The following is a 72,089-nucleotide window of genomic DNA, read 5'->3' on the forward strand; positions in this document are numbered from 1 at the left end:
ATTTGTTTTTAGTTACTATTTGCACTATTTTCTGGTTTTTCTTGTAATTTTCCCCAAACTAGCATAGGTATGGGAATGGATCATTCAGAAATCCAAGCATCATCTTTACAACGCCAGAAATATGCAGGCAAGTATTGATGGATGATGAACATTTTTTGTTGAGTTTTCCATAATCTGCAACAGATCTAACAGCAAAGAGAGCATTATTGTAATTTAAACACATACACAGAGCCAACACATCGGGAATTATACAAGGAACGTACCTTCAACCATGGTTGTTCAAGTGATGTGGGGAATTCCTTGGAAGAACCTTGAGAGAAAACCTAAGGAGCCTTCTAGCCTATGCCTATCGTAGGATGCCAGATTGATGGAGTCACAGGTGTATTTATAAGTAGGCTAGGGACTCTTAGGCAAATACTTTAGCCCTAGGGACTTCCCATAAAAGTGTGCACTGTCATGTATATAATCATAATGTCTAGACAAACTGTTAGAGAGCAAAGCAAGACTAAGTTGAGCTACTAAGCCCCATATGGGTTACATGATCCTTGAAAATATTAGTCGGCAGACCCTTAGTCATAGGATCAGCAATCATCAAAGTAGTACTAACATGCTCAAAATTCACATCTTGCTTCTTCACATAGTCTCTAACCATTAAGTACTCACTTTTATTATTCTTAGAAAGGAAAACCGCAGCTGAATTGTCACAAAAAATTCTCAATGGCCTTGAAATAGAATTGACAATCCTAAGGCCGAAAATAAAGTGTTTCAACCATAACGCCTGTGATGTAGCTTCATAGTATGCTATAAATTCAGCTTCCATTGTGGATGTTGCAACAATGGTCTGCTTGACACTTCTCCAAGACACAACACCTCCAGCTAGAAGGAAAATGTATCCTGAAGTAGATTTACCAGTGTCCTTGCATCCACCCAGATCAGAGTCTGAATATCCAATCACCTCCAATGAGTCAGAGCATTTGTATGTGAGCTTAAAATCCTTGGTTCCTTGCAAATATCTCAAGACCCCTTTACCAGCTTTCCAATGGTCAAGGCCAGGGTTACTTTGATATCTGCCAAGCATTCCTACCGCAAAAGCAATATCAGGTCTAGTACAGACCTGTGCATACATAAGGCTCCCAACAAGTGAAGAATAGGGAATGTCTTTCATTTGCTCTTTTTCCAATGCATTTTGTGGACATTGATTCAGTGAGAATTTGTCACCTTTAATTATGGGTGCTGCTATAGGTGAACAGTTCTTCATCCCGAATCTTTCCAGAATTCTTTCAATGTAGGCCTTTTAAGACAGTCCAAGTAATCTTTGGGATCTGTCTCTGTGAATCTCTATGCCAATGACATAAGAGGCTTCACCCATATCCTTCATCTCAAAATTCTGGATAAGAAACGGTTTAGTCTCGTGCAACAATCCCAAGTCACTACTTGCAAGCAAAATATCATCCACATATACGACTAGAAAAATATATTTTCTCCCACTTATCTTAAGGTATATACACCGATCAATGATGTTCTCCGTAAATCCAAATGAAGAAACAACATTATGAAATTTAATATACCATTGGCGGGAAGCCTGCTTTAGCCCATAAATGGATTTATTCAACTTGCAAATAAGGTGACTTTTGTCCTTATCACAAAATGCTTCAGGCTGACGCATGTATACCTCATCTTCAAGATCTCCATTCAGGAAAGCTGTTTTCACATCCATTTGATGTAACTTTAAATCAAAATGAGCTACTAATGCCATGATTATTCTCAATGAATCCTTCTTTGATACTGGAGCGAAGGTTTCATGGTAATCAATGCCTTTCCTTTGAGTAAAACCCTTGGCTACAAGTCTGGCTTTATATCGTTCGATATTACCAGATGAGTCTCTTTTAATTTTAAAGAATCATTGGAGCCTATGGTAGATGACCCTTTTGGTAATTCGACGAGATCCCAGACTTTATTTTTAGCCGTAGATTCTAACTCTTCTTTCATGGCATCATACCAAAGTGTGGAGTTTTCTCCACTCATGGCGTGTGAAAACGAGTATGGATCATCTTTTAGTCCAATATCATAATCAGACTCTTGGAGATATACAATGAGTCACTAGAAATTGCTGGTTTTCGAACTCTTGAGGATTTTCTTACTCCCACTGGTTCAGACACTTCTTTAGTGAGTTTAGGTAAAGCGGGTTGATCTTCATGTGGCTCCTCAAGTGGTGGTGGATCTTGAACTTGTTGTTGTTCAGATAATTTATGAGAATTTTTCTGAGCAACATTCAAGTTTCCAATACATAAAGGTACCACAAGTGGTTCCCTTATTTCTTCCAATTCCATCCTTTGAGTCAAACCACTTCCACTTCTTCATGCTCCTCAAGAAATTTAGCGTTTCTAGCTTCAACAATTTTAGGAGAATGAGAAGTACAATAAAACCTAAATCCCTTAGAGTTAACCGCATAACCTATAAAATAACCACTTATTGTTCTTATCAAACTTCTTTAGTTGTGGGTTATAAACCCTCACTTCAGTTGGACATTCCCAAACATGTAAATGATTTAAACTAGGTTTCTATCCTTTCTATAACTCAAAAGGTGTCTTGGGGACAACCTTGGATGAAACCCTATTTAAAATATACACAACGGTTTTTAAGGCTTCACTCCATAAAGATAAAGGTAAACTTGATTTGCTAATCATGCTTCTTACCATGTACATTAATATCCGATTCCTTTTTTCTGCCATACCAATTTGTTATGGTGTTCCTAGCATGGTATATTAAGCAATTATACTTTCACTCTCAAGGAACTCAGCAAATGGACCCTTAACTTGTCCCTTATCTGTGTACCTACCATAATATTCTCCACCCCTATCAGATCTTACAATTTTGATCTGAGCACCAGTTTGTTTCTCTACTTTTGTCTTGTAAACTTTAAAAGCATCAAGTGCTTCTGATTTGTTAAACAGAAAATAGAGATACATATATCTTGAATAGTCATCAATAAACGAGATGAAATATCTCTCACCATTCAAGCAAGGGGTAGGAAAAGGTCCACATATGTCTATATGTATGATCTCAAGTAATTGAGAACTCCTTTTGGCACCTTTAGTTGATTTGTTGGTTTGCTTACCCTTTATGAAGTTCACACAAGTCCCAAAGTCAGAGAAATCAAGAGCTTTTAGAACTCCATCATTAACCAACCTTTTGACTCTATCAATAGAGATGTGTCCCAATCTCTTGTGCCAAAGACTTGATTAGTTCTCATTGATAATACATCGCTTAGTGCTAATTTCTTTATCATGCAAAGTTAATACATTGCATTCAAATGTGGGGTCTATCTCAAGTTTATATAAATTTCCATTCAAATTTCCAAAACCAATAAATTTATTATCTTTCAAAAGTTTCACAGAAGGATAATGAAAATTCAAATCATATCCACTAATTGATAGTCTTGAAAGAGAAATTAAATTTCTAGGATATTCTGGAACATAAAAAGTATTTTCTAAATCTAAGTGAAAACCATCCTTCAAAATGAGCCTATAAATCCCTACGCCTTCCATACATGAACGCGTCTTATTGCCAGAATAGACGTATTGTTCACTTCCTATCAGCTTCCTTTGAGTTAGAAAGCCCTGCATGATTTTGGCAATGTGAATTGTGGCACCAGAATCAATCTACCATGTATTATCAGAAACTTTAATAAAATTAGATTCATAACATACAAAGGTAAAATTACCTTTCTTCTCAAGCCATTTCTTATATTTCAGGAAATCCTTCTTCCAATGACCCTTCTTTTTACAGAAACGGCAAGCATCTTTGTCAAAGGTGCTTTTCTTCTTCATGAGAACACTTTTGCCCTTCTTTGCATTTCTCTTACCATGAGTCACCATATTAACACTTTCAGGTATCTCATGCTTCAACCTCTCTTCTTCTTTAACACACATGGTCAAAAGTTCATTGATTTACCATTTATCCTTATGCGTGTTGTAAGAAATCTTGAACGGACCATATTCCGCAGGAAGGGAGTTGAGAATGAAATGCACAAGAAATGGTTCAGACATATCCACCTCAAGGGACTTGAGTTTAGCAGGAATGTCTCTCATCTCCATAATGTGCTCACACACTATACGACTTCTGTCGAAAGTCATACTTGAGAGCCTCTTCATAAGGGTGCTAGCCAATGCCTTGTCAGAGCTTACAAATTGTTCATCAATTGCCTTCATGTAAGCTTTGACCTTATCGCTGTTAGGGATAGAACCCCTAATGCTTGGCTTATGTGATCTTTTATGAGCATTGAACTTAAGCGATTAGATCGCTCCCACCGCTCATAGTTAGCCTTAGCAGTTGGAGTACTTGATTCTGTGGGAATAGGTGGTTTATCCACACGGAGTGACATGTCTAGATCCAAGCACCCTAAAGTGAGAAGGACTTTCTCCTTCCATTCAGTATAATTGTCACCAGAAATCATTTGAATTCGAGCATTCTCATTAAAAATAGCGGTAGGAAAAGCTGTAAATACTGCAAAATAAGGATAAACATACATAAGCTATGAAGTACAATCCGTCAAAGGTGAATCGCGTAAAATACCAATTTATAGTAAATTCTAGACCTTCCCGTGGGCAGAGGTTGCAACCCATGCATAGAATTTACTAACTTTATTAGACTAGTAAACCGAAATGCATAAAAATTAATCTGTACCTGTGGGCATAAGATAATTTTCAACTTAAAGGTTTATTATCTTATTCCAATTAATCTCACCAAAATAATTACCTTCCTGTAGGGCCATTCTAATGAGATAACTAGACTAAATAGATGTCATTAAAATTTTTAATCACCAGACTTTATGTGATTAAACAATTTAATTTCTTTCATATCAAGTACTCAAGATGCCGTGTCTACTCCTAAGTACATCACATAAAAGAAAACTCAATAATGACATCTCACAGTATTTAACCTTTAACTATCAACTTATCTAGAATGTTGATTGTTTTTAAAAAAATAGGCAGCTTGAATGTAAGTATGGCTTTATGTTTCCCCAAAAGTAATTCTTATAATATTATAAGAACTTCTCAAATATTAGCAAGGCTATTATAAAACAACACAATATGCAATACCAAAGAAAATAATTTTATTATTTTAACAACTTAAAAGCCTTGCCTAAAGGTGAATACTGCCACCCCAAAATTGCAATAATCTCTCGTCAGAATGCTTACCATTGGTTATTTAATATGACCAAAATTTATCATTGTGAGCTCTAAAGTCTACAACTGATCAGATAGGCACAAACTTCAAGACAAATAAAGTATCTATTTACAATAAACAAATAAATACATCATCCTCATGGTGGTATTACAAAAATAGCAATTCTAACCTAAACCAGAGTTATAAAATACTTATATTGTATGCACCAGATTAAATATACAAATATGTACTGCTACAGTATGCAGTCTACTGTTCAAACAGCTTAATGCAAATCTCTCTAATTGGCATATTAGATTCTCCAAAGCGAATTAACACCAAGTAATTTTCAGATCAGAGAGAAGAGAACAAGTTTGAACCATAACATATCAATTATCAATATAAGTGTTACCAGAAAAATGATTTCTCTCTTGTTCTTACAATGTAAAATCAAAGTATGCCGACAAAGATACATAAAACTCATAGAGTTAACCGTAATTAAAACACACTCGAAAGCCAAAAGCTAAAGAGTAATCTACTGACTAAAGTTCGGTTCCAAGTTACAATTTCGTTATTATCAAAACATGATAAATTATATCCATAATTACCATCAAAAGTACTGAACAAAATAGTTAAAAGGTAGGCTCTGATACCACATGTTGTAATTTAAACATATACACAAAGCCAACACAGCGGAAATTATACAAGGAACGTACCTTCAGCCATGGTTGTTCAAGTGATGTGGAGAATTCCTTGGAAGAACCTTGAGAGAAAACCTAAGGAGCCTTCTAGCCTATGCCTATCATAGGATGCCAGACTGATGGAGTCACAGGCGTATTTATAGGTAGGCTAGGGACTCTTAGGCTAATACTTTAGCCTTAGGGACTTCCCCATAAATTATAATTACCCTAATGACTTCTAATATATGGTAATTTCTTTCCATCAAAGAAACTACCATATATGCATAACTATAGAATATTATTTCCTTGGGGAGGCAAGGTAAATAATTTATTACCTTATAAGTGGGTCACACTAGAAGTCTCTAGAAGAGACAGTAATTTCTAACAAGAATTTCATGTAGTTACAAGGCAGCATGCACAAGCTTCTGCGGCAGATAACGACAGGTTCATTTACAGGTCATGAGGCATTTATCACTGTATGTTGACCATATAAAGGAGATTGCTGTTGCTGCATTCCATAAGAGCTTTAGCCCGGTGAGTTGCTAACTGAAATGATGAAGTTTGCATTTCAAGTGCTCATGGCTGTCATTATGGGTAGACAAGTTGATCAGAAATGGTTTGATGTAGTTGAAAATGAGTTTGCTGTTTTTGTTGATGGAGTTTTTGCCCTGCCACTATATCTACCAGGATTCGCTTACCACAGGGCACTTAAGCTTAGTTTTTGCACCAGATTATTCAAAAAAGACCAGTTGATCAAAAATGGAAGGTTTTGGTTTGGACAAGGAATGTTCATATGGATCCTAAGTCCTAACAATTATCCGAACCCTAAGGAATTCAATCCTTCAATATGCGATGTAAGTTGAAGCAGTTGAATACATGTCTTAGGAAAAATATTTTGTTTATTGTGAAAATGGTAACAACAATTAAATTTGTGAATGAAATTATAAAAATACGTGATCTATTTTTATGCTAGTTGTTAGAGCAGTAGATGCTGAAAGAGTAAGTTTAACGAAGAGATTCAAGCTAAAACAGGGCAGTAATCAAACCCAGTGGCTTGCTGCCCGAGCCTCGGGTTGGTCGATGAAGAAGCCTTGGGGCGATATCCAGCTCGATCTCGAGCTATTGAGGGTAGTCAGGAATGGGATAACAGTTAAGATATGATTAAACAAATGCTCTTTATGGCCTATACCAAGAAATAAATAAAGAACAAGTATGAAACTAATAACGCTAAAAGTAGCCTCGAGCTAGTAAGGACGAGCAAGTTAGAGAGAAGAAAGAGAGAGAGAAAGAGAGAGAGAGATATTATTGATCTTGTGGAGAAATAGTTGGAGCAATATCAGCTGAGCCCTACAAAGTGATGGGTATCCCCTTTATATAGGAGGAAAATCCATGATAGTACAAAAACATGTTGGCTGTAAAGGCGTGGAGATAGGATGGCTGGACGTGACGTCTTGAAATAGGCCCCCGGGTAGGTCACCTTTGTCAGATTAAGCCGTATGCCTTGGGAACTTCTCTCTCGCATGTTGTAGCCTGCTATAGCCGTTGGAACACGATGCCCTTCGGACTGGACCTAAGGGTGAGTCTCGACCTTGGCTTCGAGCTTCGAGGAGCATGACCGCGAGGCGACCTTATGACGGGGAATAAGGCCCCCGGATTTGCCGTATACAGATTTCTTAGAGTGAAAGTGGAAAGAAATGATAAGAAACAATCCTAATTTGCCGTCCCTGCAGGTTTTCGTATTGACTGCAGCGGTTGGCTTCCTTCAATGTACACATGGTGCTTTTATAAATACTCCCCTCTTCCTTTCCAGGCTCTATCTCGTGCCAAAAAACCCATAGTAAGGTCTGTTTTTCCCTCATTCTCGTTCTTTTTTAGGAACACAACCCCTTTTTCTTCTTCCTTAAGATTCTCTCAAGGATGGCAAGATTTTCTACTTCTGCTTCCCGGGAGGTCGCCGGCTCGTCTTCTTCATTTTTCTCTCAAGGAAAAGTGTCTCAGGATCCTTTGTGATGACTTCCGATTTTAGGGTCGAGAGACCTTCCTTGAAATTAGGGCACTGCGAGCCTGTAACTCAGTATATCAACTCCATAACGAACATCGAAAGAGTGAGGGACGACTGTCGCTAGGTGGATATCGTGCTCGTGGAGATTCCTGCTCGGGAGAAAGATATTATGGCTCATAAAGCCAGCTTTCTGAGTGTGTATACCTACCCATTTACCTTGGGGCTAGTGGGGCCATCCTCGCCTCCAATCGACCCTGTGATTCTCGACTTCTATTGGAGTTATCAAGTAACTCTAGGTCAAGTTCATCCTTCATTCTAGCACGTGGTTTATATGATTAGGCATTACTCGAACATGATAGAAGGAATGCCCTTCACCCTGATCCATCTGATCCGGATGTATAGTCCCCGTCTTCTTCGTGGGGGCTTAATCAAGCTTCGCTATTGAGCCCCGAGATCCCTTTTTGCCTGTACTAAGGAGTTCAGGGACGAGGGATGGGTAAGCCGATTCATCCGAGTGAGGACGTCTGACTTGATTCCAGTGGAAAATATGCCGTTCCTTGAGAAGTGGAATGCCAGGCATAAGTAAACATGATGTTTTTTCTCCTTCTTGGCGATATCTCCCTATGCGTCTAACTCTGCTTTTCTTGCCTTTTTAGCCGTAGCGATCTACCCTGGTGTGGTGTCGGATCTACCGGGTTGGGTTGGTCGTTTGTACTCAATTTTCCTGTATAACGAACGAGGGTGGCGAGAGTTGTCCCAAGCTCAATGGGAAGCCAAACACCATGGCGAGCCTTGAGCCTTGATACATCCGCGTATTTTGCTGTTAGTAACTTTCTACATCCTTTGAATTTTTCCTCTACATTTATGTAGCTCTGGGAGAAATCCCATCGACGAGTGATGCACCGTCCATTGGAGGGGAGGCTCTGGTGCTTGGTGAGGAGAAGAAAAGGTAGGGGAGTCTATCTATTGGGCCACCGGAGCCCAAGAGGGTCAAGGTGGAGGATTCCAAGGTTGATCCAGCAGCTTTGACCTCCAAGGCGACGGGAAACCCTCGTGCTGAAGGTGAGGGAGAAAGCAACTTCTCGGTATCCCCCGAAGAGCGTATGGATTTGATCGATCCTCAGGCCGTGGGGATAGATGCTCCTAGACAAGAGTCCGATGCCGTCATGGCCTAGCTTCGTGGCGGTGAGGCAATGGATGGGGTATCGAGCACTGCCCCCGAATTGGCAGCTGGCCGGAGTTTTTCTCGAGCTAGGATACCCTTGGCAGGCAGTTTAGAGGGGCCTCGATCTGGGACCCAAGGTGAACAAGGGATGGAGATTTTGGCTGACCCTGTTAACCCGTTGATTGTTGTCGATTCTCCTCAAGAGGAGATTCTTCCATCTTACGAAGTGCAAGACGTTCCTCGCAAGGAGCCTTCTGAGGCAGGAGCATTGATCATAGGCAGAGATGCATTCGAGAGGTCGGTGACCATTCTCGAGGGTAGTTCTGAGGTTGATGCTTTATCCATTTTCGGCGAGATGGGTAGACTTTGTGAGCGGGTAACTTCTGCTAACCTTATCCACCGTTCTAGGCCATTCCGACCTTCGTTCTCCTAACTTGTCCCTTTATATGGTTTTAGGCCAAAGTGCTTTATAACCAGGCTTTCACCAGTATCATGATGAGGTGAGCCGTCACGAACGTGAGAAAGCCTATTTTACCGAGCAGGTTATTCATCCCCTGTTTACTATCATTTGAGCCCTTGTGAGATTCTATTGCTTCTAACTTCTCAGGCCTTAATTTGTGCAGTTTGAGAAGGAGAACGCCCTGCTGAGAGGGGAGCTTCGGGCTAGAGATGCTAAAATTTCTGAGCTTAGTTGGCATGTGAGCGAGGTGACTTCTGAGAGGGACAACCTTCAGGGGAGAGTTACCTTAATCGAGCGTCAGCTCCAGGATGCGAAGGAGGATAGTGACAAGTATAAGAGCCTCCATTCCGAGCTAGTGGCTGCATTGGTCCGGATCAAAGTTGAGGCCGAGGCACTTGTATCTTTGCATAGGGGAGGAGCAGTCATCGCAGATTCTTGCATTGAGAGGACGTTTGAGGGAGCTGGCCCGATTTTACCTCGAGCCACAGATCGTGCCTGGCTGGACTCCCACAAGCAGACCGTTGGGGGCGCATTGGAAGGCAGCTCAAGTGGTGTTAAAGATGGGGGTAGATCCCCGGAGAGAGAGGACGCCGTTGAGAAGGGGCCGTCGGGGGACTCGTAATCGTCCGTGTGCACCCCTTGGGGAGCTGTTGAGGCTGCCGGTTCGGCAATAGATTAGGATCTTTGTTGTTTTTTCCTGTCGATATCCCTGCTTGTATATAGTACTTTAGTTTTGGCATATGTATAAAGAGAATCCTGTGATTTCGTTTCCCTTATTCCCTTTTCTGCCCTGAATTTAGCAAGGGTTGGCGAAAGAACCGTAGACCTATGATATAGCACTGTGGCTTGTTTAGGTCAGCTCGGGAGTTGTCACACGGCTGGTCGATGCGGTCTTCAGTGTGAACTGCCGTTAGAGCTCTTACACTTTTGCCCAACTATTTTGTGTTGAGTCTCCGGATAGATATTTGACTTGAGCTTACTTGATCCCCAATCTCCTGTGCCTGCATGGTCGGGTGATGATGGTTCTTATTCCTTGCCCTTGGGCATTTGTATTTTACCTGTTTTTGGGTTCAGTACTTGAGTCGTGTTACGACTTGATCTTTATTTGACCCTCAAGTTTTTTCGTGCCTGCATATGCGGATGACGATGGCCCTTAAGCCTTGGGTCGAAGCGACCTTTAAAGTGTGTGGCCCTAAGGCTGGTTTGGCTAGTGACAATGGCACTTACTCTGTGCCCTTAGGCATATGTAGTTAACTATTGTGGATCCGGTCTCCGAATCAGGTTACAACTCGAGCTCATTTTAATCCTCAAATTTTCAATTTTCAAGCTGGCGACAATGGCTCTTACGCTGTTGGTCGTTGCGACCTTTTAGTGTGCGGCCTGGAGGCTCATTTGGCTGGCAACTATGGCTCTTACGCTTTTGCCCATGAGCATATTTTAGGCTTTGTTTTCCTCTCGTTAAGGTTTTTTGAAATAATTTTGCCTTACCCATCATTGGTTCGGGAAAAACCTCGATTTCAAGTCGTTAGCGGCGATGTTCGAGCACCTCGAAAAGTTTTCAGCTCGTAGGCTGAGTAGCTCGAAGCCTTGTGATTTTGAGCAGACATGGTCGAAGCTCGTTTGCCTGTTGAGGGAAGCCTGTTTTAACCGGTTCTTTTCGAAGTAGATTCGAAGCAATTGCCTGCGATTTTGTTAGCGATGGTCGGACATTCCCGAGTCGCGTTAATTTGGCTGGAGTAGCCATTTTGACCGTAGTCATATGTGTTTGGCTAGAGCCATTTTTTAAACCCGAGTGAAAGTTTAGGAATCTACACCGAGGTTATGACCTTTCGAGATTCTTACAAATGCGACGTATAGCCTAAACTTCGGGATTGAGTTTTATGCCTGTAGTAAGGTCTTACAAAATTTTCAAGCCTGTTGAGGTCTTACAGTTTTGTCATGCCTGTTGAGGTCTTACAATTTTGTCACGCCTGTTGAGGTCTTATAGCTTTGCCATGCGTGTTGAGGTCTTACAGTTTTTCCATACCTGTTGAGATCTTACAGTTTTTGTTTGTTATGTAAAATAGATCTGGTCAGACCGAGTCTACCCGCTCGGGGTCTTACGGCCTAGGGTTTTCTAGTGTATGGCGATTGGAGACAGTCTCCGAGTCCTCAAATTTTCTTAGGCTCGAAGGCCATTATCCGTGAGCTCGGAATTGCCTTGTCGGGGTCTTATGAGCTCGGAGTTCCGACCCTGGGGTCATGCGGGTGCCAAATTGTTGACGCTAAGTCTCCGTGTATTTTGGGACATATTTGGTGGAGGGACCCCTGCCTTGAGAATGCTGAATTTTTCTTTTTTGGAGTACGAGATGTTGAAAAGATATTCTTTAATTGCTTGGCATAAATACATGTTGCTGGGTTGCCGTAAGCCTCGCTCAGGCGGACACAGTTCGCTCGACCATTTGGCCCAGTACATCATTTCCTATTGGAACCTCGTTTGTCATTTCTCGGGAAATGGGTGGACGTCATTGATCGCTGCCAACTCGACGCTACACTAAGGTAGGTAGAGCGGGTTGCAATAGCTTTTACCCGATATGAAGGTCGGGATTGAATTCCTCAGGGAGCTAGTAGTGGAGTTGGATTGTCTGTCTATCCTAGAGATGTGTTTGTACTCCTAATGTCACTTCAAACATTTTTGGGTTTTCGAATTATACCTATTTTTATAAAACTATCGATTCATACTAAATTATGCTACGAGAATATTGCTAAGTTGTATCTAATGGGAAGAAGGGCACTAGGGTCGTGACACTACCTAGGTGGCTAATTGACGGGTAGATGTTACTAAGGTTCGATTGACATAATTGGGGCTTATGCTATAACCATTGCACAATTTTACCCACTCTCACACCTCTCGATAGAGAAAGTGACTTTGCCCAATTGACTCTCTCGAGACCAAATGGGTAGGCAAATTAGACCAAGCAAATAGGGTTCAAGTAGGGTAATTACTCTCTCGAGGCTTAACCCGTTAATTGGGACTATCATTTCTCATGAGTCCATCCCAATTCCTTGTTGGGTCAATTTTGGGGTTATAGACTCTCTTTCTCAAGAAGAGTTAAACCCACAAAGCTTGAATCGGTGTTTGCAACCACCAATTCTAGATTAAAGCATAAAATCAACCCAAATAGCAAAAACCCATAGTCAATCTAACACTAGATGACAACACCCATCAATTACCCACACTAGGGTTGAGCCACAACCCTAGCTAATGGGTTTAGATACTCATGCTAGATAAAGAAATTGAAGAAATAGATGAAGAACTAAGCATATTAATTAATTGCTAAAATTAAATTACAATAATCTATCGTAAATGTAAAGCAAAAGTGCCAAAAATGGCTACAAAGTATGTTCTCACGAGCGCAGCTTTCCACTGATGTATCTAATTACTTAAAAAATGGTAAAATATTCTTTTTATACTAGGCTGGAAAAACTAGACAAAAATACCCCTGCGGGGTCAGTGCGGGCCGCATTAAATGGACCGCAGCCACACTGGGCTCACTTTTGCTTCTCTAAACTTGGACTCCGCGGATCGCGTAGAACGGACCGCGGCCGCGGAGGGAGCTGGTGCGGTCCGCGCAACCACGACCGCGGATCGCATGACACTGGCTTTGCAAACTTCATCTCTCTGAATCTCATGACCGCGGACCGTACAAAAGAGTAGTGCGGCCGCGGAGCCTTCACCGCGGACCGCGAGATGTGTACCGCAGCAGCGCTTCTTCTAGCCTGATTCACCAACTCTCTGAACCACCTAGTGCGGCCGCATTCCACTTTGCGCGGTCCGCACTAGGCCTTCTTTTCTTAAATTTCTTGGTCTTTGATACTTGAGCAGGTTTCACTCCTTTTTGAGCCGATCTTTGATATTTCGTCACTTTGTTGATCAAACCTGCGATCAAGCACAACTTGTGAGCCTTTTAGGACTATTTTGTAACAATATATGATCAAATCATAGGCAAGTAAGGGCATAAAACATGTTAAAATCCTAACTTATCAACTCCCCCAAACTTAAACCTTTGCTTGTCCTCAAGCAAACAAAATAAGACCCACCCCTTAAAGAAAAATCCAAGTAATTCCAGCTGTCCTAAAGTAACCTCAACAAGCATCAATTGGGACTAACAATTGCCCTCAATACAAACCGATCCTTAACAAAATTTAAACTTTGAAAAACTATGGATCAAATGTAACACAAGAGCATCAAGAATTGACTCATTACATCAAAGAACTCTCTCAATTACTTTGGTCGCTGTGGACTCTAAACTCACACATCCTCAACTCTCCCTAAGCAAACCTTACTTTTTAGAGTATAAGCACACAAACCAAGGTTAATGGGAAGTCACTCGTCTCTCTCTTAAGGAAAGGTCACAAGTCCGGCTCTAAGTACCATATGCTTGACCCTTATGTAAGTATCCACTGATGCGAGTGTCATCCAACTCAATATCATATAGGGATTTTGTAGAGTCAATGTGAAGGCTGTTGGTTCAGGGTAGGAAAAGTTGTTGGTCTATATGGGTTCTATCTTCCCTTAAGCACTTCTTTTTATTCATTCTGGCACAATTCTCTTCGACTCTTTGAGTATTTCACTTCTTTTCAAGGGGTTAGAGAGACACATTGTCACTCTTTCTTATGCAATTCAAAGCATTTCTCCTTTTTCTACCTTTTTTTTCACACCTTTTTCACTTTTGTTTTTCTTGAATCCCGTTTTATTCTTTGCACATTGGGCTTTCTTTTTGTCTTTTTCTTTTCTTTATTTTTCATCGCCTTCCTTTCCTTTTGCTTTTGTTCCTTTTACAACTTTGTTTCCTTTCTTGTCTCTCCCCCCCAAACTTAGACTTTTTCCATTACCTAAGAGACAATTTGGGTGCCAAGAGATGGTATAATTTAGAACGGGCATAGGCTTGTAGCATTGGTTCTTAAAAGAAAAAGGTTTAAGGCTCAAAAGGGTTAGCTAGGGATTATATCATTGGTAGGCTATAGAATTGTTCGACTATTGTTTGGATCAAGGAGAGTCTATAATCACTTCTCAAGTCAAATTTCACTCAAAATTTTGCCTCAACAAACATTCAGGGCAAGTTCTAGACCATTGGCTCGGGACTTGGACTCGCACTTCAATTTCTCACCACACACACTCAAGGATTTCTAAAGACATAGAGTCGGGGGCCCACAACAACCTTAGACACGATTGAGTACACAATAGTCCCGAAAGACCACATAATGTTTGTTTGGTCAAAACAAGAGTCTCAAGGTCACTACTTTTACCATCCTAAACACAACCCCTTGTCTTTGACCATGGGATCAAAGGAAAATGTGTTAGGCCCAAGTGAAGCTTTGCTTGAGGTACCCTTAACTATAAACTATTAAAAACAAGAGAAAAATCTAAAATGAACTCAAACCCTTAAGAAGGTTGTCACGCCATCCATCATCGAGAAGAGCCACCCGATTCACACAATAATCCACCCTTGGAAAGAACTGTGGAATTAAGAAAACCAAGGGTTTATTGAAAGCGCCAAAACCGAAACAAAAAGGCTGCGAGCCTATCTACCAAGCTAAGAATGAAAAATTTGTACGAAAATAGAAAATAGAATAAATATTTACAATAGGGGATTAGAATATACAATGAGGGATGAATATATATACAAATATGTAACTTTATATACAGACCAAAGAGAAGATAAAAAGTGTGATAAAAGTAACTAAATGTAAAGTTATATACAGACCAAATAAAAAAAAAATCAACAGAAACATAAACTAAGTCAACTAATATATACAATTATCCAGATAAAAAGTAGGGCGCACCCCCACAAATAAAAGCTGACATTGTCCCCAATGCCAACTAAACAAATAAGCATCAAGAAATCAAAAAGAAAGGATATAGGAGCTCCCTAAGTCTCGTCTGTCTGCATGGGAACATGAGTGGTCCCCTGGTCCTCTGTATGTACGGGAACCTCAGACTGGTTCCCGGTCTCTTGCTGCTCAGCTGCTGGGACTGGGGCCTGGACCTGTATGGGCTGAATATCTGGAACATCCTGTGGCTAACTGGGGGAAACCTCCGATGGGTCCGCCAACTGGATCATCGCCTCATCTGCACTAGGGAGCTTCCTCTTCTTCTTTGGAAGCCTCTGTGTATGCTCCTGCTGTGGCTCTGCTACTGGTGCTGCTGCTGGGGCTGGATCCTCAAATAGCAAGTTTAAAGGCAGTTGGTCTGCCTTCAGTTTGTCAACATCCTCCCTTAGCGCCTTCACAGACTCCTTGGAAGCCCGTGTTTTACTAAGATTCTTGTGCTCCCTGGAAAGCTCCTTCAGGGCCTTGCCATGTGAATCCACTGCCTTAGCCAAGGCAGCCTGAGAATCGAGGATCTTTTGCTGGTTGGCAAGAATCTCCTTAAGTGAATCCTCGATAAACTGGGGCACCTGCACTGGCTGTGGTGCCGACTGAGCCATAATAGTAGAAGTCAAGGTGGACAACTTGGATGAAGCAGTCGCCATCCAGTTGTTTAATCTATGAAGTCTCTGGCTCAGCTGGTGGGCGGTGATAGGATGTGCCCGGGAAGATGGAATCCCCGGGCCAGCTGAATTCGAGGGACCAGCAGAAGTGGAAGGTCCGGGAGGCATGTCAGCAACTGTGGAAGTAGGCTCAGTGGAGGGCTCTAGCGCAACTGGCTCTTCAGACTGGCCGGTTGGGGCAGAAGCAGGTGGCTTGTAAATTTTGTCCTTAGGATTGTCTAACCCCTTCAAACTGTACCATAGAAACGGAGCCACAGGTTTGACCTTGATGTCAAAAGGTCTCTTCTCCACCTCCAGGTCCCGGAAATACATAGTGAGGGTGCTGGGAAAAGGGTAGTTCCGGTCATGCTCAACCCCCACTGCAGAAATGAAGCGGGACATCACATTGCCCATATTGATAGGATATCCCGCCATAATAGAAGCAACAAGAACAGCCTGGGCGAGTGGAATAGTCTGATCATGGGTAGTGGGGTCGAGTCGACTGCACACAAAAGTCAACCACCCTCTTGCCTCAAAGTTTAAAGTTCTCCGAAGTATTTTGGCCCCTGTTTGCAACCACTCTAGAACCATACCTGGGATTGCCAGGTATGAAGCTAACCACGGACGAACCTCCTCGCCCATTGCCAACTTTTCATTGTAAAGGGACTCATCTTCATCATTGAACCCCAGGTATTCATTTAGTGCCTTCCCGGTAAATACCACATTTTTGTTTCTCACTTTGGACACCATAGTGCCCTTCAAGATATGGGCCACATTGCTACAGAACTCTTTGACCATATGCTCATTTGCCTTCACACAATTATCTTTAAAGAACTCCCAATCCACCTGAGCCTGAAACTGTCTATGTACATTGGGGTGTAGGGGTAGGAGGTCTCTGTCAATGAAATTCCTTTCAAGACTCAATTTTCGTGCCGGCCACCATTCCCTAAACTTGTGGAACACCACCTGGCTGACGAACCTATCCTCCCAAACAGCGGGATTCCTAGTCCGGTCAACACCCCCAACCTGCGGCACACCACCCCAGATAACTCCCCATGTCCCTCATCACCTCTAGCACCCTCTCTAGATATTGATGCTGTGGGAGAGGTAGAGTGTTCATCCCTACTACCTGCCGCTGAGCCCTCAGATGACCCAGAAGAAATGTTGATTGAGGCTCGAGCATCGGGGGAAGATTGGTGAGTGTCTCTATGTATGGCGTTTTCCGGATATGGGATGTATAGAGGGACTGAATCTGAAGATATCTCCCGGGAGGGCTCGTACTCACTCCCCGAGGTGTCAAGGGCTTTATCGGCCGCTTTGATTGCTTTCCTCATGTCCTTTATGTTTTATCTAGCCTGGGGAGTGAGTTTTACAATCCGTTTCTTCCCTCCCTGGGAGGAATTACCTCGGCCGGGTTGTTTGGCACCTTTACCTCATTGTTTGACCGTTATCTGCAAGCATAAACATCTAACATGGTTGGTATCAGCACAGGCAGTAAAACAAGTCTTGAAATTTAATTGCAGACAGCAGGTTAAATGTTGCAGAAACAGTTGCAGAACATGGCACCGCAGCCCGCACTAATAGGAGTGCAGTCGCACTGGGGGCACTGCGGACTGCACAAAGGTGACCGCGGTCCGCATTGGGACAAGGCCCTGGACAATATCTCTCTGATTCTCCCCACCGCGGCCCATACAAAAAGTAGTGCGGCCGCATTGGGACACCGCGGACCACATAAAAGCGACCGCGGTCCGCACTGATGTAAGGATTGTAACACCACCTCTCTGAATCCAACCACTGCGGCCCGCACAAAGTAGCATCACGGCCGTGGTGGGCCAGCGCGGACCACATAAAGTGCAATACGGCCGCGCTGGGCATAGGTTCAATTTCAATCACTCGGGCACCGCGGTCCGCGCAAAATGGTAATGCGGACCGCATCAGGGCACCGCGGGCCGCACAAAGGCGACCGCGGGCCGCAGAGAGTAATTTGCACAGGCACTAAGTTAGGGTTTCATTTTTTTGCACAATTGTTCAAATTTGTTCACCTACTTTGTCCCTACTCACTTGCCCAACCATTATGCATATTTAGCACACAAATTTAGCATTTAAAACTACCCTAAGCTAACAACTAAAATAAAGAAGAAGAAACTAACGAGAAAAAAAAGAAGTTATGAGCTAATGATAATAAAATAAAACAAAATTAATCAATTAAATGTACAAGGACTGAGTGAAACATTACCAGATGAGAAAATGAAATGTAATTAGTCAAAAAGAAAGAATCACGGTCAAGAGAGGTTATGAACAGTACTTTTATTTCTCTGAGTGTAAAAAGTTCGAAAAAGGTAATTAGTGACCCATGAGTTCTATTTATAGAAAATAGTGGGACCCAACCTTACCTACCAGCGCGACCGCACAAAACCGACCGCGGACCGTGTTAGGTTTGATCAAATGAAGCTTGAGTAGGCAACCTCCACGGACCGCACTAAATGGAATGTGGCCGCGGGGTCCACCGCGGATCGCACTAAATGGAATGCGGCCGCGGTGGCAGACATCAGAGAGCACCACTTTTGACCATCACTAGTGCGGACCGCACAAAATTAACCGCGGTTGCACTGGCAATCTTCAGAGACTGTTCAACTCTTTTTTCAAATTATTTTGCACTGCATCAACTCAATCCGTGCAACATTTCACAATCAGTTAGCTCAAAAATCAAACCTACTCTACCAAGAAAACACAGAAAACAACAAAAAGGAAAAAAAATACATGGGTTGCCTCCCAAGCAGCGCCTGATTTAACGTCGTGGCACAACGCATGTTACCAGCACATCACTTTAGAAGGAGAAGTGCCACCACGTGGCTATCATCAAATTTCCCAAGATAATGCTTGACCCGATGTCCATTGACTCTGAATACTTCACCATTCTTGTTCCTTAGATCAAGAGCACCAAATGGGGTCACGAACACAACTTCAAACGGCCCACTCCACTTTGACTTGAGCTTACCCAGAAACAGACGTAACCGGGAATTGAACAAGAGAACCATATCTCCAACCTTGAACTCCTTGCCCTAAGTATATTTGTCGTGAAGGTACTTCATTTTGTCCTTGTACAAGGACGAGCTGGAGTAGGCATGGAATCTAAACTCATCAAGCTCATTAAGTTGTTCAACCCGCAGATTTGCCGCAACATCCCATTCTAAGTTCAACTTCCTCAAATCCCACATGGCCTTGTGCTCTAATTCCACCGGAAGATGACAAGCTTTACCAAACACAAACCGATACAGTGACATACCAATCGGAGTTTTGTAAGCCGTCTGATAAGCCCAAAGAGCGTCATCCAACTTTTTCGACCAATCGGTCCTACTACATTGACAGTTTTAGACAAGATACTCTTAATTTCTCTGTTGGAGACTTCCACTTGGCCACTATCTTGAGGATAATAGGGGGTCAAAACCTTATGATTGACATCGTACTTAGAAAGCAACGTGTCGAAAGCCTTGTTGCAAAAGTGGGACCCCCATCACTAATGATAGCACGAGGAGTGCCAAATCTTGTGAAGATACTCTTTTTCAAAAATGCCACAACACTCCGGGCTTCATTATTGGGCAAAGCCATGGCTTCAACCCATTTTAAGACATAGTCCACTGCCATGAGAATGTAAGTGTTCCCACAAGAGCTCACAAAAGGACCCATGAAATCGATGCCCGAAACATCAAAAATATCCACTTCGAGAATTGTATTGAGGGGCATCTCATCCCTTTTAGAAATTCCGCCGGCTCTTTGGCACTCATAACATCTCTTCACCAAATTGCCCGCATCTTTAAACAAGGTAGGCCAGTAAAATCCGCAACTAAGCACTTTAGAAGCCGTTCTCGCCCCGCCATGATGGCCACCATAGGGAGAGGAATGGCAAGCCTCCAAAATACCCAATTGTTCCTCATCAGGGACACATCGTCGAATCACACCATCCGTGCAAATCTTGAACAAGTATGACTAATCCCAATAGAAATCCAAACTATCCCGCTTGAGCTTCTTCCTTTGGTTAGAAGAGAGCTCACACGGGATTATTCTGGTCACAAGGTAATTGGCAACATCGGCAAACTATGGCATATCCTTCATTGACACCGCAAGGAGTTGTTCATCGGGAAATGAATCATTGATCTCAAGTCCGTCACAAGGCCTCCCCTCCTCCAAACGGGACAAGTGGTCCGCCACTTGATTCTCACTACCCTTCCGGTCAACAATTTATAGATCAAACTCTTGAAGAAGTAACACCCATCTCATCAATCTCGCCTTGGAGTCTTTCTTGGTCATCAAATACCTAAGGGCGGCGTGATCGGTGTGCACTATAACTTTGGCCCCCATAAGGTAAGGTCGAAACTTTTCCATAGCAAACACAATAGCCAACAATTCTTTCTAGGTGACTGTATAGTTTCTTTGAGCCTCATTCATGGTCTTGCTTGCGTAGTACACCGGATGAAACATCTTGTTGATTCTTTGGCCCAAAACAGCCCCAACCACAACGTCACTAGCATCACACATGAGCTCAAAAGGCAAGCTCCAATTTGGTGCGGTAATGATGGGGGTAAAAGTCAACTTGAGCTTAAGAAGCTCGAATGCGTGCATACAACTCTCATTGAACAAGAACTTTGCATCTTTCTCTAGCAACTTGCACAATGGATGTACTACTTTAGAAAAATCCTTTATGAACCTCCGGTAGAAACCCACGTGCCCAAGGAAACTCCTCACCCCTTTGACAGAAGTAGGGGAGGGAGCCTCGAAATAACCTCAATTTTGGCCTTATCAACTTCAATTCCTCGCTTTGAGATCTTGTGACCCAACACTATACCTTCTTCTACCATAAAATGACACTTTTCCCAATTGAGAACAAGGTTGGTATCTTCACATCGGGCCAACACTCTATCCAAGTTTACCAAGAACTCCTCAAAAGAATATCCAACCACACTGAAATCATCCATGAAGACCTCCAAGATATCCTCCATCATGTCGGTGAAAATAGCCATCATGCAACGTTGGAAGGTCACCGGAGCATTACACAATCCAAATTGCATTCTAGAGAAAGCGAATGTGCCATAAGGACATGTAAAGGTGGTATTCTCTTGGTCCTCTAGGGCAATTAGAATTTGATTGTACCCCGAGTAACCATCCAGAAAACAATAGAAAGCTCAGCCCGCAAGGTAGATCAAGCATTTGGTCAAAGAATGACAATGAGAAATGATCTTTTCTAGTCACCTTGTTCAGCTTCCGGTAATCCATACAAACTCTCCACCCGGTGACCGTTCTAGTGGGAATGAGCTCCTTGTTGTCATTGGTCACCTCGGCCATACCACCCTTCTTCGGCACACATTGCACCGGAGAGGTCCACGAACTGTCAAAAATAGGATAAACCACCCCTACATCTAGCCACTTGATAACCTCTTTCTTCACGACCTCTTGCATCGCCTCATTTAGTCTTCTTTGATGCTCCAAGGAAGGCTTTGCGTCCTCCTCCAAGATGATTTTGTGCGTGCAAAATGCGGGGCTTATTCCCCGAATATCAGCTAGAGTCCATCCGATTGCCCTTTTCCACTTTTGAAGAACTGCCAAGGTGGAATCAACCTGCATGTTAGTAAGGCAAGAAGAAAGAATAACAGGTAAAGTAGAATTTGAACCCAAGAATTCATACCTGAGGTGTGGAGGAAGTGACTTCAACTCCAACACTGGTGGCTCCTCAATCGATGGCTTTGTTGGTGGAGTTTTGCGGTTTTCAAGATCCAAGGATAGCCTCCTAGGCCCATATGAATATGAACCCATACCATGCAATGCATTCACGCACTCCACTCTACTAGCATCATCATTGACATCTATATTAAGAAGCACGGCCTCAAGGGGATCTTCAACATGGATCATGGAACTTGTGTCATCCACTATCACAGCTGTGACAATGTCTACAAATGAACACACCTCCGTGCTATTAGGTTGTCTCATTTATTTGCAAACACGGAATACCACCTTCTCATCCCCCACTCGGAAAGTCAACTCACTCGCTTCAATATCAACCAATGCCTTCCCTGTAGCTAGGAAAGGCCTACCAAGAATAATCGGCACTTCAAAGTCCACCTCACAATCCAATATGACAAAGTCGGCCGGCAGTATAAACTTATCCACCTGGACAAGTACATCATCGATTATGCCCAAAGGTCGCTTCATCGATCGATCCGCCATTTGAAGTCTCATTGAGGTGGGTCGAGGTTGTGCAATTCCCAAAGTCTTGAAGACCGAGTACGGCATCAAATTTATGCTAGCCCCCAAGTCACAAAGTGCCTTGATAAAATCCGCACTTCCGATAGTACAAGGGATAGTAAAAGCTACGGGGTCCTCAAGCTTGGGTGCCATTGAATGCACTATGGCACTCACTTGATGAGTCATTTTAATTGTTTCACACTCCATCGACCTCTTTTTTGTTACCAAATCTTTCATGAACTTAGCGTACCCCGGCATTTGCTCAAGCACCTCCACCAAAGGCACATTGATTGTGAGGCTCTTCATCATGTCAATGAACTTTTTGAATTGATTGTCACTCTTTTGCTTTGCTAACCGTTGAGGATAAGGTGGAGGTGGCCTAGGCAAAGGTTCCTTGGCCTTTTGTACAACCGGCTCGGGCATGTCAATCACGTGTTCCCTAGACGGGTTCACGGCATCTTGAGTCTCTATCTCGGCTTCATCATCAATATCAATCTGCACATCATTGTTCACATTTTGATTAACCACATCATCAACAATCAAAGGTATATCATCATCCCGTAATTCAACATCTTCTTCCATAATTTGCTTTTGCTTTGAGGCATTCACATCACCGCCTCTCCCACTTCTTGTTGTAACCGCCATCACATGATTATTATTCCCACCCTTCAGGTTCACTACCATATCACTCGGTAGCGCACCCTTGGGATGAGTATTCAACGTTTGAGGATTTGTCCTAATTGTACCTCCAAGTTCCGGATATATTGTGAGAAGCTAATTGGGCATCAGAATCTTGGTTCTTTTTCATCATTTGCTCGAACATGCTTTCAATTCTCCCCATATCACTCCCGGAAGAACTCGGACCTTGAGAAGGAAAGGGGGTGGATTGCCCCCAGTTGCCTTGGTTCCCGCTATTGTTCCACCCTCCTTGATTGTTGTTGTTGCCCCAATTATTGTTATTACCATTCCAATTCCCTTGATTGCTTTGATTACCCCAATTGTTGTTTTGGTTGTTATTATTCCAATTTCCACCACCTTGTTGTTGATTTTTGTTATTCCAATTACCTCCGCCTTGTTGTTGATTGCCCCAATTTCCTTGAGGATGCCATTGTTGATTCAAAGAGTTGCCTCTATTTCCTTAGTAGTTATTGACATATTGGACCTCTTCGCTTTGGTCATCATAGCACTCATTTGAATAACCACCACCATCATTGTTGTTGTCATATTGTTCACAATTACCTTGAGGATGTTGCCCTCTTTTCCTCCTTTTCAACATAGAAACACCTTCCATTGCATTGACTTGGCGCGGGTTTTGGACTTGTTGCAATTGCGCCTTTGCCAATTGATTCATAGTTGTTGTAAGCTCGGCAATAGCTTGGCCATGATCGTGCAATTCCTTGAGCAAATGGATGACCGTAGGGTCACCTTGGGGCACATTTGCTCGGCTTTGCCATGCCGAAGAGGTGTCGGCCATTTCATCAAGTACATCACATGCCTCTTGGTAAGAAAGTTTCATAAAGTTCCCTTCGGCCAATTGGTTCACAATGCATTGATTCGTGGTGTTGATGCCCCGATAAAAGGTTTGTTGAATCATAGCCTCGGTCATGTCGTTATTAGGGAACCCTTTCACCATTGTTCTATATCTTTCCCATATCTCGTCCAAAGGTTCCGTTGGCTCTTGCTTGAAGGCTAAAATTTCATCCCGAAGAGCCCTCATATGACTTGGAGAAAAGAACTTGGCAATAAATTTGTCCGCCAATTCATCCTATGTTGTAATAGAATAATTGGGGAGCCTTTCTAACAAATCCAATGCTTTATCCCGAAGAGAGAACGGGAAAAACCTCAATCTCAATGCATCCTCGGACACTTTTGTCTGCTTACTACCCCAACATGTATCCACGAACCCCTTCAAGTGCTTGTAGGCATTTTGATCGGAGGCACCCATGAAATACCCTCTTTGCTCGAGCAAGGTTAACATAAAATTTGTGATTTAAAAGTTCCCTGCCCGGATTCGGGAGGCACAATAGCACTGGCGTATCCTTGATTTGGTAAAACTCTGGGAGCCACTCTCGGTGGTTGCGGAGGAGGGTCTGGAATATTATTGTTCTCATTTGCATTTATATTGGCATTTCGGCCTCTCCGTGGAACTTAAGGTAAGACCTCATCTTGTTCTAGATCCTCTACCTCCTCCCCCGCTATCACATTGCCGAGAGGGTCATTTGCATTAAGATCCATTTGTACCTGATTGATCGACACAAACAGAATTAGTAAACAAGAAGGAAAGAGAAGCCAAACACAAAACTAACTAAATAGATAGTCAACACCATAAGTTCCCCGGCAATAGCACCAAAAAGGTGATCACTGCTAACTCGACGCTACACTAAGGTAGGTAGAGCGGGTCGCAATAGCTTTTACCCGATATGAGGGCCGGGATCGAATTCCTCAGGGATCTAGTAGTGGAGTTGGATTATCTGTCTATCCTAGAGATGTGTTTGTACTCCTAATGTCACTTCAAACATTTTTGGGTTTTCGAATTATAACTATTTTTATAAAACTATTGATTAACACTAAATTATGCTACGAGAATATTGCTAAGTTGTATCTAATGGGAAGAAGGGCACTAGGGTCGTGACACTACCTAGGTGACTAATTGACGGGTAGATGTTACTAAGGTTCGATTGACATAATTGGGGTTTATGCTATAACCGTTGCACAATTTTACCCATTCTCACACCTCTCAGTAGAGAAAGTGACTTTGCCCAATTGACTCTCTCGAGACCAAATGGGTAGGCAAATTAGACCAAGCAACTTCGGTTCAAGTAGGGTAATTACTCTCTCGAGGCTTAACCCGTTAATTGAGACTATCATTTCTCATGAGTCCCTCCCAATTCCTTGTTGGGTCAATTTTGGGGTTATAGACTCTCTTTCTCAAGAAGGGTTAAACCCACAAAGCTTGAATCAGTGTTTGCAACCACCAATTCTAGATTAAAATATAAAATCAACCCAAATAGCAAACACCCATAGTCAATCTAACACAAGATGGCAACACATATCAATTATCCACACTAGGGTTGAGCCACAACCCTAGTTAATAGGTTTAGATACTCATGCTAGATAAAGAAATTGAAGAAATAGATGAAGAACTAAGCATATTAATTAATTGCTAAAATTAAGTTACAAGAATCTATCGTAAATGTAAAGCAAAAGTGCCAAAAATGGCTACAAAATATGTTCTCACGAGCGCAGCTTTCCACTGATGTATCTAATTACCTAAAAAATGGTAAAATATTCTATTTATACTAGGCTGGAAAAACTGGACAAAAATACCCCTGCGGGGTCAGTGCAGGCCGCATTAAATGGACCGCGGCCGCACTGGGCTCACTTCTGCTTCTCTAAACTTGGACTCTGCGGACTGCGTAGAACGGACTGCGGTCGCGGAGAGAGCTGGCGCGATCCGTGCAACCACGACCGCGGACCACACAAAAGAGTAGTGCGGCCGCGGAGCCTTCGCCGCGGACCGCGTGATGTGTTCCACGGCCGCGCTTCTTCTAGCCTGATTCACCAACTCTCTGAACCACCTAGTGCGGCCGCATTCCACTTTCCGTGGTCCGTACTAGGCCTTCTTTTCTTAAATTTCTTGGTCTTTGATACTTGAGCAGGTTTCACTCCTTTTGAGTCGATCTTTGACATTTCGTCACTTTGTCGATCAAACATGCGATCAAGCACCAATTGTGAGCCTTTTAGGACTATTTTGTAACAATATATGATCAAAGCATAGGCAAGTAGGGGCATAAAACATGTTAAAATCCTAACTTATCAGTCGCCTCGTTAAAAACCTTGCCGGTAAAAATCCGTTTCGAGATAAAAACTCGGTCGAAGGTAAAGAGTGCGATGTTTGCCCGAGGATTTTTGTGGGATTTTTCAATCGGACACCCTAACAGTAATACTGCTTAAGCATCGATACATTCCAGTTGCTCGGAAGCTGTTCGCCCTCCGTGGTGCCAAGCTTATAGGATCCTTTGCCAACTATCCCAAGGACACAGTATGGCCCTTCCCAATTCTGTCCCAGCTTCTCTTCATTAGGGTTCCGGGTGTTGAGAGTAACCTTTCTTAGGACCAAGTCCCTGATCCCGAAATATCGGATATTTGTCCTTTTGTTGTAGTATCTTTCGATTTTTTTCTTCTGGACAGCCATCCGAACCATCGAGGCTTCCCATCTTTCGTCGAGCAGCTCGAGGGCCATTGTCATGACCTCATTGTTCGAGCCCTCATTAGTGTGATGGAATCTGGTGCTTGGTTCTCTGACTTCCACTGGTATCAGTGCTTCGATGCCATATACTAGAGAGAAGGGTGTTTCCCCTGTGCTCGATTTTGAAGTTGTTCGATATGCCCACAACACCTCGGGTAGTGTTTTTCTCCATTTTCCTTTGGCGCTCTCCAATATCTTTTTCAAGTTCTGAATGATAGTTTTATTCGTAGATTCAGCCTGGCCGTTTGTACACGGGTGGTATGGCGTTGATAGGATTCCCTTGATTTTGTTGTCTTCAAGGAACTATGTTACCTTATTCCCGATGAACTGGCTCCCGTTATCGCATGTTATTTCGGACGGGATCCCGAACCGACATATGATGTGATCCCATATAAAATTTATGACTTCATTCTCTCTTATTTTTTCGAAGGCCTGCGCTTCCACCCATTTTGAAAAGTAATCAGTCATAAACATAATGAATCTAGCCTTACCTGGCGCTGTCGGCAAAGGGCCGGCGATGTCCATTCCCTATTTCATGAATGACCATGGCGATAAAATGGAATGTAGTTTCTCGCCGAGTTGGTGGATCATGGGAGCGAACCTCTGACACTTGTCGCATTTTTGGACAAATTCCCTGGTGTCTTTTTCCATGTTGTCCCAATAGTATCCGCTTTGATCACCTTTCAGACTAATGAATCGGCCCCGGAATGATTTTCGCAGATGCCCTCGTAGATCTCTCGGAGTACATAATCCGTGTTTCTCGGTCCCAAGCATACCGCCAGGGGGCCATCGAAAGTTCTCATGTACAGAGCCCCATTTTCTCGAGCGAGAATCGGGTTGCTTTGGTTCGCAGGGCCCTCGATACTTTTGGATCTACGGGTAACTTCCCGTCCTTCAGATAAATGATATATTTATTTCTCCAATCCCATGTCAGGCTGGTGGATTTAATCTCCGCGTGACCTTCCTCGACCACAGACTTGAACAATTGGAAGACAGCTCCGGGGAGCAGGTCTTCTTCTTCAGTAGAGGACCCCAGGTTTGCGAGGGCATCGGCCTCGCTGTTATGCTCTCGGGGTATATGGACTAAGGTCCATTCTTTGAAGTGACATAATGTGATTTGGATTTTGTCCAAATACCTCTGCATCCTGTCCTTCCAGGATTCGTAGCTTCCGTTCACTTGGCTTACTATGAGGAGAAAATCGCATTTTGCCTCGACGGTCTCGGACCCCAAACTTTTCACCAATTCTAAACCTACAATCATAGACTCATACTCGGCTTCATTATTAGTTAGTTTTGTGGTTTTTATGAATTGTCTGATTATGCTGCCAACGGGCGGCTTTAGGACTATACCGAGTCTGGATCCTCTTATGTTTGTGGCACCGTCTGTGAACAGGGTCCATACCCCGGAGGACGTGCCTGATTTCAATAAAAGTTCTTTCTCTACCTCGGGCACGAGGGATGGCGAGAAATCGGCAATGAAGTCCTCCAGGATTTGGGACTTGATGGTCATTCGAGGTTGATACTCGATGTCATACCCTCCGAGTTCAATGGCCCATTTGGCCAATCGACCCGATAACTCAGGTTTATGTAGTACGCTTCAGAGGGGATAAGTTGGCAGAACACAGATATGGTGGCGCTGAAAGTAAGGCTTCAGCTTGCGCAAGGCACTTATCAGTGCGAGAGCCAATGTTTCTAGATGGGGATACCGGGTTTCGGCGTCCCCCAAGGTTCGACTTACATAATAAATAGGAAATTGTGTACCTTGCTCTTCTCGAACCAGTACGCCGGTTACTGCTATTTTGGACACGATCAGGTATAGGTATAGCGTTTCATCCTCCTTGGGTGTGTGCAGCAAAGGCGGGCTAGTCAGGTACCGTTTTAGTTCTTCTAGGGCGTGTTGGCATTCTAGAGTCCATTCGAAGTTGCTCTTTCTTTTGAGTAGGGAGAAGAAATGGTGGCTTTTGTCTGATGATCTTGATATGAATCTGACCAGGGCCGTTATTCGCCCTGTCAGCCGTTGAACGGCTTTTACATTATTCACCACTGTGATCTCTTCGATGGCTTTTATTTTGTCGGGGTTGATCTCGATCCCCCTGTTTGAAACCATGAAGCCCAAGAATTTGCCCGAACCTACTCCGAAGGCACACTTCTCGGGGTTGAGCTTCATGTTGTAGCTTTTGAGGATGTTGAAAGTTTCCTGCAAATGGGTCAAATGGTCCTCTGTGCGCAGGTATTTGACTAGCATATCAGCAATATATACTTCCATTGATTTACCTACTTGATGCTCGAACATTTTATTAACTAAGCGCTGGTATGTAGCTCCCCCATTTTTTAGCCCGAAGGGCATCACGTTATAGCAATATGTACCATACTTTGTGATGAACGAGGTCTTTTCCCTATCCTCGGGGTTCATCTAGATTTGATTATACCCCGAGTAGGCATCGAGAAAAGTGAGGGTCTCGTGGCCGGCCGTAGCATCAATCAGACGATCGATATTAGGCAACAAGAAGGAATCTTTGGGGCACACTTTATTGAAATCTTTGTAATCTACACACATTCTTAGCTTGTTCCCCTTTTTTGGAACTACTACTACGTTAGCTAGCCATTCGGGAAACTTTACCTCCCTAATGGATCCGATTTTAAGAAGTTTCACTACCTCTTCTTTGATGAAGGCATGTTTTACCTCGGACTGCGGTCTTCTCTTTTGCTTTGCAGGTTTGAATTTGGGATCAACGCTCAACTTGTGGGAGGTTATTTTTGGACGGATTCCTGTCATATCTAGGTGGGACAGGGCAAAACAATCGATATTGTTACTAAGAAATTGAACAAACCCTGTCCTGAGTTCGGGGGTTAGCCCCGTTCCCAGGTATACCTTGCGATTCGGGAGGTGCTTGATCAAAACGATCAGCTCCAACTCTTCGATTGTTGATTTGGTCGCATTCGATTCCTCGGGGGCGGCAAAGTTTCGGGGGGCGAAAAAGTCTTCCTCATCGTCTTTGAGGGTCTGTATGCTTCCTTCTTCGTCCAAGACCGGGCATGTGGGGTTGGCATCTTATGGTGGACCGCGAATATTTCTTTTGCTGCTCGCTGTTCTCCATGTATAGTCGTGATGTCATCCCTCGCGGGAAACCTTATCACCTAGTGCAAGGTTGAGAGCACTGCCCTCATGTTGTGTATCCAAGGCCTGCCGAGTAAGGCGTTGTATCTCATGTCGCCGTCGATGACCTGGAACTCGGTGTTCTGGATTGCGCCTGGCGTGTTGATCGGATGGGTGATCTCTCCTTTCGTTACTTCGCCGATCATGTTGAAGCCGTGGAGGATTCGAGGGACGGGAACGACTTGATTGAGCAGCCCCAGCTGTTCTACTACTTCTGACCTGATTATGTTGGCCGAGTTGTCTGGAACGAGCACACGCTTTATCATGGTGTTGTTTAAGAGAAATGAGATCACTAGTGCGTCGTTGTGCGGTTCCGTCATAGCCTCGAGGTCCTCCTCACTGAATACAAGGGTATCTTCGGGTACACGTTTTTGGGTCGGTCCTTCTTCCGTAGCATATGTTCTCATTCGTTTGAACATGGGTCCTTGGGGAACGTTGGTTCCCCCAATAATCATGTGGACATTATGTCGGAGAACCTTCCCTTCCATCCGGTTTGAATCCGGTGGTGTATCGGCCTTTAGGACGGTCGTGTCCTTTTCTCTGTTGTTTTCGAGGTTCCGGTTTCCCATTTTACTCGCCGAGCTAAGCGCTCTGTCCTGAAATCGAAGATCTTGGGCCAGAAAAAGTGTGAAAGATAACTTGCATTTTTGCAATGAAACCAGCAAGAAAATAATCACTATTATTTTTAGCCCCACGGTGGGCGCCAAACTCTCTACCGTGAAAATGGTAACGACAATTAAATTTGTGAATGAGATTCTAAAAATAAGTGATCTATTTTTATGCTAGTTGTTAGAGCAGTAGATGATAAAAGAGTAAAGTTTAACAAAGAGATTCAAGCTAAAACGGGGAAGTAATCAAACCTAGGGGCTTGCCGCCCGAGCCTCGGGTTGGTCGATGAAGAAGCCTCGGGGCCAATATCCAGCTCGATCTCGAGCTATTTGGGGTAGTCGAGAATGGGATAACAATTAAGATATGATTAAATAAAGGCTCTTTATGGCCTATACCAAGCAATAAATGAAGAACAAGTATGAAACTAATAACGCTAAGAGTAGCCTCGAACTAGTAAGGACGAGCAAGTTAGAGAGAAGAAAGAGAGAGAGAGAGATACATTATTGATCTTGTGGAGAAATAGTTGGAACAACATCAGCCGAGCCCTACAAAGTGATGGGGATCCCCTTTATATAAGAGGGAAATCCGTTATAGTACAAAAACGTGTTGGCTGTAAAGGCGTGGAGATAGGATGGCTGGACGTGACGTCTTGAAATAGGCCCCCGGGTAGGTCAGTTTTGTCAGATTAAGCCGTATGCCTTGGGAACTTCCCTCTCGCATGTTGTAGCCTGCCATAGCCGTTGGAACGCGATGCCCTTCGGACCGGTACCTGACGACCCCCGAGGGTGAGTCTCGACCTTGGCTTCGAGCTTCGAGGAGCATGACCGCGAGGCGACCTTATGACAGGGAAATCGGGCCCCCGGATTTGCCGTATACACATTCATCTATGTAAGTGATTACAGGGCAAATTCTTACATGACAGCTATCTTCATTTTTGTAGAACCAAGCCTGGGCAGTATCTTGCCTTTGGAGCCGGACGCAGGTTTTGTCCTGGTGCAGACTTGGCCAGGCTTGAAATTTCAGTTCTCCTACATTATTTTCTTCTCAACTACAGGTAAATGTTCTGTTATCTTGCATTCCTATTCTTCAACCATACATGTAAATCTTATTTGCTCATTACTTCATACAAAAGTATAAATGATGATTATATTTATGTAACTGAATAAACGATTTCACCATTCTGATTGCCTTATATGTAAATTTCCTGTGAATATCATGAAAGTTTCACATGAATTTTCAGAAAAGATACATTTATGTAACAAATGAGTTAAAATGGTGTAACATGGTAAGTGAGGTTTCATATAGCCGACCCCAACTTGTTTCGGATGGAGGTGTAGTTGTTGGTGATACATCTATTTAACAGGAAGAATTGAAAGAGAGGGCAAGATGGTCTTAATTACAAAAATCAAATCATGGAACAGCATAGCCAAAGATGCTACGCGACAAGTGGAAAATATTTTGATGCTTGAACAGTTTTATTTGACTGGAAATTTGTATAACAATATCAACCTTAAGCACGCCAGTTAATCCAAGTTGGATCAAGAAGCACCTTCAGGTGTTAATGGCTATCCTCTTCTTCACAGAATTTTGTGTACTCTTTGGAACCCATCAAAGATTCCAATTCTGATGGACTGCTTGGCTTCACTTTAATCATCCATCCATCTTCATATGGGCTTGAATTCACCTTGATTGCACAAAGTAACAATGGAAATAAGATAATACAAAAATGACATTTCAACCAACTGGTAATTGAACTATCAATTTCTTATCAATCTGATAATTACCAAGCCAGGCGTTTCAGTAAGCTTTGTGTTGACCTCAACAATCTCGCCCGAGATAGGACAATTAATGTCACTGGTGGCTTTGACACTTTCGACAGCTCCAAAGCTGCTTCCTTGGGAAACAGAACCACCAGTTTCTGGTAGATCAACAAACACTACTTCTCCAAGATGGTCCTAAAACATCCAAATGTTTGAAAATTAACTTCCACTCTTAAACATCTCTTAACTGAAAGTCTGAAACTGTTTCGTACACACATCATCCTACAGGAATTTGTTTCTGATATACAATCCAACATGTATCTCCTTTGAATTGCATCACTAATAGACACACACTCAAATACCTCTACTTCAATTATCCTTTTCTCTTTCAGTCAAATGGATTGTCTATAATTCATAGACAAGCATAAGTAGACCATATATAGCAGTTGTTGGCATTATATATGCCATACATATGTTATTCATTTAATTGATATATTTGGATTTCGGATTAGCATTTGCAATCCCTTAGAGGATATAATGAGCATTAAGCAGAATTAGACGAACCTGAGCATGATCAGTGATGCCAACAGTGGCCACCGAACCGTCATGCTTCACCCATTCATGTCAACAGTTAGCTCAAAAATCAAACCTACTCTACCAAGAAAACACAGAAAACAACAAAAAGGAAAAAAAATACATGGGTTGCCTCCCAAGCAGCGCCTGATTTAACGTCGTGGCACAACGCATGTTACCAGCACATCACTTTAGAAGGAGAAGTGCCACCACGTGGTTATCATCAAATTTCCCAAGATAATGCTTGACCCGATGTCCATTGACTCTGAATACTTCACCATTCTTGTTCCTTAGATCAAGAGCACCAAATGGGGTCACGAACACAACTTCAAACGGCCCACTCCACTTTGACTTGAGCTTACCCAGAAACAGACGTAACCGGGAATTGAACAAGAGAACCATATCTCCAACCTTGAACTCCTTGCCCTAAGTATATTTGTCGTGAAGGTACTTCATTTTGTCCTTGTACAAGGACGAGCTGGAGTAGGCATGGAATCTAAACTCATCAAGCTCATTAAGTTGTTCAACCCGCAGATTTGCCGCAACATCCCATTCTAAGTTCAACTTCCTCAAATCCCACATGGCCTTGTGCTCTAATTCCACCGGAAGATGACAAGCTTTACCAAACACAAACCGATACAGTGACATACCAATCGGAGTTTTGTAAGCCGTCTGATAAGCCCAAAGAGCGTCATCCAACTTTTTCGACCAATCGGTCCTACTACATTGACAGTTTTAGACAAGATACTCTTAATTTCTCTGTTGGAGACTTCCACTTGGCCACTATCTTGAGGATAATAGGGGGTCAAAACCTTATGATTGACATCGTACTTAGAAAGCAACGTGTCGAAAGCCTTGTTGCAAAAGTGGGACCCCCATCACTAATGATAGCACGAGGAGTGCCAAATCTTGTGAAGATACTCTTTTTCAAAAATGCCACAACACTCCGGGCTTCATTATTGGGCAAAGCCATGGCTTCAACCCATTTTAAGACATAGTCCACTGCCATGAGAATGTAAGTGTTCCCACAAGAGCTCACAAAAGGACCCATGAAATCGATGCCCGAAACATCAAAAATATCCACTTCGAGAATTGTATTGAGGGGCATCTCATCCCTTTTAGAAATTCCGCCGGCTCTTTGGCACTCATAACATCTCTTCACCAAATTGCCCGTATCTTTAAACAAGGTAGGCCAGTAAAATCCGCAACTAAGCACTTTAGAAGCCGTTCTCGCCCCGCCATGATGGCCACCATAGGGAGAGGAATGACAAGCCTCCAAAATACCCAATTGTTCCTCATCAGGGACACATCGTCGAATCACACCATCCGTGCAAATCTTGAACAAGTATGACTAATCCCAATAGAAATCCAAACTATCCCGCTTGAGCTTCTTCCTTTGGTTAGAAGAGAGCTCACACGGGATTATTCTGGTCACAAGGTAATTGGCAACATCGACAAACTATGGCATATCCTTCATTGACACCGCAAGGAGTTGTTCATCGGGAAATGAATCATTGATCTCAAGTCCGTCACAAGGCCTCCCCTCCTCCAAACGGGACAAGTGGTCCGCCACTTGATTCTCACTACCCTTCCGGTCAACAATTTATAGATCAAACTCTTGAAGAAGTAACACCCATCTCATCAATCTCGCCTTGGAGTCTTTCTTGGTCATCAAATACCTAAGGGCGGCGTGATCGGTGTGCACTATAACTTTGGCCCCCATAAGGTAAGGTCGAAACTTTTCCATAGCAAACACAATAGCCAACAATTCTTTCTAGGTGACTGTATAGTTTCTTTGAGCCTCATTCATGGTCTTGCTTGCGTAGTACACCGGATGAAACATCTTGTTGATTCTTTGGCCCAAAACAGCCCCAACCACAACGTCACTAGCATCACACATGAGCTCAAAAGGCAAGCTCCAATTTGGTGCGGTAATGATGGGGGTAAAAGTCAACTTGAGCTTAAGAAGCTCGAATGCGTGCATACAACTCTCATTGAACAAGAACTTTGCATCTTTCTCTAGCAACTTGCACAATGGATGTACTACTTTAGAAAAATCCTTTATGAACCTCCGGTAGAAACCCACGTGCCCAAGGAAACTCCTCACCCCTTTGACAGAAGTAGGGGAGGGAGCCTCGAAATAACCTCAATTTTGGCCTTATCAACTTCAATTCCTCGCTTTGAGATCTTGTGACCCAACACTATACCTTCTTCTACCATAAAATGACACTTTTCCCAATTGAGAACAAGGTTGGTATCTTCACATCGGGCCAACACTCTATCCAAGTTTACCAAGAACTCCTCAAAAGAATATCCAACCACGCTGAAATCATCCATGAAGACCTCCAAGATATCCTCCATCATGTCGGTGAAAATAGCCATCATGCAACGTTGGAAGGTCACCGGAGCATTACACAATCCAAATTGCATTCTAGAGAAAGCGAATGTGCCATAAGGACATGTAAAGGTGGTATTCTCTTGGTCCTCTAGGGCAATTAGAATTTGATTGTACCCCGAGTAACCATCCAGAAAACAATAGAAAGCTCAGCCCGCAAGGTAGATCAAGCATTTGGTCAAAGAATGACAATGAGAAATGATCTTTTCTAGTCACCTTGTTCAGCTTCCGGTAATCCATACAAACTCTCCACCCGGTGACCGTTCTAGTGGGAATGAGCTCCTTGTTGTCATTGGTCACCTCGGCCATACCACCCTTCTTCGGCACACATTGCACCGGAGAGGTCCACGAACTGTCAAAAATAGGATAAACCACCCCTACATCTAGCCACTTGATAACCTCTTTCTTCACGACCTCTTGCATCGCCTCATTTAGTCTTCTTTGATGCTCCAAGGAAGGCTTTGCATCCTCCTCCAAGATGATTTTGTGCGTGCAAAATGCGGGGCTTATTCCCCGAATATCAGCTAGAGTCCATCCGATTGCCCTTTTCCACTTTTGAAGAACTGCCAAGGTGGAATCAACCTGCATGTTAGTAAGGCAAGAAGAAAGAATAACAGGTAAAGTAGAATTTGAACCCAAGAATTCATACCTGAGGTGTGGAGGAAGTGACTTCAACTCCAACACTGGTGGCTCCTCAATCGATAGCTTTGTTGGTGGAGTTTTGCGGTTTTCAAGATCCAAGGATAGCCTCCTAGGCCCATATGAATATGAACCCATACCATGCAATGCATTCACGCACTCCACTCTACTAGCATCATCATTGACATCTATATTAAGAAGCACGGCCTCAAGGGGATCTTCAACATGGATCATGGAACTTGTGTCATCCACTATCACAGCTGTGACAATGTCTACAAATGAACACACCTCCGTGCTATTAGGTTGTCTCATTTATTTGCAAACACGGAATACCACCTTCTCATCCCCCACTCGGAAAGTCAACTCACTCGCTTCAATATCAACCAATGCCTTCCCTGTAGCTAGGAAAGGCCTACCAAGAATAATCGGCACTTCAAAGTCCACCTCACAATCCAATATGACAAAGTCGGCCGGCAGTATAAACTTATCCACCTGGACAAGTACATCATCGATTATGCCCAAAGGTCGCTTCATCGATCGATCCGCCATTTGAAGTCTCATTGAGGTGGGTCGAGGTTGTGCAATTCCCAAAGTCTTGAAGACCGAGTACGGCATCAAATTTATGCTAGCCCCCAAGTCACAAAGTGCCTTGGTAAAATCCGCACTTCCGATAGTACAAGGGATAGTAAAAGCTACGGGGTCCTCAAGCTTGGGTGCCATTGAATGCACTATGGCACTCACTTGATGAGTCATTTTAATTGTTTCACACTCCATCGACCTCTTTTTTGTTACCAAATCTTTCATGAACTTAGCGTACCCCGGCATTTGCTCAAGCACCTCCACCAAAGGCACATTGATTGTGAGGCTCTTCATCATGTCAATGAACTTTTTGAATTGATTGTCACTCTTTTGCTTTGCTAACCGTTGAGGATAAGGTGGAGGTGGCCTAGGCAAAGGTTCCTTGGCCTTTTGTACAACCGGCTCGGGCATGTCAATCACGTGTTCCCTAGACGGGTTCACGGCATCTTGAGTCTCTATCTCGGCTTCATCATCAATATCAATCCGCACATCATTGTTCACATTTTGATTAACCACATCATCAACAATCAAAGGTATATCATCATCCCGTAATTCAACATCTTCTTCCATAATTTGCTTTTGCTTTGAGGCATTCACATCACCGCCTCTCCCACTTCTTGTTGTAACCGCCATCACATGATTATTATTCCCACCCTTCAGGTTCACTACCATATCACTCGGTAGCGCACCCTTGGGATGAGTATTCAACGTTTGAGGATTTGTCCTAATTGTACCTCCAAGTTCCGGATATATTGTGAGAAGCTAATTGGGCATCAGAATCTTGGTTCTTTTTCATCATTTGCTCGAACATGCTTTCAATTCTCCCCATATCACTCCCGGAAGAACTCGGACCTTGAGAAGGAAAGGGGGTGGATTGCCCCCAGTTGCCTTGGTTCCCGCTATTGTTCCACCCTCCTTGATTGTTGTTGTTGCCCCAATTATTGTTATTACCATTCCAATTCCCTTGATTGCTTTGATTACCCCAATTGTTGTTTTGGTTGTTATTATTCCAATTTCCACCACCTTGTTGTTGATTTTTGTTATTCCAATTACCTCTGCCTTGTTGTTGATTGCCCCAATTTCCTTGAGGATGCCATTGTTGATTCAAAGAGTTGCCTCTATTTCCTTAGTAGTTATTGACATATTGGACCTCTTCGCTTTGGTCATCATAGCACTCATTTGAATAACCACCACCATCATTGTTGTTGTCATATTGTTCACAATTACCTTGAGGATGTTGCCCTCTTTTCCTCCTTTTCAACATAGAAACACCTTCCATTGCATTGACTTGGCGCGGGTTTTGGACTTGTTGCAATTGCGCCTTTGCCAATTGATTCATAGTTGTTGTAAGCTCGGCAATAGCTTGGCCATGATCGTTCAATTCCTTGAGCAAATGGATGACCGTAGGGTCACCTTGGGGCACATTTGCTCGGCTTTGCCATGCCGAAGAGGTGTCGGCCATTTCATCAAGTACATCACATGCCTCTTGGTAAGAAAGTTTCATAAAGTTCCCTTCGGCCAATTGGTTCACAATGCATTGATTCGTGGTGTTGATGCCCCGATAAAAGGTTTGTTGAATCATAGCCTCGGTCATGTCGTTATTAGGGAACCCTTTCACCATTGTTCTATATCTTTCCCATATCTCGTCCAAAGGTTCCGTTGGCTCTTGCTTGAAGGCTAAAATTTCATCCCGAAGAGCCCTCATATGACTTGGAGAAAAGAACTTGGCAATAAATTTGTCCGCCAATTCATCCTATGTTGTAATAGAATAATTGGGGAGCCTTTCTAACAAATCCAATGCTTTATCCCGAAGAGAGAACGGGAAAAACCTCAATCTCAACGCATCCTCGGACACTTTTGTCTGCTTACTACCCCAACATGTATCCACGAACCCCTTCAGGTGCTTGTAGGCATTTTGATCGGAGGCACCCATGAAATACCCTCTTTGCTCGAGCAAGGTTAACATAAAATTTGTGATTTAAAAGTTCCCTGCCCGGATTCGGGAGGCACAATAGCACTGGCGTATCCTTGATTTGGTAAAACTCTGGGAGCCACTCTCGGTGGTTGCGGAGGAGGGTCTGGAATATTATTGTTCTCATTTGCATTTATATTGGCATTTCGGCCTCTCCGTGGAACTTAAGGTAAGACCTCATCTTGTTCTAGATCCTCTACCTCCTCCCCCGCTATCACATTGCCGAGAGGGTCATTTGCATTAAGATCCATTTGTACCTGATTGATCGACACAAACAGAATTAGTAAACAAGAAGGAAAGAGAAGCCAAACACAAAACTAACTAAATAGATAGTCAACACCATAAGTTCCCCGGCAATAGCACCAAAAAGGTGATCACTGCTAACTCGACGCTACACTAAGGTAGGTAGAGCGGGTCGCAATAGCTTTTACCTGATATGAGGGCCAGGATCGAATTCCTCAGGGATCTAGTAGTGGAGTTGGATTATCTGTCTATCCTAGAGATGTGTTTGTACTCCTAATGTCACTTCAAACATTTTTGGGTTTTCGAATTATAACTATTTTTATAAAACTATTGATTAACACTAAATTATGCTACGAGAATATTGCTAAGTTGTATCTAATGGGAAGAAGGGCACTAGGGTCGTGACACTACCTAGGTGACTAATTGACGGGTAGATGTTACTAAGGTTCGATTGACATAATTGGGGTTTATGCTATAACCGTTGCACAATTTTACCCATTCTCACACCTCTCAGTAGAGAAAGTGACTTTGCCCAATTGACTCTCTCGAGACCAAATGGGTAGGCAAATTAGACCAAGCAACTTCGGTTCAAGTAGGGTAATTACTCTCTCGAGGCTTAACCCGTTAATTGAGACTATCATTTCTCATGAGTCCCTCCCAATTCCTTGTTGGGTCAATTTTGGGGTTATAGACTCTCTTTCTCAAGAAGGGTTAAACCCACAAAGCTTGAATCAGTGTTTGCAACCACCAATTCTAGATTAAAATATAAAATCAACCCAAATAGCAAACACCCATAGTCAATCTAACACAAGATGGCAACACATATCAATTATCCACACTAGGGTTGAGCCACAACCCTAGTTAATAGGTTTAGATACTCATGCTAGATAAAGAAATTGAAGAAATAGATGAAGAACTAAGCATATTAATTAATTGCTAAAATTAAGTTACAAGAATCTATCGTAAATGTAAAGCAAAAGTGCCAAAAATGGCTACAAAATATGTTCTCACGAGCGCAGCTTTCCACTGATGTATCTAATTACCTAAAAAATGGTAAAATATTCTATTTATACTAGGCTGGAAAAACTGGACAAAAATACCCCTGCGGGGTCAGTGCAGGCCACATTAAATGGACCGCGGCCGCACTGGGCTCACTTCTGCTTCTCTAAACTTGGACTCTGCGGACTGCGTAGAACGGACTGCGGTCGCGGAGAGAGCTGGCGCGATCCGTGCAACCACGACCGCGGACTGCATGGCACTGGCTTTGCAAACTTCATCTCTCTGAATCTCATGACCGCGGACCACACAAAAGAGTAGTGCGGCCGCGGAGCCTTCGCCGCGGACCGCGTGATGTGTACCACGGCCGCGCTTCTTCTAGCCTGATTCACCAACTCTCTGAACCACCTAGTGCGGCCGCATTCCACTTTCCGTGGTCCGTACTAGGCCTTCTTTTCTTAAATTTCTTGGTCTTTGATACTTGAGCAGGTTTCACTCCTTTTGAGTCGATCTTTGACATTTCGTCACTTTGTCGATCAAACATGCGATCAAGCACCAATTGTGAGCCTTTTAGGACTATTTTGTAACAATATATGATCAAAGCATAGGCAAGTAGGGGCATAAAACATGTTAAAATCCTAACTTATCAGTCGCCTCGTTAAAAACCTTGCCGGTAAAAATCCGTTTCGAGATAAAAACTCGGTCGAAGGTAAAGAGTGCGATGTTTGCCCGAGGATTTTTGTGGGATTTTTCAATCGGACACCCTAACAGTAATACTGCTTAAGCATCGATACATTCCAGTTGCTCGGAAGCTGTTCGCCCTCCGTGGTGCCAAGCTTATAGGATCCTTTGCCAACTATCCCAAGGACACAGTATGGCCCTTCCCAATTCTGTCCCAACTTCTCTTCATTAGGGTTCCGGGTGTTGAGAGTAACCTTTCTTAGGACCAAGTCCCTGATCCCGAAATATCGGATATTTGTCCTTTTGTTGTAGTATCTTTCGATTTTTTTCTTCTGGACAGCCATCCGAACCATCGAGGCTTCCCATCTTTCGTCGAGCAGCTCGAGGACCATTGTCATGACCTCATTGTTCGAGCCCTCATTAGTGTGATGGAATCTGGCGCTTGGTTCTCTGACTTCCACTGGTATCAGTGCTTCGATGCCATATACTAGAGAGAAGGGTGTTTCCCCTGTTCTCGATTTTGAAGTTGTTCGATATGCCCACAACACCTCGGGTAGTGTTTTTCTCCATTTTCCTTTGGCGCTCTCCAATATCTTTTTCAAGTTCTGAATGATAGTTTTATTCGTAGATTCGGCCTGGCCGTTTGTACACGGGTGGTATGGCGTTGACAGGATTCCCTTGATTTTGTTGTCTTCAAGGAACTATGTTACCTTATTCCCGATGAACTGGCTCCCGTTATCGCATGTTATTTCGGACGGGATCCCGAACCGACATATGATGTGATCCCATATAAAATTTATGACTTCATTCTCTCTTATTTTTTCGAAGGCCTGCGCTTCCACCCATTTTGAAAAGTAATCAGTCATAAACATAATGAATCTAGCCTTACCTGGCGCTGTCGGCAAAGGGCCGGCGATGTCCATTCCCTATTTCATGAATGACCATGGCGATAAAATGGAATGTAGTTTCTCGCCGGGTTGGTGGATCATGGGAGCGAACCTCTGACACTTGTCGCATTTTTGGACAAATTCCCTGGTGTCTTTTTCCATGTTGTCCCAATAGTATCCGCTTTGATCACCTTTCAGACTAATGAATCGGCCCCGGAATGATTTTCGCAGATGCCCTCGTAGATCTCTCGGAGTACATAATCCGTGTTTCTCGGTCCCAAGCATACCGCCAGGGGGCCATCGAAAGTTCTCATGTACAGATCCCCATTTTCTCGAGCGAGAATCGGGTTGCTTTGGTTCGCAGGGCCCTCGATACTTTTGGATCTACGGGTAACTTCCCGTCCTTCAGATAAATGATATATTTATTTCTCCAATCCCATGTCAGGCTGGTGGATTTAATCTCCGCGTGACCTTCCTCGACCACAGACTTGAACAATTGGAAGACAGCTCCGGGGAGCAGGTCTTCTTCTTCAGTAGAGGACCCCAGGTTTGCGAGGGCATCGGCCTCGCTGTTATGCTCTCGGGGTATATGGACTAAGGTCCATTCTTTGAAGTGACATAATGTGATTTGGATTTTGTCCAAATACCTCTGCATCCTGTCCTTCCAGGATTCGTAGCTTCCGTTCACTTGGCTTACTATGAGGAGAAAATCGCATTTTGCCTCGACGGTCTCGGACCCCAAACTTTTCACCAATTCTAAACCTACAATCATAGACTCATACTCGGCTTCATTATTAGTTAGTTTTGTGGTTTTTATGGATTGTCTGATTATGCTGCCAACGGGCGGCTTTAGGACTATACCGAGTCTGGATCCTCTTATATTTGTGGCACCGTCTGTGAACAGGGTCCATACCCCGGAGGACGTGCCTGATTTCAATAAAAGTTCTTTCTCTACCTCGGGCACGAGGGATGGCGAGAAATCGGCAATGAAGTCCTCCAGGATTTGGGACTTGATGGTCATTCGAGGTTGATACTCGATGTCATACCCTCCGAGTTCAATGGCCCATTTGGCCAATCGACCCGATAACTCAGGTTTATGTAGTACGCTTCAGAGGGGATAAGTTGGCAGAACACAGATATGGTGGCGCTGAAAGTAAGGCTTCAGCTTGCGCAAGGCACTTATCAGTGCGAGAGCCAATGTTTCCAGATGGGGATACCGGGTTTCGGCGTCCCCCAAGGTTCGACTTACATAATAAATAGGAAATTGTGTAACTTGCTCTTCTCGAACCAGTACGCCGGTTACTGCTATTTTGGACACGGTCAGGTATAGGTATAGCGTTTCATCCTCCTTGGGTGTGTGCAGCAAAGGCGGGCTAGTCAGGTACCGTTTTAGTTCTTCTAGGGCGTGTTGGCATTCTAGAGTCCATTCGAAGTTGCTCTTTCTTTTGAGTAGGGAGAAGAAATGGTGGCTTTTGTCTGATGATCTTGATATGAATCTGACCAGGGCCGTTATTCGCCCTGTCAGCCGTTGAACGGTTTTTACATTATTCACCACTGTGATCTCTTCGATGGCTTTTATTTTGTCGGGGTTGATCTCGATCCCCCTGTTTGAAACCATGAAGCCCAAGAATTTGCCCGAACCTACTCCGAAGGCACACTTCTCGGGGTTGAGCTTCATGTTGTAGCTTTTGAGGATGTTGAAAGTTTCCTGCAAATGGGTCAAATGGTCCTCTGTGCGCAGGGATTTGACTAGCATATCAGCAATATATACTTCCATTGATTTACCTACTTGATGCTCGAACATTTTATTAACTAAGCGCTGGTATGTAGCTCCCCCATTTTTTAGCCCGAAGGGCATCACGTTATAGCAATATGTACCATACTTTGTGATGAACGAGGTCTTTTCCCTATCCTCGGGGTTCATCTAGATTTGATTATACCCCGAGTAGGCATCGAGAAAAGTGAGGGTCTCGTGGCCGGCCGTAGCATCAATCAGACGATCGATATTAGGCAACAAGAAGGAATCTTTGGGGCACACTTTATTGAAATCTTTGTAATCTACACACATTCTTAGCTTGTTCCCCTTTTTTGGAACTACTACTACGTTAGCTAGCCATTCGGGAAACTTTACCTCCCTAATGGATCCGATTTTAAGAAGTTTCACTACCTCTTCTTTGATGAAGGCATGTTTTACCTCGGACTGCGGTCTTCTCTTTTGCTTTGCAGGTTTGAATTTGGGATCAACGCTCAACTTGTGGGAGGTTATTTTTGGACGGATTCCTGTCATATCTAGGTGGGACAGGGCAAAACAATCGATATTGTTACTAAGAAATTGAACAAACCCTGTCCTGAGTTCGGGGGTTAGCCCCGTTCCCAGGTATACCTTGCGATTCGGGAGGTGCTTGATCAAAACGATCAGCTCCAACTCTTCGATTGTTGATTTGGTCGCATTCGATTCCTCGGGGGTGGCGAAGTTTCGGGGGGCGAAAAAGTCTTCCTCATCGTCTTTGAGGGTCTGTATGCTTCCTTCCTCGTCCAAGACCGGGCATGTGGGGTTGGCATCTTATGGTGGACCGCGAATATTTCTTTTGCTGCTCGCTGTTCTCCATGTATAGTCGTGATGTCATCCCTCGCGGGAAACCTTATCACCTAGTGCAAGGTTGAGAGCACTGCCCTCATGTTGTGTATCCAAGGCCTGCCGAGTAAGGCGTTGTATCTCATGTCGCCGTCGATGACCTGGAACTCGGTGTTCTGGATTGCGCCTGGCGTGTTGATCGGATGGGTGATCTCTCCTTTCGTTACTTCGCCGATCATGTTGAAGCCGTGGAGGATTCGAGGGACGGGAACGACTTGATTGAGCAGCCCCAGCTGTTCTACTACTTCTGACCTGATTATGTTGGCCGAGTTGTCTGGAACGAGCACACGCTTTATCATGGTGTTGTTTAAGAGAAATGAGATCACTAGTGCGTCGTTGTGCGGTTCCGTCATAGCCTCGAGGTCCTCCTCACTGAATACAAGGGTATCTTCGGGTACACATTTTTGGGTCGGTCCTTCTTCCGTAGCATATGTTCTCATTCGTTTGAACATGGGTCCTTGGGGAACGTTGGTTCCCCCAATAATCATGTGGACATTATGTCGGAGAACCTTCCCTTCCATCCGGTTTGAATCCGGTGGTGTATCGGCCTTTAGGACGGTCGTGTCCTTTTCTCTGTTGTTTTCGAGGTTCCGGTTTCCCATTTTACTCGCCGAGCTAAGCGCTCTGTCCTGAAATCGAAGATCTTGGGCCAGAAAAAGTGTGAAAGATAACTTGCATTTTTGCAATGAAACCAGCAAGAAAATAATCACTATTATTTTTAGCCCCACGGTGGGCGCCAAACTCTCTACCGTGAAAATGGTAACGACAATTAAATTTGTGAATGAGATTCTAAAAATAAGTGATCTATTTTTATGCTAGTTGTTAGAGCAGTAGATGCTAAAAGAGTAAAGTTTAACAAAGAGATTCAAGCTAAAACGGGGAAGTAATCAAACCTAGGGGCTTGCCGCCCGAGCCTCGGGTTGGTAGATGAAGAAGCCTCGGGGCCAATATCCAGCTCGATCTCGAGCTATCTGGGGTAGTCGAGAATGGGATAACAATTAAGATATGATTAAATAAAGGCTCTTTATGGCCTATACCAAGCAATAAATGAAGAACAAGTATGAAACTAATAACGCTAAGAGTAGCCTCGAACTAGTAAGGACGAGCAAGTTAGAGAGAAGAAAGAGAGAGAGAGATACATTATTGATCTTGTGGAGAAATAGTTGGAACAACATCAGCCGAGCCCTACAAAGTGATGGGGATCCCCTTTATATAAGAGGGAAATCCGTTATAGTACAAAAACGTGTTGGCTGTAAAGGCGTGGAGATAGGATGGCTGGACGTGACGTCTTGAAATAGGCCCCCGGGTAGGTCAGTTTTGTCAGATTAAGCCGTATGCCTTGGGAACTTCCCTCTCGCATGTTGTAGCCTGCCATAGCCGTTGGAACGCGATGCCCTTCGGACCGGTACCTGACGACCCCCGAGGGTGAGTCTCGACCTTGGCTTCGAGCATCGAGGAGCATGACCGCGAGGCGACCTTATGACAGGGAAATCGGGCCCCCGGATTTGCCGTATACACATTCATCTATGTAAGTGATTACAGGGCAAATTCTTACATGACAGCTATCTTCATTTTTGTAGAACCAAGCCTGGGCAGTATCTTGCCTTTGGAGCCGGACGCAGGTTTTGTCCTGGTGCAGACTTGGCCAGGCTTGAAATTTCAGTTCTCCTACATTATTTTCTTCTCAACTACAGGTAAATGTTCTGTTATCTTGCATTCCTATTCTTCAACCATACATGTAAATCTTATTTGCTCATTACTTCATACAAAAGTATAAATGATGATTATATTTATGTAACTGAATAAACGATTTCACCATTCTGATTGCCTTATATGTAAATTTCCTGTGAATATCATGAAAGTTTCACATGAATTTTCAGAAAAGATACATTTATGTAACAAATGAGTTAAAATGGTGTAACATGGTAAGTGAGGTTTCATATAGCCGACCCCAACTTGTTTCGGATGGAGGTGTAGTTGTTGGTGATACATCTATTTAACAGGAAGAATTGAAAGAGAGGGCAAGATGGTCTTAATTACAAAAATCAAATCATGGAACAGCATAGCCAAAGATGCTACGCGACAAGTGGAAAATATTTTGATGCTTGAACAGTTTTATTTGACTGGAAATTTGTATAACAATATCAACCTTAAGCACGCCAGTTAATCCAAGTTGGATCAAGAAGCACCTTCAGGTGTTAATGGCTATCCTCTTCTTCACAGAATTTTGTGTACTCTTTGGAACCCATCAAAGATTCCAATTCTGATGGACTGCTTGGCTTCACTTTAATCATCCATCCATCTTCATATGGGCTTGAATTCACCTTGATTGCACAAAGTAACAATGGAAATAAGATAATACAAAAATGACATTTCAACCAACTGGTAATTGAACTATCAATTTCTTATCAATCTGATAATTACCAAGCCAGGCGTTTCAGTAAGCTTTGTGTTGACCTCAACAATCTCGCCCGAGATAGGACAATTAATGTCACTGGTGGCTTTGACACTTTCGACAGCTCCAAAGCTGCTTCCTTGGGAAACAGAACCACCAGTTTCTGGTAGATCAACAAACACTACTTCTCCAAGATGGTCCTAAAACATCCAAATGTTTGAAAATTAACTTCCACTCTTAAACATCTCTTAACTGAAAGTCTGAAACTGTTTCGTACACACATCATCCTACAGGAATTTGTTTCTGATATACAATCCAACATGTATCTCCTTTGAATTGCATCACTAATAGACACACACTCAAATACCTCTACTTCAATTATCCTTTTCTCTTTCAGTCAAATGGATTGTCTATAATTCATAGACAAGCATAAGTAGACCATATATAGCAGTTGTTGGCATTATATATGCCATACATATGTTATTCATTTAATTGATATATTTGGATTTCGGATTAGCATTTGCAATCCCTTAGAGGATATAATGAGCATTAAGCAGAATTAGACGAACCTGAGCATGATCAGTGATGCCAACAGTGGCCACCGAACCGTCATGCTTCACCCATTCATGTGAAGATGCATACTTCAGCCCATCAAGAACTGCAAAGCTAGCATTTCTAAGAAATTTGAAGTGAAAACAAAAACAACCATAATACTACTTCTGAAAGTAATAATAATATACCCAAAACTGCAATGAATTGTGCATGATTAATTACCAGTTGAAAAGCATCTGGAAAGAGAAAAAGAGGGGGCAACTAGATTGGTTCTGGAGACTCTTAGTGCATTGGCCGTTGAAGAAGCCCACATTCTCAAAGCCATATTTTTCTATTTATTTCTTCCTTCACAAAAGAAGAAGAAGAACAAGAAACGTTACTGCTATATACTTCTAGTTTTTATTATCTTAGATGAACGGTGGAAAATAGAAACCTCATCCTATGAACTGAATAAGTCTGTGACCAGGAAGAAATTATGGTATAATAATTAACCAGCAAAAGTTACAACGGATACCTAATAAATAGTAACTGGAATGGGTGGCCTTAAAATCTTTTTATATTTTATTGCTATGTTATTATTTCGGTTTGTGATAATGTCTTGGGAGTACGTTATCAACTTTGAAGCAACATTAGAAAATTTCATTTTTCCAAGCTCTTATTTTAATATGTTTGTTAATGAAAAGAGCTGTCACTTCACATAGATCAACAAAGGTAAGATAAGATTTGGCCTTTCTTTCTCGTTTTGTTTTTTGGATTATAGATAATATTAGTCCACCCAAGCAGGACAAGTTAGTTTTTAACATCGTCAAGTTTTGTCCTCATCAGAATGGCTTGATATGTTGCAATTTCATAACGCGAATTCAGAATTTTAATCCTATGGATTCAACTTTTAAAGTTTTTAGCATTGAATCAATTATATTTTAAAAGTTATAAGTTCATATCTACTATTTTGTAATTTTAATAAAATTTTACATATAAATTTTTACTCCGCGTCAAAGTTATGAGTTCAGTTGAACCCGTCGATAGTACGCTACATTCTCCACTAGCAACTTGCATGTCATTCGTTCTTATATCACTACTAGAAATTCGGGAAAAACCGTCCACAAAAACCGACCAAAGTCGGTCAGTAAAGGTCAATAATCGTCCAAAACGCGACCATTAACGTATGATCGGTATTTTGAAGGTCGGAAGAGCATACCGACCAAAGTCGGTCGGAAATTACCAACCAACATTGGTAGGTATGCTCTACACGACCATCTGACAATTTAATTGACTTACTGACCAACAATGGTCGGAATGTTATTTTTTAATAATTTAATTTTATCGACCAACATTGGTCGGTGTTTTAAATTTATTGATTTGGCCGCTATTGAAAATATTTTTTTTTATAAATAATTCAAATTTAAAAATACGGACCAGCGCTGGTCGGTAATCTGGACAGGGCAGCCAGCTTACCGACCAAAGTTGGTCGGTAATACTGAATTTTTGGGAATTCAATGTGCATTAACCGACCAACATTAGTCAGTATCAGTATTTTGCAATTAAATTTTTTTTTTATTAATTACCGTCCAAGGTTGGTCAGTTTTCTAGGATTAATTTTGGTAGAAAATGCATGTTTTGGTAGCTACACCATCTGCCAAATAAAAACAACATACCAATACCCCCAACTCATATCAAATAAGCACCAATTCATCACATACAACCCCTAATTCACCATAAATCCAACCAAACATCCAACAATAACAACAATAACAACCAAACACCCAATTAATACTTTAAAACTAACAAATTATGGTTCAATTAAACATCACAATCCAAAACGAAGCAAAAACTAAGTAATTACAATAATTTCAAAATTGTTCAATCTAATTCAAAACTAGTTCTATTAGTCTAGTTTAAAGTATATCAAAGTATTGGTCAAGAAGTGTTTTCTACAACAGTATAATAATCTGATGAACTTTCATCTACAAGACGGTATCGAGAACGGTCTTGTGGAGGACGGGAGGAATGATCACGTGGAGGTCGAGCCTCTGGCGATGACTCATGAGGCCGGGGCAACGAAAAAGCTCCATTAGAAAGGAGAAATTAGCCGGCAAATCTGCTGACAAATTAAGAGGGTTTTTTCTTACCATAGTAATAAAACTGTTTACTCGTAAAATAATACAGTTGAATTTGTTATGTGGTCTCTAGACAAGCGAACTGGTTTGATCCAAAATGATAAATAAATTAGATTAAAAGTAAGACTTAGCGATTATAATTGAAAGAAATGGCAAGCCTGGTCCGGGAGAAATGCCTCCAATGACAGTAGTAAGAGCAATATAAAACAGAAAGTAAAGTTATTTTATTTAGCTTGAGAACAGAATGCAGCATAAGTTTTGCTCAAAGATTTCGTGACCTACAATGATTGTTGAATCTACTATTTATAGCTATACCTAGGGAAACAAGATCCTAGGATCAAACCCCTCTTAAATGACAATAAAGAGGCCATTGATGAATATGTAATGGTAGGCCATGACTGCAAATATTCTCTACAACAACTACCTGTTTAATACAAGGAAATATTCTTCATCGCATGATATCCGATAGCAAGCATTTGATTTTGTTCACGTTAATCATGTTCCCTTCGGGTTCATCTTGATGTCACTTGTAGCTATTGTTCCCGGTACCGGTTACTATGCAATTTATTCTCTATCTGTCTTCAGTTCCACATGTCGCCCTATTAATTGGTCACTTGATATAAACCAATTTTACCTTATACAGATAGTCCTACTGCCTTCCGGTGACACATCCTTCTATCATCGGGAAGTTGATGATGATTCCTTTCTTGGAGGAAAATCCTTTTGAACAGTCTCTAACGCACGTCTCCTCGCATTTAATACCCCGAACACATGTTGCCCCTCGATTTAGCGATATTTTTGCTAGTTCTCGAGGTAATCATGACCAAAGTTTTTGGCCATCTATATGTTTACTTATACTTATCACTTTACCTCTTTCACTTCTAAAATTTTCATAAGTTCACTATCTTCTCTGCATTTAACCTTCTTCTGCTTTCATCTCTTTCCGATTTTCTTTAAAACCTCTACCACCTTCTTACTATTATGTCTTCCTTTATCGAGTCTTTTAAAAACTCTTCTCTTCTCTTAGGTGGAGGCCCGAAGATAAGCAAGGATAAAGAGGTTGATGTCGATGCTAATCCTCCCACGGTAAGCACCATCATACCCAAACACTTGACCACTGTTAATGACTTCCAAGAGAAGCTCCCTTCTGTGCATCCTCGAACTTGAGCTGTTAGCAAGTATCACTCTTCTATTTGCCCTTCCAGTATTCCTACTATGAGGGATAATTGTAACTGCCCAGACCTAAACATCATTGCTCCTAACCTGGTTGAGCGGGTTATCTTCACCGAGAAAGGTTTTACGTATGTCTATACGTACCCTTTCACTTTGAGCCCGTTTTCTTGTAGAGGGGGACTTGAACCCGTGATCTTGGAGTTATACCACTAGTACCAGGTCTACTTGGAACAAGTAATCCCTTTTATGTGGCAAACGGTGGCTTGTCTATGCCGGTTGTGCACGGAGACGGGAAAAACCCTAACCCTGGCACATATGATGAACCTTTACTCCCCCATTTTTTTGCGAGGGAGTAATAAATTTCAGTAAACGTGGCCACCACGCCCTTCTTACCAGCGTGGATGAAGACAATGAATGATCATGGATGGATGGAGCGATTTGTCATCATTGCTACTAGGGATATCATTCCATCCATAACTCCATCCTTTCTCAAGTCATAGAGTTGTTCGCATAAGTTTGTAATCTAATCATCTCTTTCTCGGTAAAAAGATTGTTCCTGTCATTGTTTACCCTTTTGTTTCCATTATTTTAGTTACTCTGTGGACACCTAAAATGGTTGAAGGCATGGACCAATGAATTCAAAAGATTTTAGATATTACTATGCCAGAACCCACTGGTGGAAGGAGATGGCCCCCAAATATGGATGGAAGGCCAAGAATCACGATAAACTGGTTCCTTCTAATTTCTGCCTCTGTATGTACATAAGTAAATTTGCCAAACATACCTTTTTGTTTGATTCAGGACTCCCAAAGGGCTCCATTACCTACCCCGAAGTCGAGGTTTTGGCTAATCCTGTGGAGGCTATGAGATTGCTGCAAGATGATGGGGAAGCTAGTGATAAAGAGGCTTCCCTTCAATGGAGACAACGATCTTCATCAGCTCAACATACTGCTCAACTAGGAGAGCTTTTAGAACTAACCAATGAAGAGGCCCAAGAACCATGGGGTGAGATGGATCTGGTAGATAATGCCAACTCCCGCTGTCCTATCCTCGTTATTGTTCCTGGTCCAAGGAGTTCGGAACCTGGCTTTTTATGCCTTCGGTTAATGAGCCACTGATAATTAACATTGCTTATATTGCATCTGCTTCTCAACCTGCAACACCAACAACTTCATGCCCCTCTACACCAGCTACTTCTACGCCACCAGCATCCGCTGCATCTTCTCCGTCGGCCGCAAATGCCCGAGAGGAGGGTGTTTTTCTCCCTAATCCCCTGACTACGGGAATTTTGGGCACAATTACTCACCCCTTTCTCCAAATCCCCGAGGAATGTGGAGTGTCACTCTCTCAATTTCGAAGGGGTTCCATCTACTATCTAAGCCGGTGGAGCTTGATAATTACCTGAAGCCGCTGGATTCAAAAAAAATATAAGAAGAAAATTCTCTCCCTTTCTGGAAAGTGCATATTAAACAACGCCATGCACAATGCGGCAATGGTACCGCACTAGTTCTCTTGCTACTTGTTCTTTGTTTATCTGTTATAATTGGTTTTTTGACATTTATATACATTTTGCAGGCCAACTTCCTTGCATCCGAGGGCTTTCAGAGATTTATCCTTAATAAAGAAGGACTTATGTTCAAACGGGATCAGCTGTTGGCTGAAAGGAATCAACTTGCTTCATGCCTCCCAGTGGTGGAGGCAAAAGCTGCTAAAGTGGCCAAGCTTGAGGCTCGATTGCACCAGAGTGAGAATAAAGTGATGGCCCACAACCAAGAATCCACTCAGCTACACGCACAACTTCAAAATGCTAAGGCTAGATGGGCTGAGCTTCAAGATGCTGCTCTTGCTGCTACCGAGTGCGAGTCTGCCTCCGTTGAGTAAGTAAATACCTTGGAAGCAGCTTTGAGCTCCAAAACCCAAGAGGTTGCTGCCGCCAAGAGAATCGAGCCCATATGGAAGAGAGGTTTAAGAAGATCATGGAGCAAAATCGGGTTCATATATCTACAATTCGTGATCTCAATCTTAGCCTTGGTGCCACAAGATCCGAGCGACATGGTTTTCGAGCCGAGGTTGACAAGCTAAAGTCAAAACTTCAGTTCCAAGAAGATTTCCTCATTTTTGAAATAATATACGCTATGTATTATATGAGGAGAAAAACCTTGGATGAAGCCAAAGCAGACATCCTTGATACTGATGATGAAATTGCCAAGGCCCGAGTACTAGAGTTAACTTTTCGAGAATGTCTCCCAGCTAAGCTTGACGCAGCTGACTCTTCGAGTACCATTTTCGAGTATTCAGTAACCGAGGAGGAATTTGAAGAGAATGTTGATGAAGGCCTAGGTGCTGCACCGACGACAGATCCACCCACTTCTCCCAGGAAGGGGAGGCGTAGCTGCATCTCCCCCCCGAGTTTTGGTGGCGATGAGGTTTAAATTTCCTCTTTTCTTTTGCTATTTTCCTTTGTACTTTTGTACTTATGCCGTTTGGAATGTTGATAAATAAAGAAGACTTTTGTTTAATTATTGCGCAAAATTTATTATTTTTGCATCGAATTAGATAAGACTTCGGGTGTATTTTCATCTGATAGCTTTTTTGCAGGCATAAACTCTTCTGGAACCAACCCTTTACTATGGGGGTTTCATAAGAGAGGGCTCTCTTATGTTTACGGTGGTCTTGAAGAGGGCATCTCTTGTTCATTCCGGCACAAACATTTGAAGTATTTTGTTAACTTTCAAATGATAAAATCAACTCATCATTTGGACAAGAAACAAGATAAAAATAGAAGGACTTTATTTTATTCCTTCTATTTTCAAAAGTACATAAGCATTCGTTTGCTGTAAAAGCAAATTGTCAATACATGTGGCTAACTTGTACAACTTATTTCTTTGGGGTTGGCCATGCAGTCCCCGATCCCGATAAGACATTATTATCCCCGGTTCTTGCAGTCACCGATTTTCATGGAAATGTTGTTGCCATATCTTATATTATCCCCCTAGTGTTTGAATGCGAAGTATGCGAATTGGAACACTAGAAGTCTTGCTTCTTCTAGTAAAAACTTGTGAACGGTTGAATAGTCTTTGGTTTGGTGGCAAGATTTGCTTTGCATTAGGAATTTGCCATCGAGCCAAAGATTACTTAACTATCCCATACTATTTTATCATTTTAATGCCTTATCACTTGAAAGTCTTAATCTTGCCTATGGCACTTCTTTCGTAGTATTTTTTCCGTTGTTGCTTCGTTAAAAATCTTGTCAGAAAATTCGATTGGGACAAAAACCGGTCGAAGGAAAAAAAAGTGCAGCACATACTTTCAGTATTGATAACATCCATTAGTAGTAATATCTTTTAAGGTGAGTCACATTCCAATTGCTGGGTAATTTGACTCTATCTTGATTTTCTAGCTCGTAAGATCCTTTAACGGTGATAGTTGAAACCCGATAGGGACCTTCCCACATCAGACCTATTTTTCTAGTGTTGATTTCCTGAGTGTTCTGAGTTACTTTCCTCAAAACCAGGTCTCCTACTTTGACGTAACGGAGATTGGGCCTCCGATTATAGTACCTCTTCATCCTTTGCTTCTGAGCCACCATCCTCACGTGTGACAGGTCCCTGTGTTAGTCAAGCAGATACAGTTTCACCAACAACCTCGTAATTTATTTCTTTGTTTTCTTGGAAAACCCGTAAGGTTAGTTCCCCAACTTCTAGCGGGATTAGAGCTTCCGCTCCGTATACGAGAAAGAAAGTTGTCTCTCATGTGCTAGATTTTGCAATTGTCCGGTATGCCGATAGCCCGCCCAGTAACTCTTCGGGCCACTTGCCTTTAGAAACTTCTAACATCTTTTTTAAGTTTTGGATTATCGCCTTATTGTTCGACTTTGCCTGTCCATAACGCTTGTGTGGTATGGTAAGGAGGTAGTTCTTCTGATTTTCAGATATTCAAGAGATTTTGTGATTTTGGAGCTTACAAATTGTGGTCCATTGTCATAGGCAATCTCCTTCGATATTCTGAACCGGCAAATTATGTGTTCCTATAGGAAGTCAATCACTTCACGCTCACCGATCTTTTGGTAAGGACCTGCTTCAACCCATTTAGTGAACTAATCTGTTAAAATTAAAAGAACTCTTACCTTTTCGGAACTCGATGGCAGTGGACCAACTATGTCCATCCCCCATTTCATGAACGGCCATGGGGACAATGCCGATTGCAAGAATTTTGTCGGCTTGTGTACCAACTATACATGGCGTTGGCATTTGTCACTTTTTTGCGTGAACGTCTTTATGTCTTGTTCTATCCCGCCCTAACTAGCTTTAGTACCAGTGAGTATGCACCTGAAAGGTTTTCGCAAATTCCTATATTGTCTTCTCTCATCACGTAGGCCGAAATCGAGGCTCCCAAACATCGGGCCAACGGGCCTTAGTATTTTCTCCTAAATAGTTGCCCTCCCATAAGGCAGTAATGAGCCGCTTTGGTGCGTAGTGATCGAGATGCCTTCAGATCTTCGGGCAACTTATCGTACTGAAGATAATCGATGAAGTCATTCCTCCAGTCCCAGACCAGGTTGGTTGTGTTTACTTAACAATAACCGTCCACATCGAGTACTGAATGCATAAGTTAAACAATAGTACCAGAGTCAAATACTCCCATCTCCGTGGATGACCCTAAATTGGTCAGTGCATCTGCTTCTACATTCTCGTCTCTCGGGATATGTATGAGTGACCACTCCATAAATCGTGCAAGCAAAGTTTGAACTTTAATCACATACTGTTGCATGCGTTCTTCCTTTGTGTCAAAAATTCCCGTACACTTGGTTTACTACCAGCTGGTAAGCAAATTTGATTTCTATGACCTCGGAGCCAAGTCCCCGGTCCAGTTCGAGTCCTATAACCAAAGCCTCATACTCGGCATCATTGTTAGTTAACGGAACAATTTTAATGGCCTGCCTCAAGGTTCCCCGAAGGGCGTGATTAGGACCACCCGAGCCTGGACCTTTCACATTGGAAGCTCTATCTGTGAACAAGGTCCAAACTTCTGATGTCATTTCCGACACCAGCACTGCTTTTTTAGCAGCCAAGGGTATTAACCTAGGATTGAAATGGGCCACAAAGTCGGCCAAAACTTGTGATTTGATCATAGTTCTAGGCTTGGACTCAGTATCAAGCTCACTAATTTCAACTGCCCATTTGGCCAATTGACCTGACAACTCTGGCTTGTGACGAACATTCCGCAGGGAAAAGTTGTCACAACGGTTATCGGGTGGCACTGAAATAAGGCCTAAGCATTCGAGAGGCGACAACGAAAGCTAAGTCTAGTTTTTTGAGGTGCGAAAAACAAGTTTCCACTCCTAACAAAATTTTACTAACATAATAGATAAGAAATTGCATACCTTCGTCCTCCCGGACTAGAACGACACTTACCGCTACCTATGAGATCGCTAAGTATTGTCACGACTCCAATTTCCCTTCATAGGACGTGGTGATGGCACCTAGTCTCTACGACTAGGTAAGCCTAACATTTGATAATAAATGAATAGATATAACTAACAAAATACTAAAAACTAGTCTGTTAAACTCATATAATATTCAAAAGACAGAATCTCAACAATACACTCCCTAAAAACTATGGAATAGAGCCATAAGCTCTACAGAGTAAGCTAAGTTTCTAGTACAACACTATTTGAATGAAAAGTACAACAGTAGTAAAAGTAGAGTACGGTGACTCCGAGGCATGCGGATGCCAAGCAGGCATACCTTGAAGTCTCCTTCAAGCAGTTAGCCGATGATCTCTAACGATCAGCACAAGCAGATATACTTGGATCTGCACAAAAGATGTGCAAAGGTATAGTATGAGTACACCATAATTGTACCAGTAAGTATCAAGCCTAATCTTTGTAGAGTAGAGACGAGGCTAGGTCATGACAACTAATAGGATGCAAATAACAATATGAAAACATAATAAAGATAAATAATGGAATGCAGAGAAATAACCGATGGGAAACAGTTAACAACATGAACTAATACTGAAATTTTAAGTAAGGAAACAACATAAGAAAATCAGTTAAAGAGAACCAAAATAACCATACACAGACAAAACAGACAAAACAAGGAAGGTCATAACAACAAGAATCACTACGAGGTACCGCATCGTGTACAATAAGAATCATCACAGAGGTACCGTCTCATGTGTGTGTACACACACACACACACACACACACACACACACACACACACACACACATATATATATATATATATATATATATGTTCAAAATCTCAATATAATTCTTTCTTTATACCGCCGCGTGAGCCTTACATTTGAAACAGGTTTTGAAAATAGTTTTCCCGAAATAGCTACACATACTTTATCCCACCTTATGACACCGCGTGACTTCGTGTAGTTCCCTTACATGCAACACACACATAAGTCCCACTTTATATCACAGCATGCACATTAGCGCCAAGCCTTATACCACCGCATGTGCGTCAAAAGCATAGTACAATAACAACTCACACCACAAATGCCCGTATATCACAACATGCCAACAATTAACAATATTGGTGTTTCCACAACAATACCCCACAACTCCACCACAATGTGTACATGAATATCAACAACAATAATGAATGTAAAATGCTCAACAAGTAAGATGTTTCAACAATAACAATTTCTCCTGAACATAATAACGACTTTCACAACTTTAACACCAATAACTCAACAATGAGAGACATGTGTAACCATGTCATTAAATAAGAATAACTCACAAGGCAAGAGATAATGTGTAACAATGACTTCAAATAATGAAAATCAACAAGGAAAGAGATAACATGAATAGTAACTTCAAGTAATGACAATCAATAATGGAAGAGGTAGCACGAACAATAACTTCAAATAATGATGATCAACAATGAAAGAGATAACATGTAACAATAATAGAGGTAACAAGTTCAACTAAAGCATGAAAGCAATTTATTAATTAGGATGTAGAAAAAGTGTTAACGAAATCGTTTAAGGCATGTAAGGATACACTAACACAAGTAGGAATAGACTCACTATAAGAATTTAGAACAAGATACTACGATTGAATTAAAGCATGGAAAAAGTCTAAATAATCTAAACTGGTCAAATACCACGTACACCCGTGTACCCACTCGTCACCTTGCATACACGGCTTTCATATAGCACAAATGAATTAATCAATACCAATCCTAAGGGGTAGTTCCTCCGCACAAGGTTAGGTAAGATACTTACCTCAATTAGGCCAATTCAACCATCGAAAATAGCTTTTCCCCTAAAATTCGCCTTGAATAGGCTCAAATCTAACCAAAATCGGCTTAATATCAACAAACAATGCTAGAAAAATCAATTACAATAGATAAGATTAAGATTTTTAAACTTTTCCCAAAAAGTCAATCTGGGGCCCGCCCGGTCAAAATCCGGGTCCAAGGGTTGATTCTGACTACCCATGACCCCACAAGGTCATATATGTGATTAGTTTCAGAAACTGAGTCTAAATCGACTCTCAAAACTCAATTTCTTATTTTTCAAAAACTTAATAACGTTTCACAAATTTTTACCTTGATTCACATGATTTAGATGTTAAAATCTAAGATACGTTGACAGAATATGATTAGAAATAGATTAGAATAACTTACCCAAAGTTTGTAGGTGAAAATCCCCTCTCCAAATTGCCTCCTACCGAGTTTAGGGTTCAAAAAATGAGAGAATGCTTTCAAAAATCCCATCTCCCAGTCCTTTTACTAGCTGCAGATGTCGCATTTGTGACACATGGTTCAGATTTACGAACCCTCGCAATTGCAAACTAGGGCTTGCATTTGTGAACCCTGACAACCTAAGTTTTCATCGCATTTGCGAGAAAAGGCTTTACAATTGCGATGTTTGTAACTGCGAACCTAGTCCAAATTCTGCTGCCTTCGCAAATGCAAAGGGGAAGTCGCATTTGCAAATTCTGCCCCCTACTGTCACATTCGCAATTGTGAGGTTGGTTCTAGCAATTACGATAACAGAGCACCAGCACACAAGTAGTTCATTTTAAGTTCAAAATCATTTCGATACATGTTCAGAACTCATCCGAGCCTTCAGGGCTCCAAACGAAAAATTCACACAAGTCTAAAAACATCACACGAACTCGCTCGCGTGATCAAAACATAGAAATAACATTTAAAACTATGAATCAAACACTAAAACACATGAATTTAAAAGTAAAGTTCGAAATTTCTAGAATTACAACTAAATGTCTGAATCTTATCAAATCAATTCCAAATTACATCAAATTTTACAAGCAAGTTCCAAACACAATAACAGACCTATTTCAAGTCCCAAAATTAAATCTGAGCTCGATAGCTAAAAGTCAACTTACGATCAAACTTTTCAACTTCAAATTGCCAAAATTCACAAATTAACATAAATCAACATGTGGACTTCAAAAATAATTTCGGGTATATGTCCAAGTCCAAAATCACGATACGAAACTATTAGATCCATAAGAACATAGTTCCGGGGTCATTTTCACAAAAGTCAAAGTTTGTTCAATACTTTCTAATTTAAATTTCTATGTCAAGAATCAAGTGTCCGAATCAACTCGAAAATTTCCTGAAACAAAACTAACCAACCTCGCAAGCCATAAAAACACATGTGTGAAGTATAAAAAGGTGTAATGGGTCGAAATTACATAAAACGACCGATCGGGTCGTTACATTCTCCCCCTCTTAAAACAAACATTCATCCTCAAACGTGCATAAGGACATACTTGAAGTGGTAAATAGATGAGGATAACGACTCCTCATGTCGTGCTCGGTCTCTTAGGTCACCTCCTCGACCAGATGACCCCTCCATTGAACCTTCAACGAAGCAATTTTCGTTGATCTCAACATTCGGACCTGTCTTCCAAGATAACCACCAGCTCCTCAATATAAGTCAAATCCTCGTCCAATTGGACTGCGCTGAAATCTAAAACATGAGATGGATCAGCATTATACTTTCGGAGCATAGAAACATGGAACACCGAATGAACCACATATAAACTAGGTGGAAATGAAAGCTTGTAGGCCACCTCTCCAATCCTCCAAAGGATCTCAAAAGGGTCGATATACCTAGGGCTCAACTTGCCCTTCTTCCCGAACCTCATCACACCCTTCATGGGTGAAACCCGGAGCAAGACTCTCTCTCCAACCATCAATGCAACATCGCGAACCTTCCGATCCACATAACATTGCTGCCTAGATTAGGCTATACGAAGCAAATCTTGGATCATCTTAACTCTCTCCAAGGCATCTCGAACCAAATATGTGCCTAATAACTTAGCCTCTCCCAGCTCGAACCAACCAACTACAGATCGACATCGTCTCCCATATAGGGCCTCATAAGGAGCCATCTGAATACTCGATTGGTAACTGTTACTATAGGCAAACTCCACAAGCGACACGAATTGATCCCAAGAAGCCCCAAAATTCATAACGCACGCACAAAACATATCCTCCAATATTTGAATAGCGCACTCGGACTATCCGTCCGTCTGGGGTGAAATGTTGTACTCAACTCAACCCGTGTACCTAGCTCATGTTGTACAGCTCTCCAAAAACACAATGTGAACTATGTACCATGGTAAGAGATGATGAATACTAGTATGCCATGAGGCCAGAAAATCTCGCGACAGCTACACTAAAGAATAGGTAGTCACTATCGGAATGAAATGAGCCGACTTGGTCAACCTATCCACAATCACCCATACCGCATCAAATTTCTTCAAGTCTGTGGGAGCCCAACAACGAAGTCCGTGGTGACACACTTCCATTTCCACTCGGGAATCTCAAGTTGCTGAAGCAAACCACCCAGCCATTGATGCTCATATTTCACCTGTTAACCATTAGGCACCGAGCTACATACTTCACTATATTTTTATTCATCCTCCTCCACCAATAGTTCTATCTCAAATCCTGATAACATATTTTCGGCATCCGAATGAATGGAGTACCACGAACTGTAGGCCTCTTGAAGAATCAACTCATGCCCATCCATATTGGGCACACATAACCATCCATGTATTCGCAACACAATGTCATCTCAGATAGTAACCTCCTTGTAATCACTGTGTTGAACTGTGTCCTAAGGGACACGAAAATGGGGGTCATCATACTGACGCTCTCTGATACGATCATATAAAGAAGATCGATAAACCATGCAAGCAATAACTCGACTGGGCTCCGAAACATCCAATCTAATGAACTGGTTAGCTAAGGTATAAAAATCTATTGCTAATAGCCTCTTTATTGCCGGTAGATATGCTAAACTACCCAAACTCTCCGCCATTCGACTCAAGACATTGACCATCACATTAGCCTTCCCAAGATGATATAGAATGGTGATATCATAGTCCTTAAGCAACTCTAACCACCTCCGCTGCTACAAGTAAGATTTTTCTATTTGAACAGATGCTGTAGACTTTGGTTGTCAGTAAAAACCTCACAAGGAACACCGTACAAAATGCCATCAAATCTTCAATGCATGAACAATGGCCGCCAATTCCAAGTTATGGACTCGATAATTCTTTTCATGGGTCTTCAGTTGTTGTGATGCACAGGCAATCACCCTACCGTCTTACATCAACACCGCGCCAAGGCTAACACGTGACGCATCACAATACATACCCCGAGCCCATAGGTAACACCAACACTAGGGTTGTAGTCAAAGCTGCCTTGAGCTTTTGAAAGCTTTCCTCACACTCCTTAAACCATCTGAAAGGAGCACCTTTATGGGTCAATCTGGTCAAAGGTGCAGAAATAAACGAGAAACCCTCTATAAAACAACGATAATACCCGACCAAACCAAGGAAAATTCGGATCTCCATAGTTGAAGGTCTAGGACAACTCTGCACCATTTCAATCTTCTTCGGATCTACCTTGATCCCCTCACTCAATACCACATGACCCAAAAATGCTACCCAATCAAGCCAGAATTCACACTTTGTGAATTTTGGATTCAACTTCTTCTCTCTCAAGGTTTGTAGCATGATCCTCAAGTGTTACTCAAGATTTTCCCGACTACGGGAGTACACCAAGATGTCGTTAATAAAAACAATGAAGAGTGAATCAAGAAAAAGGCTGGAATACACAATTCATCATGTGCATAAATGTTGCTGGGGCATTGGTCAGCCCAAATGACATTACAAGGAACTCATATTAACCAAAATGAGTCCTTAAGGTAGTCTTCAGAATATTCAGATCCCGAATCTTCAACTGATGATAACTTGATTGCAAATTAATATTTGAGAACACTCTAACACCTTGTAGCTGATCAAACAAATCACCAATGCACGTCAATGGATACCTGTTCTTCATTGTAACCTTGTTTACCTGCCAACAATCAATACATTTGTGCATAGAACCATCCTTCTTGTTCACAAACAAGACCGGGGTGCCCAAAGGACACACACTAGGCCAAATGAATCCTTTATCAAGCAACTTCTGCAACTTCTCATTTAACTGCTTCATTTCCGCTAGGGCCATATGATATGGTGGAATAGAAATGTGCTGAGTGCCCGACAACAAATCAATACCAAAATCGATATCACTATCGGGTGGCATGCCCGGATGATCCGCTGGAAATATATCTGTGAAGCACTATCACAACTGACTCAACGGTAAGAGTATCAACACTAACATCTCTCACAAAGGCTAAATAAACATCACACCCCTTCTCGACCATCCGCTGAGCCTTTAGGAACACCCTGCTAGGAACATAATCCAATACACCTCTCTACTCTAACCATGGTAAACCTAGCATAACCAGCATCACAGTCTTAGCGTGGCAATCTAGAATAGTGTGATAGGGCGACAATCAGTCCATGCCTAAGATAAAATCAAAGTCTACCATACTAAGTAACAATAGATCAACTTTGGTCTCAAAACCACCAATAAAAACTAAGCCCGACCGATACACACAGTCCATAATAATAGAATCTCCCACGAGCATGGACATATAAATAGGTAAACTCAAAGAATCACAAGATATATCCAAATACAGAGCAAAGTAAGATAACACATATGAATAAGTGGATCCCGGATCAAATAAGATAGATGCATCTCTAGGGCAAACTGAAAGCATACTTATAATGACTGAGTCTGAAGCAACTACTTCTGTTCTATCCGGAAAAGCATAGAATTTGGCCTGGCCTCCCCCTCTAGGGTGACCTCTACCAGCCCTTCCCCTACCCCTAGCTGTCTATGCGGGTGGAGTGGAAATTGGGGTATCAATCATGGCCTGGGAAGTCTATCCGTGGAGCCTGAGTGGCCTATGGAGGTTCACCCCTCCTGAGTCTGGGACAGACTCTAACCATCTGCCGCATATCACCATACTCAAAGCAAGCTCTCGGTGGGCATGACTTTTGGGACTAGCTCGGGAATGGTCGGCTGGACTGGTCGTTGAAGGCACCCCGTATAGGAGGTGCACTAGAAACTGGCTGAGAAAAGTGTACAATCTGAGATCTCGGAATACCTAGAGCACTACTAGAAGCTGGAAGTGCTGAGTGAACTAGACTACTCATATACCCTCTACCATGCGGGTTATAATTGTAGCGTGGCCACCATTAAATCCTCTAGTACCTATAGGCATCTTGGTTTCCCTGTCATCTCTCTCATAGCCCTTCATACCCTCCAACTTCGGTGCATCTTTACCATCTGCTGGTATGTAGTATATGTCTCCAACTCTTGATCCATGTTGAACCTAATACCATAGTTGAGCCCCTCGATAAATTGAAGGACTTGCTCTCTGACTGTAGAAACCAAGGCAGGTGCATGTCTATACAAATTAGTGAATCAGACAACATACTTTGACATTGTCATAGTACCCTGGCGCAACTGCTCAAACTCTTCGCACCATGCATCTTGAAGGGTCTGAGGAACAAACTCTCTCAAGAACAACTCTAAAAACTGAGTTCATGTAAGTGAAGCTGCATCAGCAGGGCTACCCTCCTTGTACACTCTCTACCACTGATAGGCCATCTCGTATAGTTGGAAATTAGTAAAAGCAACCCCGCTAGTCTCCCCATGGTGTAGAGAATACAGTGGACTCCTCAAGAAACCATGTCCTATGACGCCAAACCATTGAAAGTAGGAGGGCGATACTTCTTAAACCTCTCAAGTCTAAGCTCCTCATCCTCAGATGTTGCTGCCCTAACTATTGGTTGAATCGAAATAACAGGTTGTACTGGTATAACCTTTAGGACCTGATCAACCTGGACTTGCTGCTCTAGGGTATGGGTCGCAAGAGTCTGAGCTCCTCCCCCAGTTTGAGATGTGACTGGTATGAGTGGAATCAACCCCGCCTAAGCTAAGGTGCCAAACATGCTCAAGAACTGTGCGAGGGTCTCTTAAAGTGCTGGGGAGACAACAGGTGCCTCGGGTGCCTATCCCCCAACTGGAGCTATTGGTGGCTCCTCTGCCGCAGCTTGGGAAGGTGCTCTGGCTCCACCATGTGCCCCTCCTTGGCCTCTTCCCCAGCCCCAGCCTCTTGCGGCTCAGTAGGGGGCCAGGTGTCTGATCGTTGGAACCAACAGTGCGTGTCCTAACCATCTGTGAGATAATAGAAAGATTCAAAATTTTGAAGTTAACAAATTCACACGATATGGAATTATGGATGTGAAGTTTCCTAACAGTTCTGTAGCCTCTCGAAGATAAGTATAGACATCTCCGTACCGATATCCAAGACTCTACTAAACCTTCTTATGACTCGTAACACCTATGAACCTAGAGCTCTGATACCAATTTATCACGACCCTAATTTCCCTGCATAGGACATCATGATGGCACCTAGTCTCTACGACGCCTAGCATTTGATAATAACTAAACATATATAATCAACAAAATACTAAAATCTAATCTGATAAACTCATATAACTTTAGAAAGACAGAATCACAACAATACACTTACCAAAACGGTGGAATAGAGTCATAAGCTCTACAGAGTAAGCTAAGTGTCTAGTACATCACTGTCTAAATGAAAAGCAAACAGTAGTAAGAGTAGAGGAAGGTGACTCCAAGGCCTGCAGACACCGATCAGGAATAACTTGAAGTCTCCATAAAGCAGCTAGCAAATGATCTCTAACGACTGGCATGAGCAAATGTACCCGGATCAGCACAAAAGGATGTGCAGAAGCATAGTATAAGTAAACCACAACGATACCCAGTAAATATCAAGCCTAACCTCAGTAGAGTAGTGATGAATCCAGGTTAAGACACCTACGAGGTTGTAAATAACAATATGAAAACAAAATAAAGATAAATAATGGAACGTGGAGAAATAACCGATGGGAAACAGTTAACAACATGAACTAATACTGAAATTTAAAGCACAAAAACGACATAAAGAAATCAGTTAAAGAGAACCAAAGTGATCATACACGGACAAAATCTGACAAAACAAGGAAGATCACAACAAGAAGAATCACTCTGAGGTACCGCCTCGTATTCATAATTCATAATTCACAATCTTTCCTTATTCCACCGTGTGAGCCTTAAATTTGAAAATGGTTTTCTCGAAATAGCTACATGCACTTTATTCCACCTTATGATGCGGCATGGTTTCACATAATTCCCCTACAAGCAACACACACATAATTCCCACCTTATACCGCTGCATGCATATTAACCCCAAGTCTTATACCGCCGCACGCACGTCAATAGCATATCACAATAACAACTTGCATCACATGTGACCGTATATCACAACTTGCCAACAATCACAATATCGGTGTTTCTACAACAATAACCCATGGCTCCACCACAACGTGTACAAGAAAATCAACAACAACAATGAATATAAAATGCTCAACAAGGAAGATGTTTCAAAAAATAATAATTTTGCCTTAACGTGATAATGACTTTCACAACTTCAACACCAATAACTCAACAATGAGAGACAATGTAAAACCACATTATTAAATAAGAATACCTCACAAGGGAAAAGATAATGTTTAACAATGACTTCAAATAAAGGAAATCAACAAGGAAAGAGATAACATGAACAATACTTCAAGTAATGAGAATCAATAATGGAAGAGATAACACGAACAATAACTTCAAATAATGATAATCAATAATGAAAGAGATAACATATAATAATAATAATAGAGGCAACAAGTTCAACTACATCATGAGAGGAATTTATCAATTAGGATGTAGAACAAGTGTTAACAAAATTATTTAAGGCATGTAAGGATAGATTAACACAAGTAGCAATATATTGCTATAAGAATTTAGAACATGATAGTACAATTCAATTAAAGCATGGAAAGAGTTTATGTAACCTAAACCGGTCAAATACCCTGTACAACCCATGTACTCACTTGTCACTTTGCATACACGACTTTCACATAGCACAAATGAATCAATTAATACCAATCCTAAGGGGTAGTTCTCCCGCACAAAGTTAGGCAAGATACTTACCTCAATTAGGCCAATTAATCCCTTGGAAATAGCTTTTCCCCTAAAATTTGCCTCCACAGGGTTAATCTAACCAAAATCGACTTAATATCAACAAAATGCTAGAGAAATCAATTACAATAGATAAAGCTAAGATCTTTATACTTTTCCCAAAAAGTCAACTCGGGCCCGTGATAACTAAGGATTATGATGTATTTTACACTCCTTCTTGCTTAAGTTTTGATTAGAAATGTGTACAAAATAGTCCCAAAGGCTCACAAGTTGTGCTTGATTGCAGGTTTGATCAACAAGGTGACAAGGTGTCAAAAACCAGCTCAAAAAGGAGTGAAACTTGCACAAGTACCAAGACAAGACCAAGCTCAGTCAAAACAGGGCCAGTGCAGCTGCTCACCATTCTGTGCGGTCCGCAAAAGTGAAGTTCAGAGAGGTTGCTTTTCAGGCCATAAGGCAATGCGGCCACAAAAGGTTTTGTGCGGTCTGCATTGGGTTCACCGCAGCCACACTTGATTTCCTGCGGTCCGCAAAGTCAAGGTTCATAGAGTTGCCAGTTTGAATGTTGAAGCCCAATGCGGTCCTCGGTCCATTTTATGCGGACCGAAATTGAAGCTCACCGCGGCTGCACTTGACTTTGTGCGGTTTGCATTGTCCAAGTTCAGAGAGATGATTATTCAAGCCCAGAGCCTTAGTGCCGCCACACTCAATTTTGTGCAGTTCGCACTAGCCCCGCAGGGGTATTTTTATACAGAATTTTCAGCCTAGTATAAATAGATTCTTTTCCCATTTTAGGTCATCGGATAGTTTTGTACTTAGAGCTGCGCTCGTGACTTCATTTCTTTTAACTATTTTGAGTAATTTTAGCTTAATTTCAACATTGAATCTTCAAGTTTAATTTATCAATTAATTATTATGAGCTTTTCTTCATCTATTGCCTTGTTTTCTTCTCTAATTATGAGTAGCTAGACCTATAAGCTAGGGTTGTGGCTCAACCCTCTTATGGGTAATTGATGGGTCATGTGTTTTAGGGCTTGATTGACTATGTGTGTTTGATATTTGGACTAATTTCATGTTTAATTGTTGAATTAGTGGTTGCAAACACTAGTTATTGTTTAGTTGACTTTGGATCTTCTTTAGAAAGAGAGCCTAAATATCTGAAATTGGTCCAACAAGGAATTGGGGCGTACTCAAGAGATTGATAGTCCCAATTAAAGGGTTGAACCTAGAGATTGTAATACCCGACTTGAACCTCAATTGCTTGCACAAATTTGCATATCCAATTGGACTTGAGAAAGTCAATTAGGGCAAAATCACTTGAACCACCGAGAGGTGTAGAGTGTGTAGAATCGTGCAATGGTTATATCATATTCTCCAGATATGACAATCTAGCCTTAGACTCAAGAATCCATTAATTAACCACCTAGGAGAAAGTCACTACCCTATTGCCTTTTATCTATTTGATCAATTCTCAATAGTCTAATTTTAGCTTTATTTAGCATAATTTAGCATCGTAGTATTATACAATTAGAAGTAAAATCAAAAACCCAAAATGTTTTGAAGTATAATTTGGAACAAATACACAACTCCACTTTAGATAGACACTCAACTCCAATATCTAGCTCCCTCTGGAAATCGATCCCGACCTCATCGGGTAAAAGCTGCTTCGACCTCTCTCGCTACTCAATAATAGTGCAGGGTTGGCCTCGATCACTTTTTGGCACCGTTGTCGGGGAGCTAACGGTTTTGGCTATCTATCTAAATAGTTTTGTGTATTGTTCTTCTTTCCTTCTTTGTTACTAATTTGTTTGTGTCACAACTTTAGGTACAAAATGGCATCGAATGCTAATGACCCTCTTAGAAATGTGATTGTGGGGGAGGAGGTAGATGATGTCAGAGATGATGAGGTGCCTCTTGTACCTCAAGGACAACGTAGAGGCCACCATGCCAATGCTAATGCCAATGCCAATATTCCAGACCCTCTTCCGCCACCTCCAAGAGTGGATCCTAGAGTGCTTCTGAACCAAGGCTATGTAAGTGCAATTGTCCCACCCCAGATCCAGGCGGGCAATTTCCAAATTACCAATGTGATGCTGACATTGCTGGAGCAGCGTGGGTATTTCACGGGCACTGCAAATCAAAATGCTTACAAACATCTCAAGGGGTTTATGAATACCTGTTGGGGAGCAAGCAAACTAATATGTTCGAGTATGCACTGCGGTTGAGAATCTTCCCATTTTCACTTAGAGGGAAAACACTTGATTGGCTTGAGTGACTTTCCAACTATTCCATCACTACTTGGGATGAGTTGGCGGACAAGTTCATTGCAAAAGTTTTCTCACTGGGGCATATGGCAGCATTAAGAGATGAGATCTTGGCTTTCAAGCAGGAGCCCACCGAACCTTTGCATGAGATTTGGGAGAATTATAGAACAATGGTAAATGAATGCCCCAACAATGATATGACTGAGGCGATGATCCAACAAACCGGGGCATTAATACAACAAACCAATGCATAGTGAACCAACTTGCTGGGGGAAAATTTATGAAGCTGTCTTATGATAAGGCTTGTGACATTCTTGATGAGATGGCTAGCACTTCTTCTGCTTGAAAAAGAAGAGCCAATGTGCCCCAGGGTGACCCCACGGTTACTCATTTGCACAAGGAGTTACATGATCATGGTTAGGCTATAGCTGAGTTGATAACTACTATGAACCAACTAACAAAGGCACAATTGCAACAAGTTCAAAATCCTCGCCAAGTGAATGCTATGGAGGGTGTCAACATGCTTGTCAACAAAAGAAGACAAAGATGTCAACAGAACCAAGGGAATTTAGAGCAATTTGACAATAATTGTGGTGGATTTCAAGATGATGGTTTTGATGGGCAAAATGAAGAGGTGCAGTACGTGAATAATTATCAAGGCCAAAATGGGCAATTCTTCCAACCCATAACAATGGAACCCCAAGGTAATTGGGGCAATCAACAACAACAAGGCAATGGTAATTGGGGGAACAACAATCAAAACAACAACTGGGGTAATCAGAACAACAATCAAGGAAATTGGAATGGTAATAACAACCATTAGGATAGTAACAACAATCAAGGTGGATAGAACAATGGCAACCAAAAAAATCGGGGGCAAGGCTTTCAAAGGCCCCCAATGTACCAAAAACCGAACAATCCACCCCCATTTCCATCCTAAGGTCCTAGTTCTTCTAGCAATGATATGGGGAGAATTGAAATTATGTTCGAACAAATAATGAAAAAGAGTGCGGATTCCGATGCTCAGTTGTTTTCCCACAATACTTCAATTAGGAATTTGGAGGTTCAGTTGGGCCAAATCTCACAGTCCTTGAATACTCGCCCTAAGGGTGCTCTACCAAGTGATACGGTAGTTAACCCAAAGGGTGGGAACAATCATGTTATGGCAGTACCTACAAGGAGTGGACGAGGCGGTGATGTGAATGCCTCCAAACAAAAGCAAATTTTGAGTGATGATGTTGAGTTGCAAGAAGATGAAATTCCTTTGGTAGTTGAAAATGTGATTGATGAGAATGTGAATGATGAAGTGAGGATCGACATTCAAAATGCCGAGGTGGAAACTCAAAATGACGTGAACCCGTCTAGGGAACACGTAATAGACATGACGGAGCCAGTTGTGCCTAAAGCTAAGGCTCCTTTTCCAAGGCCACCTCCACCTTATCTTCAAAGGCTCGCGAAGCAGAAAAATGAGATTCAGTTTAAAAAGTTCATTGACATGATAAAGAGCTTATCCATTAATGTGCCTTTGGTGGAGGCTCTGTAACAAATGTCGGGCTATGCTAAATTCATGAAGGACTTGGTTACAAAGAAATGGTCCATGGATTGTGAAACTATAAAGATGACTCACCAATTTAGTGCAATAGTACATTCAATGGTCCCGAAGCTTGAAGATCCCGGTGTTTTCACCATTCCTTGCACCATTGGGAGTGCGGACTTTGCTAAGGCTTTATGTGATTTGGGGGCTAGTATCAACTTGATACCCTACTCAGTTTTCAAGACTTTGGGTATTGGGCAACCAAGGCCGACTTCCATGAGATTGCAAATGGTGGATAGAACGATGAAGAGACCATTGGGTATTATTGATGATGTGCTTGTCCAGGTGGACAAATTTATCTTGCCAGCTGACTTTGCAATCTTGGATTGTGAGGTGGATTATGAAGTTTCTATCATTTTGGGAAGACCTTTCCTTGCTACTGGGAAAGCCTTAGTTGATGTGGAAGTAGGGGAACTCACCTTCCGGGTGGGTGATGAAAAAGTGGTCTTTCATGTGTGCAAGTCAATGAAGTAGCCCAACAGTTCCGAGGTGTGCTCTTTTGTGGACCTTGTCAAGATAGTGATAGTTGATGATACCAATGCAATGATCAATGTGGAGGACCCTTTGGAGGCCGTATTGTTTAATCTTGATGTCAATGATGATGATGGCCGAGTGGAGTGTGCGAATGCTTTACATGGGATGGGCTCTTACTCTTATGAGCGGAGGAAACTATCTTTGGACCTCGAGAATAGGAAGACTCCACTAACAAAACCTTCAATTGAGGAGCCTCCGGTGTTGGAGTTGAAATCGTTGCCTCCACACCTCAGGTATGAGTTCTTAGGCCCTAGTTCTACTTTGCCAATTATTCTTTCTTCTTGTCTTACTAACATGCAGGTTGATGCCACTTTGGCGGTGCTTCAAAAGCAGAAAAAGGCAATTGGATGGACTTTAGCTGATATTCGAGGGATAAGCCCCGCATTCTGTATACACAAGATTATTCTGGAAGATGATGCAAAACCCTCCTTGGAACATCAAAGGAGGTTGAATGAGGCAATGCAAGAAGTTGTGAAAAAGGAGGTGATCAAGTGGTTGGATGCCAGGGTTGTGTACCCCATCTTCGATAACTCTTGGACTTCGCCAATGCAATGTGTTCTGAAGAAGGGTGGCATGACCGTGGTTGAAAATTCACAAAATGGGTTGATTCCTACTAGAACCATCACCGGTTGGAGGGTATGCATGGACTACGACAAGCTGAATAAAGTGACCCGCAAGGATCACTTTCCATTGCCTTTTCTTGATCAGATGTTAGACCGAATTGCTGGGTGTGCCTTCTACTATTTCTTGGATGGGTATTCTGGATACAACCAAATCTTGATTGCTTCGTAAGATCAGAAGAAGACCACATTCACTTGTACATATGGCACCTTTGCCTTTTCTCGGATGCCTTTTTGGTTGTGTAATGCACCGACTATATTTCAGCTGTGTATGATGGCCATATTTACCGATATGGTGGAAGATATTCTAGAGGTGTTCATGGATGACTTCAGTGTTGTGGGTGATTCATTTGATGAGTGTTTGAAAAATCTTAATAGAGTTTTGGCCCGTTGTAAAGAAACCAATCTTGTTCTCAATTGGGAGAAATTCCACTTTATGGTGGAAGAGGGCATATTTCTTGGGCATAAAATTTCAAATCATGGTATTGAGGTAGATAAAGCAAAAATCTATGTGATTTCAAGGCTCCCTCCCCTACCTCTGTCAAGGGAGTTAGAAGTTTTCTTGGGCATGCGGGGTTCTACCGGAGATTTATCAAAGACTTTTCGAAGGTAATGAATCCCTTATGCAAGTTATTAGAAAAAGATGCCAAGTTCGTATTTGATGAAAAATGTATGCAAGCCTCTGAACTTCTCAAGCATAAGTTGACCACCACTCCTATCATTACCGAACCTAATTGGAGCTTTCCCTTTGAGCTCATATGTGATGAGAGTGATGTTGTGGTTGGGACGGTTTTGGGTCAAAGAGTGAAAAAAATGTTTCATCCGGTGTACTATGCGAGCAAGACAATGAATGATGCTCAAGTGAACTACACGGTGACCGAGAAAGAACTTTTGGCTATTGTGTTCGTAATGGAAAAATTTTGGCCGTATCTTATGGGTGTCAAGGTCATAGTCTATACTGATCATGCCACACTCCGGTACTTGATGACGAAGAAAGATTCCAAAGCTAGACTGATGCGATGGGTCTTGTTACTTCAAGAGTTTGATTTGGAGATTGTGGAGCGGAAGGGTAGTGAAAACCAAGTGGTGGACCACTTCTCCCTCTTGGAGGAGGAGGGGAGGCTTCGTGATGGCCTAGAGATCAATGATTCATTTCCTGACGAACAACTCCTTTCGGTGTCGGTGAATGGTATGCCATGGTTTGCGGACGTTGCTAATTTCCTTGTGACTGGTATAATCCCGTGTGAGCTCTCTTCTAACTAAAGGAAGAAGCTCAAACGGGATAGTTTGGATTTCTATTGGTATGATCCGTACTTGTTCAAGATTTGCACGGATGGTGTGATCCAAAGGTATGTCCCGGAGGAGGAACAATTGAGTATCTTAGAGGCTTGCCATTCCTCACCCTATGGTGGTCATCATGGTGGGGTGAGGACCGCCTCGAAAGTTCTTAGTTGTGGGTTTTATTGGCCAATGCTGTTCAAAGATGCGGGTGATTTGTGAAGAGATGCGACGAATGCCAAAGAGCGGGTAGAATTTCAAAGAAAGATGAGATGCCTCTCAATACCATTCTTGAAGTGGATATCTTTGATGTATGGGGAATTGATTTCATGGGCCCATTTGTTAGTTCTTGTGGAACATATACATTCTTATGGCGGTTGACTATGTTTCGAAGTGGGTTGAAGTCGTGGCTTTACCTAACAATGAAGCCCGGAGTGTTGTTGCATTTCTCAAGAAAAGCATTTTCACAAGGTTTGTCACTCCTCGTGCGATTATAAGTGATGGGGGGTCTCATTTTTGTAA

The 72,089-nt window shown here is 42.3% G+C and overlaps 3 protein-coding genes across 3 annotated transcripts; all 3 read right to left on the bottom strand.

Annotated features, from left to right (window-relative positions):
- Window positions 1-505: 505 nt before the first annotated feature.
- Window positions 506-1,258, bottom strand: LOC138871625 (secreted RxLR effector protein 161-like). Its single transcript, XM_070149513.1, has one exon. It carries the CDS (start codon window positions 1,256-1,258, stop codon window positions 506-508), a length of 753 nt encoding a protein of 250 aa, XP_070005614.1.
- Window positions 1,259-31,437: 30,179 nt separating this feature from the next.
- LOC138871626 (glycine cleavage system H protein, mitochondrial-like) lies at window positions 31,438-36,816 on the bottom strand. Its single transcript, XM_070149514.1, has 4 exons — window positions 36,673-36,816; window positions 32,562-32,621; window positions 32,022-32,192; window positions 31,438-31,921 (listed from the first exon to the last, which is right to left on the bottom strand). The coding sequence occupies exons 1-4, from the start codon at window positions 36,814-36,816 to the stop codon at window positions 31,796-31,798; spliced, it is 501 nt and encodes a 166-aa protein (XP_070005615.1). The 3' UTR covers window positions 31,438-31,795.
- Window positions 36,817-45,395: 8,579 nt separating this feature from the next.
- On the bottom strand, window positions 45,396-47,028 carry LOC104248742 (glycine cleavage system H protein, mitochondrial-like). Its single transcript, XM_009805053.2, has 4 exons — window positions 46,767-47,028; window positions 46,562-46,650; window positions 46,022-46,192; window positions 45,396-45,921 (listed from the first exon to the last, which is right to left on the bottom strand). Exons 1-4 carry the CDS (start codon window positions 46,867-46,869, stop codon window positions 45,796-45,798), a joined length of 489 nt encoding a protein of 162 aa, XP_009803355.1. The 5' UTR covers window positions 46,870-47,028; the 3' UTR covers window positions 45,396-45,795.
- Window positions 47,029-72,089: the final 25,061 nt, after the last annotated feature.

The sequence above is a fragment of the Nicotiana sylvestris genome, chromosome 6, assembly GCF_000393655.2.
Source record: "Nicotiana sylvestris chromosome 6, ASM39365v2, whole genome shotgun sequence".
Lineage (NCBI taxonomy): Eukaryota > Viridiplantae > Streptophyta > Magnoliopsida > Solanales > Solanaceae > Nicotiana > Nicotiana sylvestris.

Bases quoted from the DNA above. Each gene is read 5' to 3' on its own strand.
- LOC138871625 (XM_070149513.1), bottom strand. From the start codon at position 1,258: ATGAAGAACTGTTCACCTATAGCAGCACCCATAATTAAAGGTGACAAA.
- LOC138871626 (XM_070149514.1), bottom strand. From the start codon at position 36,816: ATGGCGGTTACAACAAGAAGTGGGAGAGGCGGTGATGTGAATGCCTCA. The intron at 32,622-36,672 runs GTGCGGATTGAT...GCTAACTGTTGA, and splicing joins ATCAAAATGTGAACAATGAT to CATGAATGGGTGAAGCATGA. The intron at 32,193-32,561 runs GTTCGTCTAATT...TGGATGTTTTAG, and splicing joins GCATCACTGATCATGCTCAG to GACCATCTTGGAGAAGTAGT.
- LOC104248742 (XM_009805053.2), bottom strand. From the start codon at position 46,869: ATGGCTTTGAGAATGTGGGCTTCTTCAACGGCCAATGCACTAAGAGTC. The intron at 46,193-46,561 runs GTTCGTCTAATT...TGGATGTTTTAG, and splicing joins GCATCACTGATCATGCTCAG to GACCATCTTGGAGAAGTAGT. The intron at 45,922-46,021 runs GTAATTATCAGA...TGTGCAATCAAG, and splicing joins TTACTGAAACGCCTGGCTTG to GTGAATTCAAGCCCATATGA.